The 57,383-nt window shown below is 32.9% G+C and overlaps 3 protein-coding genes across 4 annotated transcripts; 1 reads left to right on the plus strand and 2 right to left on the minus strand.

Moving 5' to 3' along the window:
* Positions 1-1,703: 1,703 nt before the first annotated feature.
* LOC130662769 (cytochrome P450 3A16-like) lies at positions 1,704-9,336 on the minus strand. Of its 2 annotated transcripts, none has more exons than XM_057461696.1 (6): positions 9,068-9,336; positions 6,477-6,721; positions 5,557-5,745; positions 4,965-5,177; positions 3,564-3,861; positions 1,704-3,344 (listed from the first exon to the last, which is right to left on the minus strand). In XM_057461696.1, exons 1-6 carry the CDS (start codon positions 9,288-9,290, stop codon positions 3,127-3,129), a joined length of 1,386 nt encoding a protein of 461 aa, XP_057317679.1. In that variant the 5' UTR covers positions 9,291-9,336; the 3' UTR covers positions 1,704-3,126. The 2 variants fall into 2 exon arrangements, with proteins under 2 accessions (XP_057317679.1, XP_057317678.1); XM_057461695.1 differs by having other exon boundaries at positions 5,452-5,745.
* A 985-nt stretch (positions 9,337-10,321) lies between these two features.
* Positions 10,322-18,558, minus strand: LOC130662770 (cytochrome P450 4d1-like). The gene is made up of 6 exons (XM_057461697.1): positions 18,214-18,558; positions 17,346-17,590; positions 14,760-15,053; positions 13,708-13,920; positions 12,920-13,214; positions 10,322-12,538 (listed from the first exon to the last, which is right to left on the minus strand). The coding sequence occupies exons 1-6, from the start codon at positions 18,431-18,433 to the stop codon at positions 12,324-12,326; spliced, it is 1,482 nt and encodes a 493-aa protein (XP_057317680.1). The 5' UTR covers positions 18,434-18,558; the 3' UTR covers positions 10,322-12,323.
* An 11,550-nt stretch (positions 18,559-30,108) lies between these two features.
* Positions 30,109-57,178, plus strand: LOC130662591 (protein O-mannosyl-transferase 1-like). The gene is made up of 21 exons (XM_057461483.1): positions 30,109-30,232; positions 35,041-35,177; positions 35,995-36,098; positions 39,095-39,145; positions 41,750-41,838; positions 41,949-42,012; positions 48,303-48,411; positions 48,679-48,744; positions 49,249-49,342; positions 49,911-50,066; positions 50,717-50,753; positions 51,216-51,399; positions 52,021-52,113; positions 52,214-52,400; positions 52,557-52,601; positions 52,681-52,756; positions 53,648-53,751; positions 53,910-54,026; positions 54,729-54,855; positions 55,085-55,262; positions 55,983-57,178. The coding sequence occupies exons 1-21, from the start codon at positions 30,116-30,118 to the stop codon at positions 56,161-56,163; spliced, it is 2,316 nt and encodes a 771-aa protein (XP_057317466.1). The 5' UTR covers positions 30,109-30,115; the 3' UTR covers positions 56,164-57,178.
* The last annotated feature ends 205 nt before the right edge of the window (positions 57,179-57,383 follow it).

Raw genomic sequence — 57,383 nt, forward strand, 5'->3', positions numbered from 1 at the left:
AACTACAACGGTCGTTTGTTATCTTTTAAGTGATCTGGAATTTACCGAAGCTAGATTTATATTTCGTAAAACGAGTTTCAACAAGCTAAAATTTTTAAACTTATATCTCTGGTCATGACGGAGGGTAGTAAACGAAATAAGAACGCGTATATTTATATTAACATAAATTTCTGTCTTCTGTAGTGTATTACGAAGTCCGTAGATACTTTACAGTACAGCTAGCACGCCATTATAGCGCATTTTCATATCGACACATAACGGTACGGTTAAGGTACGGTTAACCAATACCAAACATAAACATAACGGTAGACTAATAATCATAAACTCAACACTCCAACTTGACTGTTAGTGTGATTGTTCAGGAACCAAATAAATAATGGCGTGGCTAAAGAACCGGTACGGGTGTCATCGTAAAAACATTTACCCCTAAAAGTATACTCCCCAGTAATAACTTACTAGGAAATAAGTACTCCCTGTACTTATTCCTGGGATATTGTTACTCCCGAGAGTATCTATTAACCAGAAAATTATTACTCCCCGCAGGAAACTCCCCTATCTTAATAAATAAAAAATGACCATTGTTATGCTGTAAAGTAAATAATAGTATTTTGTTGTTTGAGTGTAAAAAATGTATCAAACAAAGTAAAAACAACTAGAGCTTGACACTCTAGAAAAACATAGAAAAAGAAATGTTTAAGATTAGAAAATCGATAAAACAAAGTATAAAAAAATATGAACAAAAATATATAAATTATCAAAAAGCAGTAGGAAAATAATACTGCTTTGTGTAACAGACGAATTTAAAATATTCCAAGTACTAGACACTTTGGGAAACGGAGAAATACTTTAACTTTCTAAACATGTGATCAAATGTTTTCGCATTTCATCGACTTTAAATACTGCCTCTGAAGGAGATTAACCATCAAAGAGCTCTGCAGTATATGCAATAGCAAATGGGTCACAATTGTAGCCATCTTGTTGCTTTTGAACGGGAAGAAATGCAATCAGTTGATTACCATTAGCCTTATAGTTCTTGTACAGCGATTGAAAACCCTAGCACTGGTACTGGCACTGGCCGGTCTTCAACACCGCAAATTATGCGGTGTTTGCTCGATTACCAGCCATATTTTAAGCGAGCGAGACAAACTACTAAACAAGCTCGTCGAGTTTATGAGGTTGATTCCTTCAGCGCAACAAATGGAAAAACTAACATTTCTTCACCAGAATTCAAACTTTTCTTGAAGAAAATAAAATAAGAAATTAATTTATCGCTTAGTGTATAAAAGATTTATTCGTATGGTTTAGTATTAAGATAATATATAGCTATGGTTTGTTATTAAAGTACATCTACCTACTTTGTCACCTGGCCCAAGAATTTGTAAAATATAATTAGCTAGCTGCCAGCTGGGTACATTTTCAAAAGTAAACTACGGTGTCTCATAGATATATTTCCTACAGTTTGCACGTTGTAGAGTCTTATATTTTAAAAAAGCATGTATAGCTATAAGTTGTAATGTGAATTCCGCACATGATGACTTCCAGGAGTGGTTTAGAAGTAGACAAAAAAGTAATGACAGAATGTACCTATTGTCAGTTGCTTAAAAATCATGCAATAACACCACAGGCATTCTTCATCGCATACAAAGAAATAATTATGCGAAAATGAGTTATTCTGTGTCCCAGGACCAGTTGTGAGTATCATAAAAGCTCATTTTTTATATATTTTGTAAAAAAATACTGCTGAGTACATGAAATTCATAAGTGGTATACAGCCAATGATATTTAATGTACGTGTACATATATATAGACATGCAAAAATTTAAACATGTATTTCTAACGTCTTGTTTAATTATTAATGATCGAAATAGGGTCGTAAATTTTGACGTTATCTATATAAGTTTCAGAAAATCCCGCGAAGTTTAATCCCCCTTAAAGTACGCCCCTCGACCAGCGTAATTATTTTATGAGAGAAGCGCAGTTAATTTATAGCTTGGTTAATATAGCTATTAACAGAGCTTTAAAAAAGCATGGGAACCCTGATTTGCCGATTTTGTGAAAACTAATCCGCCCGGGCGTTAGCCGAGAAGGAAGATAATTTAAAAAAGATAAAGATACTTATTGCTTATATGTTTACGGCCAAATCTTAAATTTCATACAACTTTTAGCCATGTATAAATCTTAAACCATTCTCGTGGAACACTTCCACATCTTCTTTTTAAAACAAACTTATGAGCTTCTAATAAATTCCTAATGGTAGACATATTAGAAAATAACTATATTCCAAACCTATTTCTAAACTAAAAGTAGGCTTAACTGTCTGTATACTGTATACAAGAATAAGTAGCTGACAAATATGAAACAAACAAAAATTTAAGCTAAGTGAAAATAGCAAGTGAAACTATCAAACTATTATTAGTGGACCTGAAAAAACAGAGGAGTTAAAGAAGAGATTTGATCACATTTAAACTTTTTTAAGGACAATAGAGGTTTTTAAAAAAGAGGACTTTAGAGGATTTTAGAGAAGGCGTGGACACCCTGTCGTATGATTAGCGAGTTTGAACAGTCCGTGACATTACTAATATTTTACTAATATCTTAATGGTAAAGTTGCTTTTCGAATTTTTTAACGAAAAATGTTTAACGCCGAGTAAAGGAAATAAATTAAGTACATAAAATTATTTTTAATAATAAAATAATGTTAGTTACAATGCTAATGCTAGTTACAAGTAAAATAGATTATTTTATTTAGTAGTGTCAATAAAATCAATGAATAGTTAAAAAATAATTCAAAAAGTGAGAGCAAATGTATGTTTTACTGGAATAATAGAGAAGATGCTTTTTAAAAGCTTTTAGAAAAAAAAAAAAAAATGTTTAACAGCGCAAAGCAAGAGAAATAAATAAAAAAATATTTTATATTAATAATAGAAAAATAAGATGTATAGTAATCGAAATAACGTCAAAACAATGAGTGGCGAACAAGAGATGTTGCATGACTAAGCTTGACGCAATACCTTTAACCAGCACTCGCTGAATTAATGCAAGCAAAATTTAGTAACATTTTCGATTTGCCATATTTAATCCATATAACAAAAAATTAAAATCACAAAGAGATCACAACCATTTTTGTTCATGACAGCGGCATAACACGAATTTTGATGGATGGAAAATATTTCAACGTAAGGAAGACTTTTCGGAATGTTTTCAAATTTTCTTCATCAATGGAAAATTTAAAGTTCTGCATTAACTTGATCAGCACAATCTTAATTTCTTGAATAGCGAAGTTCTTGCCGACACAGTTGTACGGGCCATACCCAAAAGTAAAGGAGGTACCATTCTTTAATTTACCTAAAAACAATATATGGCATGTTACAAAAATGTTACATAAACTCGACAGATATTTCTAAATGCCCTTTTGTGCAGAAGCTCATATTATTTCACTAAGTTAAATAAACAGCTTAGCTACTTGTTTTGTGTTGCTAAAACACAAGTATGACCAAGGAAAAATTCTTTACATGATTCTTTACATAATTGTGAAATATTTCATTTGAAATTGTGTCTACTTACTTCCTTCAAAGTATCGTTCGGGTTTAAACTCGCAACTGTCATCGAATGATTCTTTGTCTTTGTTTAGAGCCCATGTTGGGAACAATATATTACATCCCTTTGGTATTTCATACTTTCCAATCTTATAATCGACTTTGGAAAGCCTAGCATTCATTGGCAGCGCTGTGAACATTCTCAGGGTTTCCATTATAAACGCAGTTGTGAATGGGATAAGATTTAGATCATCAACCGTAAGATTAAGTTTCCCATTCAGATTGTCATGAATTTCTTTTCTTGCTTTTTCTTGATAATCAGGGTACTAAAAAAATAATTATTTTACTGTAGCTAGCTTTTTTCACCAGTAGGCTAATCCAAATCGTTCCTAGCCAAGGATATGACTTCCAAAAGAGGCACTTAGTAGAACAGTATATATGTAACAACTATAAGAGAATATTAATGCATGTAAAGCATCGTATAAATTTTGGCAAATTATTAAAAAAATGTGGTTTATAAAATATACGCACCTAATAAGATATTAAAAAATGAGTATATATTTACTTTCTTCTATTATTATATTCTTTTAATTATTTTGAAAGATTTTATAAGTTTTATACTAGAAAAAGTAAAGGGCGAAGATAAAACATAAACTGGTTTTTCGCTGCGGCTTGTCAGGGAACAAGTTCACTTTCTCTAAAATCAGTGTCTTTTATGGTGGGAACACAGAGATCATGGTCTTTAAAAAAATTAAAAGAGATACTTTACTGGTGCGGTATTGATGCATTCCCGAATGGCAGAACTTAAGAATACAATGAAAAAATATTTGAAGTGAATATTATAAAGTCTGTCTGATATGTTTAAGGTGGGATGCTGCGGTGTTAATGCATATTATAAAGTCTGTCTGATGTGTTTAAGGTGGGTATTATTTACATTCAAACTCTTTGCAGAATCACCTATCAACAAAAAAAGCTAAATTTTGGGAAATTATTCATACCCAGTCTTTTTTGCATGATGGTGTCCAAACCCAGTTTAATGTTTATTAGTTTAAATGGTTAATAAAAATATTTAAATGTTGAAATAAAACCAAAAGTCTTTCTCTTTATTTTTCAGCTAAAAGCTTTCTTACTGGTTTAAACAAAAAGCAGAAACACGTGTTGCTTTTAGTGCCGCACCTTAAAGGCATATCAATAATACTGCTTTTTTTAAGAAGTATATTGTACACAGATAACGCTACTTATTAATGCTGACATCAGCAAAAAAACTTACGAATATGCCAACTATTTGTAAAGTGTCACAAACAAATTTTGGAGTTGTTCATTTGCACTATGCGTTTAAAACGAATGAAAAAATTTCGTGAAATGAGCAAAAAATCGTTTAATAATTATTTAATCATTTTTACAGGATTGCAGGGGTTGCGAATGATACCTTTGCAAAATAAAGCAGAAATCCAGGTAAACTTGTGGCGGTTGTCTCGTGTCCAGCTATTAACAGTGTATATGCGTTATCCCGAAGTATCTTTTCTGAAAAACCAACTCCAGTTTTGTCATCTTTCTCTGTCATCATTCTTGACAAAAGATCATGTTTTTCTTGTTCAGTCAAAGAATTGCAATTAATTTTGTCTCTGCGTCGTTGTATAATCTAAAGAAATTGCAACACAAGAGAAGGATCTTATTTGAGCACAAAAAAGATCAATTATAAGTTATGGATAACAACTTCAAACTTTCACATTATCAGTTACAGACAATCGATACTTCACTTAGAATTAGGTTTAGGAACCTATAAACAATACAACTTTTAACCCCTATTTTAACATGAAAAAAGATACAGGACTTAACAGAAGAAAATAATGTTTATTTTATAGATGATTGTTAAATTTAAACTCATTTACAAACAAGGTTAAGGGCTGTATTACCTTTTCTACAAGATCTCTACCAATTTTTTCACTTTCTTGCATTAATCTACCAGGTCCCCAAGGTAAGTACCTAATAAAAGGGAAATATTTGAGAAAAAATCTTGCTTTTAAGTTTAATACTCCTTCAGCTGCATCTTTAAACGTTTTCACAAGAGCATTAATTTCGGTTGTTTGAGAGTTGAATTCGTAACCAAAACCAATTTCACCAAATATGTCAAACGATAGGTTATTGAAATATTCTTTAACAGCAAGGTTGGTGCCATTTGGCTTATCTTTTACAATGTTCATCCAAAGCTAGAAACGAGAATAAGAAAACATGTTTTAACCAATCAAATTTAAGCAATGAATCAGAATAATTTTTTGTAAATATTAACAAGAAAGTGGGAAATAATTTTAAATCACAAAAATTAAATTTGTATTATGACAAATCCTTGACCAAGAGAAAATGTGAGATTTGATAAACATGGGACCTATGATTTTAAAATGCTCTTTATTATGACTATGATTAACTTAATTTATATTCCTCTTTAAAATCTAAAAACAAAAACAATTCCCACCTTTCGAAATAAAAATTGTTTCGTTTTTTTTTTAGTATGAAAAAGGGTGCTAGTTCTATCTAAAGTCCGGAAAATTATGAAATATTAAATTGCGCAAGAAATGGAATAGAGGTATTACTCCCTATACAAAAAATGAGACTAAATTTGGTCAAAATACAATATTTGGACATAAGGCTATTTAAATTAGCAATGAATTCAAGAACAATGGTAATTTACAAATGAAATTCACACCAAAATTAAGAACGTCACTTATTTATTAAAATGGTAAGTCAAGAAGATTTGGGTTAAGAATAAATAATTAATTACGTCCATTTGCATCAATCATTGTACTGAAAACCAAATCCACATCAAATTCAGGAAAAGTGTTAACCTAAGCAACACCAGAAATCTAGTTTTGGCCAATAGCCTATCTATGCGTAATCTACGCCAATTTGCGCCAAATAAGGTTTTTACTAAAATTCTACCAACCTTCACTAGCACATCAGTATGTTTGTTAAATACAGGTAAGTAGCTTTTCATGCTCGATTGGGAAAGTGCTTTCAATATGACTCGCTTCTGAAATCGATGATGTTCTCCTGTAGCAACTAACAGACCATCTCCGACCAAAGGTAAGAATTGTGGAAAGAAGTCATTTCTTTTAAAGCTGTCTGGTCTTGATAATATGTATTTCATATCGCTGGGGTTTGTTACCACAATAGTGTATTCTTTCATACCTGTAACAGTCATGAATTAAAATGAATTAAAGTTATAATCTATATTAAAATACCCGTATACGTCTGTCCGTTACGCAAAATGGTAGCTTAGGTGCACAAGTAGCAAGACGCACGCAATGCGGTATAAAAAGGACGGGCAAACCCGTGGATTTTTCCACGGGCTAACGACTAGTATTTTAATATATTTAAAGTTAAAAACTGGAACATAGAAACGCGAAAGTCAAAGTTCCTGTGGTTAAAAATAATACGCTACGCGTTTAAGAATAAAAGTTCTTAGTTTGTTTTAAATTGTTCTAAACGTAAGGCTTTATGATATAAAATGTATGAAACAAAATTTGCAACATTTTTTTAATCATTGGGACCTTTTCTTTTTTTAAAAATACGAATGTGACCTTTTGTTTGAAACTCAGTGGGCAAATAGTTTTACTTAAATAGCGTGAAAGTTTTCATGCATTTAAAAACTGCTTTGATTTAAATGATAATTTTTTCCCTAATTCTTTTTAACTGAAGAATCTGTGATATATAATATTTTAAAAATCATAAAACTAGAAATTTTTGCACAATATCTGGTTGGTAATTGAAATGGTTGGCATATTTCTACCACCTGCAGACAAATCGCGAGTTGATGTTTTTTTCTAACTTCGCAAAATGGCCGAAAAATTGATATTAATTCAATATTTTGATGAAAGATTGTAGCAAAACTTGAATAAAACTAATAACAAACAACAACATAAAATTGACCTGAAAATAAACTGGTTTATATTATTAACCTCCAGTAGAAAATTATATGAGATAAGCAAAAGCGGGGGCAGCAAAATATTTAATCTGACTTATTTATTCAAAACACATAATCAAAATGCTAAAAAAATATGCTTATCAGCACACCAGTAACAGCCATCCTTTGGATTGCTATCTGAAAGTACTAGTATTCATACTGCGAAGCAAAGTACGAGTGTTTGGTTTAGGCAGTAGAATTTTGCCATACCATTTCTTACTCTAAGATCAAACCCAAGTTCAAAGATATAATGTTTACGTTATGAATATGTAGAAAGTTATTCAGAAAGTTAAGCTTGTAATTAGTTTCGACTTAATTAGTTTTATGTACTTTCATCAAGCTACTCCGTTTTTTTTCAAGAAGATGTTTGATGTTCATCGACTTGTGTCTACAAAATTTTCGTTCATCGTTTTTGTTTTTGCAAGAGATTCTTCTTATGCATTCTCATAAAACGGCGAGCTATACATTCAATATTCTTAGAATATTATATATACAATATATTTAGAAACTATGACTGTCAAAGCTTTTCAGTTTTTTGCATTAAGACTGGACTGATGTTTGGTGTTTTTTAGGAAGACTTAGCTACATCTACAGTCAAACCATACAACACATTCATTTTATGCATGACTTATTGCTAAATTCTAATACTTTTTTTATTGCTATGGTCATCAGCTGTGAGCTAGCGAGGATAGAATATATAAATTCTGCTAGGTCATGCAGTTGTGTTTTTTTCCAAGAAACTATTTAGATTTACATGTTTATAAATATTCGGCACTCCATAGAATCAAAGTCGACCATAAGTTTTCAGTCAGTATTTTAATCGATACCCTACTTTCTCTTTATATTCAGTAAATCTGTCAAATCTTGACTAAGTTTATAAGCCCTGTTATTGACAAGTTACCAATGATTTGACGCAGCCTGGATTATGTTAGTTCTCTGATCTGCATAGTCAGTTAGTGAAATAAAACAATTTTTTTCTGGCCCATAAACACACAATTTTACGTTTCAAGGACTTTCAGCCATAAACACACAATTTTACGTTTCAAGGACTTTCAAGTTTCCTTAAGCAGTTGATTTTTTCCCATACTCTCTCCCTCCATAAAACAAACTGTAACATTATAAGCCTTAATACCGCACAACAACGGCCAACCTTCAGTTCAGTAACTAGACTTTTCAAATTACACAATAAAGTAATGCCTTTTTCCCCTTTAAAGGGGCTACAGAACGGCTGTTGGTTTTCGACTTTAGTGACTTACACGAAAGTCGAGCTGGAGGCGGCGAAAAACAAAAATGGCTATTTTTCCGGCATGTATGTAATTTACCGACTCGAATATATAGATATATCTAGAATTTTTATCTTCTCCAGCCTTGGTGATGTTTTCATCCAGAATGAGTCTTGCTGAAACATTTCTTTGTAATATACTTTTCGAAAAAAATATTGAGCCGGCGAGCAAAGTGCGCTGGTCTGTTCATTGCGCAAAATCCGTTTGCCGGGTATTTAATGTGCGCGAGATTTCCGGAATGTGAGCATTTTAACCGGCCCCTTTAACAAAGTAAGAACGGCAACTTACCTGCGAATGTTCTAAATTTAAACACCCCTTCGTCTTTGAATCTTTCAATCCAGTTTTCGAGAAGATTTAACGTGTCCACATTAGATCCCAGGAAATATAGATTGTGACCGAGAAATGGTAGTTCTGGTACTTGTGGTATACGATACAGCGGGGAAAAGTAAAATTTAATCCATGTGTAAAGGTAGTATGAAATTAAAAGTGATAATATCAATATAAATATCATTTTTACTGAAATTTTTTTATGCTCTAAATAAAAAACATAAATATTAAAGTTCTGAGATTTTAGATGTATGTATCGACTTTTTTAAGAGTAATTACAGGAAGAACATTCTGATTTTTTGTAAATGGATACTATAGTCTAGTAGCTTTCTTCGCTTTCTTCGAAGATATCAAGATTCAGTTTCTTTCATACAAAGCTTAGGTGTAAATGAATATGGCGGAACAAATCCCTAATTTAAATCCACCAATATACACAAAATAATTCCTTACACTGAATACAATAAAGAAAAAAAGTTTCCTTACACTGATTACGTGTTCATAGATTGATGGCTTTCAGGTTGAAAACTAATTTATTGTTAGTTTTCCACCCTGGAATAGACTTTAAAGCTGTTAACATGATTTTCATCTGGTGACCACTCCTCCTTAAATTCCTTAAATAACCTTAGAAAAAGAAAAATCTCCTTAAAAGTACTTAAATATACTTAGAAAAGTTGAAATTTTAGCTATTCTCCTTAATTCCTCCTTATTCCTTAATTTTTATGGTCGTAACTTTTTTGGAAATGTGTTCATGGATTGTTCACCACCAGTGAAATAGACATATTTCTCTGTTACCTGAAATCCTATATTTTCTATCATTCAGGGCATAGTTTATATGTATATTTGTATAATATGTATAATTTTCCTATCATAGAACGTAGTATGTAACATTAAAGATAGAGAACTAAAATTGTTTTTTTCCTTAATTATCCTTATTTTTTTATTCTCGTTCGCAGCAAAATATCCTTAAAAAATGTCAATTTGTCTCCTTCATTCTCCTTAATATCCTTACTTTTGTTCTCGTTTTATTAGTGGTCACCCTGTATGCTTCATTACACTGTAAGTTTTAGTTATTAAAAGATATTTTTAGCAAAAGTTGTATTTTTATGTTAATTCTCTTTTACAAAGTATTGCAATGCTTTTAAGATTTATTACCAAAGATACATCACATATTCCCACACTCAGCTATCCTCTTGTCTCACAGTCAAAGAGAGCGAATTGTGATACAGTTACCCACAAAAAATACAGATATAATTTTAATATATAAAATTTTCACAAGTTTGTTTTATTTCGTATAGCACATATAATGACGTTAAGAATCCAAAATAATCTAAACAAGATAACACTAACTGAAAGAAAAATTTTGATAAATTCTAATAAATAATAAAATGCAGGACAGATTCTAATAAAATTCTAATAACTACAAAATACAGGGCAGAATATAAAATTTTCACAAGTTTGTTCTATTTCGTATAGAACACATAATGACGTTAAGAATCCAAAATAATCTAAACAAGATAACACTGAAAGAAAAATTCTGGTAAATTCTAATAAATAATAAAATGCAGGGCAGAATACAAATAAATCTCAGCCCTTTAGGAGGCAAATTCGTGTCTTAATGCAAATTATGTATTTTAAAAGTGTACTGTTGTGATTGCAGATAAAAGAAATCAGCAAAATCATTGAGTTAGCCCAACCGACCTTACTTTTTAAGTAACCAGAAAAGAATGGTACAGTTCTTTTTCAAGTTAAAAAATAAAATTAAAAAATCACGCTAAGAAAATGACTTTCCTTTACTTTATATAGATTTTTTTCGTATAGGCTTTCATGTTGATTAAATGACGCTATCCTGCACTTGTGTCACTAACAAGAGCAAAAAAAAATATTTTTCTACATTATTTGCTGACCATATATTATCCTTACAAGTATTTTTACTGACCACCTGCCCTAAAAATAATTTTTTTTGCTGCCATAGAACAATTAATGAAATTGCATCCACCTTACAAACTTTTAAAAGTCCATATTTATTTTTTGGGAGCTATTTACCAAAAATGTTCCTACCCCAAACACACCTTTTCCGAATTTTATAAATTATACTAATTATGACGTCATCCAAAATTTTATAATGGTTTTGTACCCTTCAAAAAAGGATATTCAGATAGAATATTAAATTATCATGACAAAAATAAAGTTTTAATAAATAATTAATTTGAAAATAAGGCTATTCTTAGGAAGCTCGGTTATATGAAGGGTGTGACCATAACTTTCATCCCCATATTGCAGGGTTTGCACCGAAAATATGGTATCAAATTTTCCGACTTTCCCTGACTTTTTGAGGTCAAATTTCCTGACTCTCCCTGAGTTTTTCAAGAAATTCTACAGCCAAACAGAAAAACAAATTAACTAAAACCGTTTAAACCATATTTGTCGCAACATAACTTACAAGAGCTTTAATCGATATACTACATAAAGTGGTCAAGAGTATGTTAGTTCCACTGAATGACTAGCATAATAAAGTTCTATGAGTCTAAGTCAAGTTAAAAGACAAAAAATTCCCTGACTTTTCCCTGACTTTTTCCCTGACTTACCATGACTACAGATAAAATTCCCTGACTTTCCCTTATTTTCCTGGTTTCCCTGACTCGGTGGAAGCCCTTTATTGAGGCACTTAACGAACAGAAATATTTACGAAATTAAGAACTTTGTTCTACCTTTTACTAAGGACCTTGGGGATAAGAATCCATTTTAGCATCGACATCTTTAATAGAGTTCGCAAAATTAGGAAATTCAGGAAATGTCTATTAAATAAGAAAATTTTCAACAAAATATGACCTAGTTTTTACATATACTAATGACCAACTTGCTTTTTGAAAGCTCACAAATACAAATAGAAAAATGAAATGAAATAGAATTAAATAAAAAGGAAATAAATAAATTAAACCATCTGATTTTCGATAATAAAAAAAATCTACCTAATAATTATTCTTTTTAACATTAATAAGTTTTAAAAACGATTTAAATTCTATTTTACCAAGTTACTTCAAGAACTTATAATAAATAAAAACAATAACAGAATATGATTTTAATCTTTGGGGAATAAAAAATTGAACTTGGTTCTATGTTATCTTAAAAACTGTAAAGCATGGTTTTATAATCCCTAAATTAATTGGTGTGCAATATTCAGCTTTTGGACAGAAAAGGGCTGATAAAACGAGAATGTTCACAGTTTAATCACCCTAATCTTAACTGAAGGAAATAAATTGATTGTAAGCATTGTTCTTTTGTAAAAATTCAAATTCTCTGAATCTACTTCAAATCTGAAGTTTTGAAGAAGTCGTACCAATACAACCTTCATCTCCTGCATTGCGAAGTTCTTTCCAATACAATTATAAGGCCCATATCCAAACGACAATATAGTTCCATTCTTTATGCCACCTTAAAAAATATTAATCAATAGCATAATGAATTTAAAGAAGTTGCTAGACTTGTTTAACTTTACAGAAGCTTCATTTTTTCATAGTTTCCTTATTAATCAGTTTCCTTATCAATTAAGAAATTAAGTGTCGAGGGTTATCAAGGAGTTGGGGGTTATGAAAAAGGGAGTGGGACTGACAAACTTTGTCAAATCACTATAAATACTCTTTTTATAGATACAATTATTTTTACGACCTTTCCTTTATAACATTACACTAATAATAATGGATCCGTACATCATGTTATTTTCGATTTAGACAATAAAAAACAATTTTTTTAAAACATTAGAATTACTGACTAGTTGTAATGATTAGAAATGTTAAAAGAAAACTTATTACTTACTGCCTTCAATATATCTCTCTGGCATAAACTCTTCTGGATTGTCAAAGCATTCAGCATACTTATTCATTGTTAAGTTAAGACAGTATATTCCTGTGCCTTTTGGTATTTTATATCCAGCCACAGTGCAATCTTCAACCACATCTCGACCTTCAAAAGGGACAGCAGGAAATAACCTGACGCATTCCTTTAAAAATGCAGAAGTGTATACTAACGAGTTTATACTCTCGCTGGTCAATTCAGAGGATGTTAATTTTTCATTAATTTCTTCCCTGGCTTTCTCTTGACAATGCTGATACTATATACAAAATAAGTAAATAGAAAGTTACAAGAAACAAATCATTGTCTCCTAAAGCTTGCCTCTTACGAATAAAATCAAGTGGAGCTCATATATACATATGAATTGGAACGTTGTATATGAATTTTCTTATCCTTTTGAAAAACAGTAATTTCTTTTACAAGATATAGGACTTGCAAGTTTCCTACTTATCTGAAATTATGATAAGTTTGATGTTGAGAAATAATTTCTGGCCTGAATAAAAAACTGGTGGTAATTTTTGCCAAACTATTGATAAACCAATAAATGCTGCACCTAATCTATATCAAACATTCAATAGCATGTATAAATAGGAAGTTGAACCTGAAGTCTCAAGAGCGATCAAAATTTTTCAAAAAAATAAAAAAAATTCATAGACAACTTTTCAAGCTTCATCATATGAATTCAACTTGTCTTTTGCAAGAGAAAAGCTTTGAGAGGTGTTAGAAGATGAAAATAAAACAAAAATAATTACTTTAGCCAGAAACAGAAGTACACCCGGTAATGTTGTTGCAGTAGTCTCATGACCAGCTAACAAAAAAGTAAAAGCATTAGCTTTGACCAAATCATCTGTGAAGCCTTTACCAGTTTTTTCATCTTTTTCCATCATCATAATAGAAAGTATGTCAGATCTTTCTTCTTGCGTCAAATCATTAGCTGCAATCTTTTCTTTTCTTTTCTCAACAACCTAAGTGTTAAAACACACAAATCCAAAAGTGGCAAATTCAAAGCGGCAGTTTTCTGTATTATTTGTGACACCAAAAAACTTCAACAAATGCAAAATTTTAAAAAAGAATTGGAAAAAATATAAAAATAAAAAAACAGATGCTTTGGATTAAAATACAATGTAAGAGACAACAAAATAACTAAATGTGTAAAGGAATGTAGAGAATTAATAAATCAAGTATATGACAGTATTAAATTAAAACCCCATAATGATCTGAAAAACAAGCCGTTTTGTGCAGAAAAAGCATTTAATAATGAATCATTGATTATTATATTTTTGAGTATTTAGAAGGAAGTGCATGCAGTCAAACCTGCTTACAGCCACATCTCTACCCTGGCCACTATTGATACCTCCTTGTCAATGAAGCCAGAGGGCAATTTTTAAAGCACAGCGTAGATTTTTGTTTATGCAAAGGCATTAAAACACTACGTTTGATTTTTTTCAATATACTTTAAACTCTCGCAGTCCCACTAAAGTTGTATTCCAAATGCATGGTTTTTAATTATTGCACATGACATACTTTAATGTAGTGGAATGCACTGAACAAGGCAGCAGCACAATGCAAGACTTGATCTTTGGTCAGTTTACCAAGATTTTTGACAAGTTGACCACCTCCTTTCTTCCTTAAGGGACTATTTAAATTAATTTGACTGTAACAAAGAGCATTCAGTGAACTGATTCATTCTTCTGCTGCTTGCAGCTACAGAAACATTTGTGCCTTTATTAATAAAACCAAGCATGTGTCCTAATTAGTCATCCACAATATGATATAAAACCTTTAAATAAAATAATGACTATACCTTGTTTAAAATTTTTTCTGAAACCTGCATCGCATCCTTCCATTTTCTTGCAGGGCCAAATGGCATATACCACATAAATGGAAAGAGTCCAAGTATAAGTCTTGATCTGAAACTTAGGATGCCACAACTTATTTGCTTATAAGCTTCAACAAAAGGATGCGTGGAAGTTATTTGAGAATTAAATTGGCAACCAAAGCCCAATTCCCCAATAATATCAAAGGACATAGAATTAAAATACTCTTTCACATCTAAGTTTTTTCCACTGGGTGAATCCTCCACTGTATCCTTCCAAATCTAAAGAAACGAAGACAAATTATATCTTCTACTAATTACATGTTTCAATAATAAACACAAAAGAGTTTCACTTTAAGCTAAATAAAAGTCCTTAGAACTTTCAACTTACACTTTATTTAATCAAAAAAATCTCCACAAATTCAAACTAACCTGGGACTAACTAACTGAACTTCTGTGATTATACCCCTATTTTTCAGATTTTCAAATAATGGGAAAATGGGTTTTAACCCTATTAGCACAGGAGTTTGTTTGATCTAGTGACCACTAAGAAAGAAGGGGAATTAATGTGGCCATGGATCATAAATCTACATTACTTAGTCTTAATAACAAACATACAAAAAATTAGTTGATGACATCATTGGGATCACAAATTATGTAACATGCCTAATATGTTTTTACAACGTTGTGAAAAATACATTATAGTTCCTTCAAATCTGTTTTTATGCCTATAACCCATATAATCTCCATGTAATAAATAATTAAGCCATAAAAAAAGTTATAAAAATCCACAAGATTTTAGCTCTCAAACATGCCAAATAAGGTTATGCTCAGTCAAAGAGTGGGCACTGTACATGCGGTACAAAGTTTGATTTCTTTGGAAGAGTCCCTTGGCTTAAAAATCTCAATAAAAATGCAGTTTATTAAGAGCTAAGATAACAGGTTATTCAACTTGAAATTTCTGGCTGTGCACATTGTGGATACGTGCAGTCAAGAATTTCAATCAATATGACCAAATAACAAGTTTGATAGAGTCTTTCTTTAACTTTTGCATCTACTTGCACAGTAAAAAGTTGAGCAGAACTTAACTATAATTTTGCAACCACATTTCTGGTGCAAGTACAAAAACCATTAAATATAGGCTTTAAATATTATATATAGGGAATAAAGCCTTCTTAAATTGTTTTCTGATTTCACATTTTACTTTTCACCATTTTGATAATTTTTGGGCGCAATTTATTGAATAACATGTACATGTGCATGCGAATGCGAATGCCACCTTTTACAAAAGGGTGTGCAATTCAAACCATTATTTTAAAATTCTCTGAATGAAATTTCTCATCTTCAGTAAGTAACTTATACCTTTATCTCTTTTCTATACACTGAATTTTTACTGTAACTTACATACATACTGTAAAGAGTAAACATTGTATACAAATATAAAAAATACTTTTAAGCAAAATATAACCTCCTATGGGTATTAACAAGAACATGCTTTTTCTCGTTTTGTTACCATCACAAATTTACACCGCAGGCCTTATCTAAGAAATAGCCAAGTTGTGGAAAAAGGTATAGGTTTATTAAAATATGAATGCAATCCAAAATTTGTAACAAATTTTGGTTCAAAATTTAAAAAAAATAAAAAAATAAGTGCAGCAACATTAGGTTACGTAAAAATTTCTTCCCTTTAAAGAAATAGGTAAAATATCACAATGACTAACGCTAAGCAATTTATATGGCCAGGGGCTGATCCAGAAAGTTATTTTGGGCATTGATAGCACCTGCAAAAATTTTTCGAGACTTTGCAGGGGTCTCTAGGTTGGATAAAACAAATTAGAAACTCAAGATGTCTCTACAAAACTATCTTCTCAGTCAAAATACAAAATTTATGAACAATAGTTACCAAATAAGGAATAAAATTTTTATCATGCTTTAAAGTATTTACGAAAATAGGACAACAAAAATACATGGCTTTAGTATACGCATCGTCTTCTTTTTTAGTATAGAATGTAGTTTCTTAACAAAAAAATATTAAAGACTCTAAAAAATCCAGAAAATAAGAAATAAAGCTATTCTCAAGCATTTTAGAATTACAAGTCTCTATTTTGGGTGCCTGATGTCCCCAAAATGGATCCAAATTTATAGCTTTTCAAATGATTTTCACAGCTTCCCTTTTTAGGAAACCATTCTCTTAGTTTATGTTAAATATCAGTCTGCAAGTTTATAAGGTCTAATAAGTTACATCATCATCATCATCATTCTCGGCTTAACGTCTGTTTTCCATGCTAGCATGGGTTGGACGGGGTATATTAATGACCCTCTTCCAATCTGATCTAGACTGTGTTAGATCTAAACTCAACTTCCTCTCTATCAAGTCTGTCCTTATAACCTCCTGCTAAGTCTTTCTCGGTCTGCCTCTGGGCTTTGCCCCAGGAACTATCAAGTCTCTACACTTTCTTACCCAATTATCCACCTCCATTCTTTCCAAGTGCCCCAGCCAAGTGCCCCTACAGATAATATAAGTTATATAATAAGCAAAATTGCATTGTTGAACTATAATAAAATAAATTGTACCTTGATCAAAATATCCACATGCTTCTGAAAAGTTGGAATATAATATTTCATATATTGCAGAGCAAATGCTTTTCCAAGTAGTCTCTTTTGAAAACGATGACTTTCACCTGTTGAATCTAACAGCCCATGACGAAGCAGTGGGAAATACTTGTGCATAAAATCCGAACGAACATATTTTTGTGGATTTGATAAAACTTCCTTTATAATATCTGGTCGCAATACGATAACCAAGCTTCCATAATCACCTACATAAAAAGGTTTATTTCAATCCCTATTATTATATAACCTTTGTTTGTCAGGTAAAGATGGTATAGCTGCAAGCATCAACAGCAAAATTCCTGGATTGTTGTAACAAGTGAAAATTTTTTAGAATCTGTCCAAGAAATTTATGTTATAATACTATATTTATATACTTTTTTTAAACAGGATAGTGTCTGAATTCGTAATAGAACTCTTATCAATGTCCATTAGTGCATTAAAAGGTCCCATTTAAGCTGCGAAAGTTGTACTAGTAAGAGATGTTTAAAACTATGTAAAGAACTTTCATGCAAATGTTATGTACTATTGTCTGATAGAAGAAAAGTGTAGTGAAATAAACAGAGGTGAAAAATTCCCTTTAACCTTACGGCTGGAATAAACATATATACACCTTTTTATATGTTGAAATTAAACACAAAGAAACTTTTTAGTATATAGTGATGGATTTAATATTAGGGCAAACCACCAAAACTAATAAATATGGGGCCTTGTAAACGCACCTTAAAAATAAATAGTTGAAATAATTAGCCACCAAACAGTATCAAGATATAGATTGACAAAAAATTTTGACTGCATACAAATCACTATAACAATATTTATATATACCTACTTAGCAAAGTTTTAATTCTGAATATCCCTTTTGAATTGAATTGTCTACCCCATCTTTCCAGCAAGTCGATATGATCTTTCTCCAAGAGAAAATGGTGTGTGTGATGAATAATTGGTAGTGTGGAAGGTTGAGGAATAAGATTCAGCAATGATGTTTTAGACTCAAACCATAAATAAACCATATAAACAAAACTTACTACACCAATAATTAAAACTAACATTGTGAATCTATAATTATATAATCTACTACTATTTAGAATTACAGAAAAAATAAAGAAGCTATATATATATAATTATTTATGATATTTAAATGTATTATTTAAATCTAAACAACAAGTATAGTAACAACAGAAACAAACAAAAAAATACTGTTTAATTGGGTTTCTACTAACTCTGATCTCTGAGATATACATAAACATGTATAAACAGACTGTCTATCTAAACACATTATAGTGAGCATGACAGTGCCCTGCCTGTTATATTGAGTTTAATATCATACGATGCTTTTGAGAGTAATTTTGTAAAACTATAGGCATGACGAATGAAAAGTCTTGACATAATTTATCTCTGCAAGAAATAAAACATTAAAAAAAACTAGGCATAGCGAAAAAAAGTCTCTGGAAAAAAAGTCTCTCAATGTAAATTGTGAATCCCAAAATTTAGTTTTCATGAAATTTCATTTCATTTTTGAGAACAAAAACAACTTTGCTACCAGGGCTATTGGCTTATCACAAAAGCCGGTCGGCCCCGATTATGTTCGTTCTATAAGTCTCAAATAATATTAGACTGTCATACATAAGCCAGCCTGCCCCAATTATGTTCGTTTTTTGAGTAACAAATGATATTCAGGGTTCAAATTAGCAGTTAAGCAGATATACTGTGTTTAACTTGCATTGTAATGTTCACAAAAACTGGTTAAGAACCTTTAAAACAAAATAACATTTTGAATATTTTCTTATAGCATGCTATAAAAAAATCTTATTGCATTTTTACAAAATTATTTCAGCTATCGGAGACAAGAAATGTAAAACTGAGAGAGTCGCTAGCTCAGACGCTCAGTTCTTGTGTATGGGATTCACAAGTTTAAACGCCCCCCACTTGTGTCCAACATAAAAAATAATAAAGCAGGAAAAAGTCACAGGTCACAAAAAATATACAAATTTTTGTCGAAAAACTAGTAGCTACTAACGAACATTGATCTATGGGGTTCCCAGAACACATCTAGGTGGTTTACTTTGTTACAGAGCGCCAAAATTTTTGCAAACCGACTTTACTTTGCTAATTCAAATACTGATATTAGACTGCCATACATAAACCGGCCTGTCCTGATTATATTGCCCTGATAATATATTTTCTGCCCTGTTTTTAAATGGGGCCGAATAGCACTGCTAGCAAGGATGTGAAAATTCAAAAAATGCCAAATTTGATCTTCCAGCTATAACTTAAAAATTATTTCCTTGATTTCCATGTATAAAATAATGATAATCATGCAACAAATCTGATGCACTATTTTCTTCTTCCAATATCTAAGCTATGCCAGGAAATTGACAAAAAAGTAACTTTGTTACTTAAATATCTTTTGTTGTTTTAAGATGATTTGTAGCACTATAACATCCAAAACTGGGTGCTTTGATCCTATTCGAAGCTAAAAATAGCATCAGAGAAGAAAAGTAATACTATTCCCGGAAAGATATGTGATAACAAAGTAACAAGGGCAATATTATGAGTGTGTTACTTTTTGGTCTCAAAATTTGTAAGTTATAATCTAATAATTAGTCATAATTTGACAGGCAGGTTGTCTTCTAGGTTCAGCAACTTAGTAAGAAAGAAGATTTTTCCTAAATTATCTTCCGTATATCAATATACAAATAAATAAGTAACTAAGAATGCAATCAAGGTTAATTACACATTAATATTATAGGTCTATCACCAATTATTTTTAGAAACCTTTTTTATAGGTTACCCAGTTAATTTCTTAAAAGGATTATTTTCTATATCTATATATTTTTTCATTAAATTATTGATCAATAAAAGTAACATATATTTAACGTAGGGTATAGAACAAACTTTATGTTACAGAAAACTTAGAAAACTTGACAAATGACTCTAAAAAAGGTTATGCTGTTTCCTATTTAGCTACGCAAAGAACTTAAACACTCAATACATACAACTAGCTGTAGCTAACAAGAAGGTCCTAGGTAACTAGCTATAGCTACCTAAAAATATGCAAATAGCTATAACCTTTGCAGAGTTTTTTACCTAAAAAGCACACACAAAACAGCAATAATGAGTACCATTGCATTAGTTATTATTTTATTCTACCCAGCTTAGTGTCCTTTTACCTTTCTGTTCTAGACTGGCTATAAAACCCTCTCCTTTCCTGTGCTTCTCCACTTGAGCTCAAAGAGCGTGCTGTGAAAAAGCATTACAAGAGGAGCGTTTCCTGGTTAGTTTTTGCCTTTCGGTTTTGCATGAAATTTTTGTGCATTCTTTATAGCAAAAAATTGAACCTTGACCTAAAACAAAATTGCAGGAGCAGACAACACTGTTTTAAATTGCCAGCTCGCAGTCCCTGGACTTTAACCGTATTCGATCCGGGATTTTTCGGGGGAGGGGGGGGGGTGCGGTGAATCATAGACAAGAAGCCCTGCGGCTTAAAGATTTCCACCATTATCAATAATCTGAAAAAGAGTACTGAACTTTGAAGAGGAATGAGTAATATGGGGTAACAAAATCATTGAATATTCTAAAATTTTAACTTATTCATCTCATATTCATTTATATACAGTATAGTATAGTTTTGTATAAAGAGTGTCTATGTATATGTCAGTACAACACATATATAATGTTTAATATATTTAAAAGTATTTTAGCATTTTATATAAAAAGAAACTTCTTTACTACACTAACCAACCAGTCATTTCTAAAGTGATTTACTCCCCATTAGATCGTCAGTCTCCCCTCCCCTACTTTTCTCAGCTGTACAATGACATTTCTTTACTTTCTTGTTGTTAGGAACAATATTTTTTTTGAATATATATTTCCAGATTAAAACAAAAGACAAAATACAAGATCTATGGTTGAAAATATTAACGAGGACTGACGATCAAAAGCAAGTCACTTTATAAACTTCAAGAGTTTAAAAGGACTTATGTTTACATGTATGTTTTGCTAAATTTTAACTACAAGAAGCTGGTCTATCTCATGGGAGTCACAAATCAGGAAATTTTATATATATATAAACTTCGTTTTAATACTTACAAGAAGATTTTGTTAATAACTGCATTCTGCGTTGAACATTGTTTGCCGCCGATATTAGATCTGCATCAGGGGCTCAAAGATCTCGGTGTTGCTATTGTCTCTCTCGAGGAAATTGTGCTCTGGGTAGATACATCCAGGCAAATAAATAATATTGATATACGAAAAGATTTAAATCAGAACAACGGTGAAAATAAGCAGTTAAACCAGCAGAAAGTTTTGCGGCCGTTTATACACGTGAAACCTCATCCCGGGATGAGTTTTGTCCCGGGATGAGTGTTGTCCCGGGATGAGTTTCGTCCTGGGATGAGTTCATTCCTGTGTCCACTGAAAGTCCTCACACCGTTTACACGTTTAAGGCGGGATGAAATTTCATCCGGGGATGAGATTAAGAAAAAACTCCGTGTAAACACAATAATTCTTTTCATCCCGGGATGAGAATGCTTAATGTACACTTTTTGAACATGATTTTAGAACAAGAGCTATAAAATCAATTCGTTCTTTCTTTTTGTGACGACCGACGCAAAGAAGTAAAGAAAGCATTTGGAAAAAATATATAAACAGGTTGGTTGTAACTTTTTCGTTGGAATTGGAGGGTACTCTTGTTGCATAGAGGGCTGTTGATTGATGGCCACGGAAGGTTGCGTAAAGAGACGAAGGAATTTCCTGTTTCGTTTTGTTAGGCGTCCTGTGCACCTGATCGATTCAGACGTTGTGGGTAGTTGCCAGTCTGACTCTGGACAAAGCATTTGTCACCAACATTGAGTGGAGGTAGTTGGCGAGAGTGTTCATTAAGTTTCTCAACTGATCAATGAAAACGTTGTCGCATAGCAAGTTCTTTCTGCTCCCATGCGTTTCTCCAAAGTGGTCGGAAATGTTTGGTGCTGAATTTTTCCAAACGGTTTACAAATTAGAAGGTATCTCGAAATTGTCTACCAAATACTATTTCTGCCGGTAAAATGTTGCAATCCGGATCTGGAGTGTTTCTACGTTGCATCATTGCTTGTAAGAAATTGTCGCAATGAAGGCTACCTGATGGGCCAATGTTGGATTGAAGAAGACGTTTCGTCGTACTCACTGCAGCTTTGGCACGACCATTAGGTTGAGGATTATATGCTGAGGATAAGCAATGATGCTGCTCTTCCCCATGCTTTCAGGAAGGAGTCGACTTTGATGACGAGATGAATTCTGGGCCTCTATCACTTGATATCTCAATGGGGACACCAAAACGAGCAAAATAATTACGAAGGTATGCAATAAGGCCATCTGCGCCTGATTGTGATGAACTGTAGGGTGACTGAAACACATATGCCCATCCCGATAAGCGATCACCAACGCCAAGGTAATGGTTTCATCGTAGTCAGAATAATCAGCGAATACTTCTTCAAAGGGACTTGATGGTGGGACAGTAAAAGTGGCTGGAAGTGATGATTGAGACGGAGCGGTGGTATTGCAGTCGTTCCATGCGGATCTGGTCTGGTCTGGTCCGTCATTCCTGGCCAAAAGACAACTGAGCGAGCTCTGTTCGACATTGTTGAAACACCTTGATGAGCCGAATCAAGAATCCTAAAAACACGTGATCTGAGCTAGGGAGCAACAACTACTCCAATTCGCAGAGACCATGGCGGTACTGCCAGTACGGTGCGATTTGCGGATCTTGTGATCTGAGGGTTAAAAATCCTTCAAACCCACTAACAGGATATCTCAATAAAAACAGCCTAAGAAACAAAATAATTGATGCTAGAGAAATAATGAAGAGTTTTTTTGCCAGATTATTTTGTTATTTCCGAAACAAAACTTGATTATAATTTACCAACTAGTGAATTTGTAATAGATAATTACGAGATCGGGAAAAGAAAAGATAGGAAGGCAAACGGAGGGGGTGGTCTAATAGAATATGTAATTTGCAGTCAATTAAATATAGGATCAAAAATTTGTTCGGGCTGACCATAAAAAACAATAAATGGGCAGTAATTATTGTATGGAACTTACAGACTTTTCCAAATAATCTTGTGTGGTGTCCCACAAGGATCTATATTAGGACCTTATTTTTAAAATTCTCATAAATGACTTATTTTATTTTATCTCTAAGTGTAACTTACATAACTACATAGATGACAACACCCTATCTGCATTCTCAAATTCGCTTAATCACTTGATTACACTGCTAGAAAATGAGTCTAATATAGCTATTTCATGGCTAGAAATGAATAAAATGATAGTTAACCCAGGAAAATTTCAAGCAATTATGTTATCCAAAAACAAAAAGGATAATTCTAATCTTGAAGTAAGTATTGGTGAGAAAAAGATTAAAACAAAACCAATTGTAAAATTATTGGGTGTGACCATTGATGATAAATTAAGCTTTAACGAACATTTGAGAAAAGTTTGTAAAACGGCATCAGCACAATTGAATTCTTTGTTTAGATTTAAAAATATTCTACCACTAAAAGCAAAACAAATCTTAGCCCAAAGTTTCGTGTTTTCAAATTTCCACTATTGCTCTTTGATATAACATTTCTCATCAACAAAGTCACTTTTAAAGGTGGAGAGAATATACGACAGAGCTATTTATTCCTTGCACGAAACAAATGAGAAAGTAAATGAAATTTTCATGAATTTCAGGCATGACAATTTCATGTGTGTCTCAAGATTAAGAAATTTATGTGTGGGAATTTTCAAAATACTGACAGGCAATAAACCGTCTTATATGAAGGACATTTTTATTTTATAAAATACAGTCAGACCCATCACAAACAAAATGTTAAAAATTTAGAAGTTGTAAGATTTAAAACAACTACGTTTGGAACAAATAGCCTGCGCTCTTTGGGGCCAAGAATTTGGAACGATTTACCGTTTCATATCAAAACCACTAAAAATTTAATTGATTTTAAGAAAAATTTTAAACTCTGGAATGGCAAGGTTTGTCTTTGCAACTTGGGTAATAAATAGTTCCGTGTAAATAAATTTATTTACTATATACGCATTCTCTTTTGTAGTTTTGATTAGTTTTTGTTGCATTTATTAAAAACTACAGTAAATTATATATCTGACTTTAAATAATTAAACAAACAAACAAACAAATGAGCCTCATTTAGAATGCCGTTACGTACCATGGTGAGAAGACTCTTCGTGTCCGTGTTATTCACTGTCTCTTTAGCTAGCTGTTCCCAAGAAACTGACAATGTAGATTGCGCGTCGCGTTGAATGGCAGCAGCAATGATGGGTTCAGTTAAATCGAGAGTGGTGAGTCCTAAGACCTTCCCTTCAGACGTAGGATTACGGGAGGCAGGATCGGCTGCATGGTTAGTCTTGCCTGGGATGTGGATAATATCAAAAGCCCAGGGCAAAGTTCGTTGTTTTAGACGAAATAAGCGTGTATTTGAGATCTCATCAAGATTTCCATCACCAAATATCTTGACTAGCGCTTTGTGATTTGTTGCGATAAGAAGGTTGTTGGAGCCTTGGGTGAAAATTTTTGTCCGTTCTAAACTCCAAGCTACGGCAATTCCTGACTTACCGGTCAATGAAAGGTAATCGATTATCCTCCACCAATGATCCTTCAATTCGAAATCGTAGAAAGAGAAGTCGTCCATGATGCGTTCCTTTCTTTCGAAGTCAGGAAGTATCATGTCGTAACGACGATTGTACCCATCACCATATGTGAATCTCAACTGATGGTTCATCCATCTGGGGAAGACGTTGATAGGGAACATATATCGAATGTGGGGCTTGCATAACATTTCAGCAACCACATTTTCATCTGTTCAATGTTCTCCGGTATCGCTTAAAATGGAAGGGTGTCAGGATTCGGGGGTACGTTTGTTCGCTTTGGTTAATTGCAAATAGATCCATCGTCATTGGTAGCACCACGTTTGAGTCCACAAGGCTGTCCTGTTTCATCTGAGTTGTTGTCGTTCCTGCTAGCAGAACTGTCTGTGGCATTATAAGTCGTATTGTTAAACTCGTTTACACAAGGAAAGCTTCCCGGAAGAATGCATACATAGGACAAGTAGAATGACTTTACATCCCTGCCGACATAGACCATGGAGCGACAGACAATGGATTTGCCTTTTGAAGTTCGTCCCCTTATTCCTAAGAAGGTCCCATCGATCCTTATAGGGCTAAGGTTAGCTGCGTTAAAGGACATTGTAACCGGTTGTAAATCGTCCATCGAATATCCTGCGCTAAGAAATTTATCAAGAGACCATGGATCAGACTGAGCACCACTATCTGCAATTCCATTAAAGCTAGTGAACTGTCCTGGATAACCATCAACAGAGATCTGTATTGAAATCTTTGGATGATCTGACATTAAAGCACGGAGTCATTCACCCTTGGTGAATATCTGATGATCGACAGTGGCTTTGGCTTTGGAGAGCTTAACTGATGAATACGAGGGTAGCAGCAAAGAAGTTGAACTAGCATCAATGGTGGAGATATGGCCAAAGCTTGCTATGTCTGATGTAAATGCGATAGACAAATTTTCTGCCTCTTGGTTACAGCAGAGTCCCAGCGTTTTTTTCAGCAAGAAGCACATCACTGGTGCGGTTTTCGATTTCAACCACAAAGGTTCCTGGTGAAAATATTAAAAGTAGCCTGACAATATGGACATATAGAAGTTTTTTACGATCGACGCTGTCCTTGGTCAATGAGCTCCCACGAAAGTTTGAAGTGCTACGGTACGAAGAAATTGCTAGTAAAGTTCGCAATTTATCCGCATTTCGTGCAATTTCCCTATTTTCAATAAAAGCAATCACTTCGAGGACTGTCTCTTTCGGCATTCCATCAGTGGTTAGTGCTTCGCAACGGATTTCGTGATCAGCCAATCCATTCAGCAGCACATCCCGTATGACTTCGTCCGTTTAGTAGACCTCGCCCTCAACGTCCCGATGACTATCATTACATTCTGTCCGAAACAAATTAAAAGACTCACAAGTCTCTGCTTTGCCTTGTACCCGAGCTGCGAAAGTTCGAAAGGGTTCATCTTTGTCCTGCCGAAACGCAGCAAGTTCTGACCTGAGTACACCAATTGCAACATGGACAACAGCAATCAATTTAAGTATTTTCAGTGCTTCCTCTAGTGGATGTGTTGTAAAACGGGGCCTCAGAATAATGTTTCCTAGCCGTTCTGACGCATATTCAAGCAACTGACCTGATGCTGCCGCATTTGGGATATTAGAACTGATTCAAAACGTTTCCCATCGTCTGTTGAAGGCATTCAATTCCCCCGTTGTGGCATTTAACTGGAATTTTGGTCCTTCAAGTCTTGGAGAGCTAGAAGTTGGTGCAGCAGCTACTGGCGGCGTTGAGTGAACGTGGGAATGTACATTCAGGATACCAGCAGCTCTCTGCACTTCCACATCGTCGGTTTTGAATCCACAAGACGGGATTGGACATGCAAGTACAGCCATTTTCACTGATGAGTTAGTCCAAACATGGATAAAGATCCTCCAATTTAATAATTAGTTTTAAATATACTTTAGAATTTTGGATCTAAAATAAACAAAGAGTAAATGTTAGCATATAAAATATAAGTAATAAGTAATAATTAAGTAATAATAAGTAATAATTCTACAGTTAAGATGCAGAGCAGTTACGTTACGATGCAGAGCAAGTGTTTCAATGCATTGGCTCTGTTGAGCGTGCACAAGGAGATGACAGAAAAACTGGATCTTCTTGAAGTTGGAAATGAATTTATTGATGAAAAGGATGATCACTGCCATCATTATTTTGGAAAATTTTATTTCATCTGACTTTATTGTATGAACTATAATTTTAGCGAAATAAGATGAGTGTAATTTTATTGTAGAAATAGCGATGTTTAGTAGGAGCAAGGAAACTCCGGCAAAGCCATTTTCGGGCGATATGGAATCCCTGAATCTCATTTTTTTCCCTTGCTGGAAATCAAAAACACTCATTAAGAAATTTTATAAATTAGGGCTCCCCCACTGTCAAAATGACATTTTGCCGCTGGATACTTTTCATCGTAGCGCACAGTTTTCGTCGTGACGTGGCATTTGTCTACGTTGGATAATTTCACCAGACTGGACAAAGCATTTAGCACATAGAATAGCACAATTTTTTTTATTGTTTATTTTTTGTTAAGTAAAAATTTTGAAGCCATTTAATAATATCGTTTCTACTCAACCTCGATCCCAAGGCCTGTAGCGTTTTTTGATATGAGGAAAACCTTTCATTCTGGCATTGCGTTTATCTGAACCTACCTTCATTCTTCTATTTTGCAGTTTTTACCATTTTAGCTAGCTAGCTAACTCAAAACGCTCGACTCATAATTTGTGACTCTACCGTGCTGATTTTTTGAAATTAGTTTACGAAGTTAGTTATTGCATGTAAAAGAGCATAAACATTTTTTCCATGAAGTGGAGTACGTTGCAACGAACACAAATAGGGAGAGCTATACGTCATAAAGACGTAATCCCACGCAATAAAAAATGATACGCTACGACGAACAACACTACGAGGCAACAAAAGCCACGCCGTAAAGAATAATACGCCATGACGCAAAAGCAATACGACACGATGTAAGCCATGCGACAAAGGATAATACGGTGCGACGAATGGGTTACAACGTGACGATGAGCATGCACAAATATTGACCCACAAATAACTCCATAGTCCCCAGGGTTTGTATTCTCAACCCTAAGTCTCAAAAAAAATTTATACTTTTTCCATCTGGTTGCCATCGTTGTAACTACTGTGATATCAAATATCGGAAATACTGGTAAATTTAAAGTTATTACAGCCATTCTGTATTTTTGTAAAATGTAAAGAACGTAACTTTGTATAAAATAAATAATCTTCTTGTGAAATAAGTTGTATTTTTAACCCTTTTATATATACAACACTCCAAAATAGATGTTTCTCTCCATCCTTGTTGTCGCGTTACAACACTACTTGTAGGAATGAACTTCCATAACTTTTGAACCGAAGGATTTACGATATTCATTTATCATAGTCTTCTCATGAGTATGCATCTATGGATGTCCGATGTTACGCACAAGCGCCTTATGGATAAGATAATGTTACTTTAAAATTACACAGCTGTTATCGATCTAGGAATTTACCCTGCAGAGCTTATCAAAGATAAAGTCACAAAAAAGGATTTAAAAAAAAAACGCGCATAACAACTGATTTTACCGGTTCTTTCCAACTACTTCATCGTCCTTTAAGTCGCTTCAATTTATGACTCGCCTTTCCGGTGTCATCGAACTGGGATATCTTAACCGTTAGATTTCGCAGCCGAATAAAAAATCAGGAATTTTCTTTTTCTGGCCATTTGCTACCGCACGATGGTACCCCTGAACATTACCACTCTCGTCCCCAGAGCTCTTGAGATGAGCATCAAAACTCTTTTCCAGGTTCTTATCCAAAAGCTTGATATCTCAATAAGAGGGATAGCGAGTTGTGGTCAATAACAGGTATGTCAGATTTTTCCCCTCGCTGCAACGCCTACTGAGTCTAGGGGCTAAATTAAATTAAAGTAGCTACAGAGAGGACCCTATGGACGAATAATTTATTATTGCTAAATTCTCTTTTTGCAAAATCCTCCTCAGGAGAGGCTCTCCAAAAAAAAAATCGAAACACTTAAGATATATTTGCGCAGTGCCTTTGTATGCTATGATAATGATAGAAAAACATATTATGAAGAAATAGTCATTCTTTACCCCTTTAAACGATATTTTTCTCGAACTTTATTTAGTCTATTTGGGAAATATAATGCGTTTCATGAGATGTTGCGACGGTGAACTTCTTCAAAATATTTCGACCTTTTTTCCCTTATTCTCTAAAAGCACTAACTACGACACGAATAAGTGTAAACTGGATATATGTTCTAAATCACTGCTGCTACCTAGGCTGTTTACCTTTTCACTATGAATATCGGCACCTCCAGAGCAATCCCACTAGTAATGCTAAAAGTTAATGGTGTTAAAGTACCGTCGCCTACCATTAAAATCCTTTCATACAATTTTTGATCTTCTCCTATTTTCCAATATAGTAAACTTCGACAAAAGGGTACTTAAATACGTCTGAGTGGTTGTTTGTTGTTTAATGCCAAGGAACGCTGTTTCGTACCTCTGATGTCTGCTCTCTAATCTTCACCTTTTAATGGCAGACCTCTTAATTTTTATTGAATCATGGATATAAAGCATGTTAAAGCTAATATACATTTACATGCACAAAACTGAACAACATGTTGCAGTCGTGCCGCAATCGTAGCAAATCCACGACGAATTCTTGTATAGGATTTTTCTTCAGGATGAATGGTTAAAAATCAAGGTTAAACTACCTCTGCGAGAGACGTTTGATTTTATTTACTTTCGTTACAACGACGGTTATTACACCAGAGTGTGGGTAAAAAAAAATACTTATGTTTTGGTCTGGTTACGGAAAGATTAGAAAATTCCTCGCTTAAATCAACCTTGTCCCAAAGCCTCTCCTACATTCATGATATTCATGATATTCTGACGGAGCCGTCCCGTTAAAGAATTATATTAGCGTAAAAGAACCCTGGGGGCTACGTTGCGCTCGAACTTAAAAGATACGAGCTTGTCCGGCTAATAAACAGATATCACCTATTTGTTTACATATTCTCGATAAGTCAGACTTTGTAAATCGTTTCCATGAACATGGCTGCCACGAACGCGAGTATGGAGAATGAAAATAGAAAGTGTTCTTCCACGCACGATATGGGTAAAGACGCAACAAAGTCATCTGGAGATACAAGAAGTGACTCAAAGGTGTGTTTAAGAATTGAAAATGCAGGAAAAGGAAATATGATGTGTTCTCTACCTGCGCAACTGGATGCGACATAGCTATAGCTAGCTTTACATTCCTTAGGGTGAGGGACAAATAACAAATGCAGATCTAAAGGCAAATAATCACTCAGCTAAACAGACTAAAATAATGTGGTTTTTAGGGACGTTTAACAAAATGCCCAAGTGCCCAATGAAAGGGACAGAAATCATCATTAATTGTTTGAGAAATTTTCTGTATAGCTTACTAGGAGTAAGGACAACTGACACCCCTTTACGATAATTCGGGAAAACTAACACTCCATCGCAGCCCATTTTGCAATCGGAGGAGGTAAACATCATCTTTTTATAAGACTTTGAGGGTGCCTATAAGTCGCATACAATGTAAAAAGTGTGGACGTTTTCGGGCGAGATCGACTTTTTGAGTATTTGCCCAAAAAACCCCGCATAGACCCGAACAATGCCCGATTTTTTTTTTGTATCTTATTATTATTACCGTTTTCTAAAAATTTGAAAGAAATTAATACGTAGGAAGTTAAAAAACTGAAGAAAACACTCTTTCGTCTCTGACAAACTCTTGTAAAAACATGTTTTTTACCTCCTTTCTTCCGATATTGAAATTGATGGAGAACGGTAGGAACGCATGTAAAATTAAATTATCGTAAAGGCGTATTAGACTATTTCTCCCAAATAAGCTATAGTCTTTAAATTAGGAGATTTTTAATAGCGTAACTTGGAGATAATTAGTCTAGTAAGGACATAAAAAAATTCAGTTGATGATATCTGTGCAATCTTTGTTGGTCGCGCTACTTGCTGACTTAGTCATCTTTGCTTAGGGTAGCGTACGCATATGTTCAACTTGCAAAAATAATTTTCTTTTATTCAAAAAAACAATAGGATAGCGAGTTCCTTTCAAATTGCGCGAAAAAATTGTTTCGTGTTAAAAACAAAAGAATAGCAAGAAACATTGTGTATAAACAATACTCTGCGCGAGAAAGAATTAAACACGAAGGCCATTGAATTTTTATTTTTTTAATCTCCATATATTTAAAAAACACAAGCCCTTTTAAAAAACAACAAATCCAATGATCTAATGTTTAAAAAAAACTAATCCTACTTTTAAAACTTTTAGCAATATTTGAAACTTTTAAAAGTTCTTTTTATAAAAAGCAACGTTTAACAACGCAAACTACGTTTGGGACTTTTCCCTTCATGATAAGATTTCGAAAAACAAATTAAATTTGAATACCAAAGAAAGAAAAAACCAAAAAATATAACTTTTGGCGTTCTGGAAAGATAAAACACTCATTTTGAGTACATTTTATTTTAAATTTTAATACCGAAGAAAGAGTCTAAAAATATAACTTCCAACGCGCATAAAAGGTGAAAACGCTTGTTGTGGGAACATTTTGTTCAGGTAAGAATAAAAATATACACAGTTAAAAACATGTTTTTGTGGGAACATTTTGTTCTGGTAAGAATAAAAAGATACACAGTTAAAAACACATGATTTTTTCTGAAAAATAAATCTTGGAAAAAGAGTTACTACAAACTTAAAAAAGTATTGATAAAAAAAGAGCTATAAAATTACAAAGTCACTGTTATTTAGTTTCGGGCATCGCAAATACGTATTTATAGCATTAACTGCGTTGACCCAAGTCAATTTTTGGTTAGTTTTTGAAATATCAAAATACTGAAAAACAATCTGCTTAATATACTCGATTTTTTTCCCTGTCTAAAGGTTCTTTTTGAACTTGTTTACCGTTCACTATTTTGTTCATACCAAAAACTTTTTTTTCTACGGTGAAAATAGTCTTGTCACAAAATTTCCTATTTTGCCACCACATTGATTGCACGCATACAAGATGACGTCGTCGGCCAAATATGAGTTGGAAGGAATATAATTGAAACTGTGCTGTGGATGAATAGAAAATGGTTGGTGTGGTGCAGAGAATGGCTGGTGCTGTAGAGAAAATGGTTGGTGTGGAGGAGAAAACCGCCATGCTGTGGATAAGGTGAAATGTAAGGCAGCATATTCAAATGATGGTTTGAGATAAACAGAGATGGTGGTTGATGAATTGAAAAGGTTGATTCAAGTTGCTGTATAGGTGTTGATGTAGATGGCAAAACTGGTTTAGGTGGCGAATCTGGAATTACAATGTAAAAGTCATCTATGAAATAGTTGTTTGTTCTTAAATTTTTAAAATGCCATCCAAAAAACATTTCTATCACCGTTTTTCGTTCTTAATATATTTAAAACGCGACCTAGAAAAACATTTCTATGGCCGTTTTTTTGTTCTTTAAACTTCCAAAACGCGATGTAAAAAAACATTTCTATCGTCCCTTTTGGTTCTTAAACTTTTAAAACGCGATCTAAAAAAGCTTTTCTATCACAATTAAAGTTTCAATCTTTGTTAAAATATAGTTATTTGTATTGCTTAAAAGCTTTATTTAACCCATGCAACCAACAATACCTTCTTGCTAGTTTATTTAGTTTCCACGCAAATTTTTTATATATTAAAACTATTAAGCAATGGCTCTTCGTGTCACATTGATAGAGTTGATAAAATTTGCAATTATGCTATTAGGAATAGTTATGTTAACACTATACAATAGTTATGCGCAGCTATAATAAGCTATGTTTTCTATAAAAATCTTTTGTTTATTACTCGCAAGTTAATGACTTACAAGACTTACAAGATAATTAATAAGAACAAAAGACACAAAACTACAGCCTCCGAGAAAAAGTTGTGATACTTAAGCGTACATGTACGCTAACATCTGGACTGGACTGTATGAGATAAAGTTTGCCTAATTTGTCTATCATAGCCTATGTAGCAGATAGTCTAATTTGCAGTTGTCCCTAACTATTAAGCTACATTTCAAACATTATTTTGATGGCCCATAGCTTAGTTGTATGCATGCATAACTTTCGCATTTTGTATGGGAAGACTGGCTTCTATTTCCCTCGGTGGTGATTCAATATAGCTAGCTGAATATTACCATAGCCCCGGGTTAACCCCCAAGCCATGTGAGGTAAATTAAGGAGATGACACATTGTGTGGGCCGTTAGATTTTGGAGGGAGATGTTTGATAGAGGAGGACCCTAATTGGGTCTGCAAATAGCTCAAAATGAGCAATCTCTTGGACTCACCATTTGAGGTATGACCCCTCCTTGAAGTAATAGACAGGGTATATCCTTTTCAATATTTGTGAGGATAGCCATGTAAAATTCAGCTAGCTAAAAAAAAAAATACTAAATATGAACTCCGTTGTTTGCATTTTTAGCCGTAAGGTCTTCGACTTTGGAAATTACATAACATGAAAACTTGCTGAAGCGAATTAACAAAAAGGATCTATCGAGGAAGCCTTCATGGCGACAAACTATTCTTCAGTCTGTCTAGTTGCATATTAATATAATTAGGTTTGTTTTGTATTTAATGACTAATTCCACAGATAACAAAAAAGATTTTTACTGATTCTGCTAATAAAAGGCATGTGCTGGAGGCTGCACTCATTTTTTTTATTCCAAAATCTATTACACTGGAGGAACCAGTTTATCCATTATTGCAAAAGAATATCAACTTTTCTATGTACATATGCATTGTCCAATGAAAAGGAGTAATTGAGAGACAATAAAAGCAAATTGTATATCCATAACATCTATGTTTAAAAATGGAAACAAAAACATATTTATAACATATATATATATATATGCACATTTGATGCTTATAATTTCTGCAATATATGTTTGGTTCAGGGTTTGTTTTATCCAATGGTATATTTAAAGGAGGATCTTAAAGCATAAATGTTGTATATATCGCTATATATGGCTTATATAGTCCACCATATTCCACAATATTCCTGTTGTGCTTTTTATTTATAGAGGTATATTACCTGATATAATATGTATCTAGTGAATATAGAGTGTAGAGAAGAAAACAAGATACAACAACGGCCATAACAAGTGATTTTACCAGTGGCTTTCCAACTATTTCAGTTACCTTTAACTCGTTTTAATTTATACCTCCCATTTCCATAGTCATGGCATAAGGTTCTCTGCACTGGAATTTTTAACCCTTAACCCTCTGCAGCTGAGTGAAAAATTTGAAGTAGCTACAAAAGAGACCCTATGGCCGACAATGAAAAGTAAAGCCATCTAATATTGTACACCCCAAACCTTGACCTGTGTTGTGATATCATGAATTTTGATGAACTCAGAATTGGCACAATCCAAAATTTTGTAAATGTATAGGATGGGGTAACGTCTGAGGTCTAAGCTTTAGGAATTATTGCATACTGATACATTTAAGGGTGTAAATGTATGATGCTAGGAGATTGCTAAGGGCCTTTAATTTCTCAGGTTATTTTAAAAATTTTATTAGGTGTAGCCACCGTGATTTAGGGCAACTTTTTTTGTGTGTTTAGTGTTGTGTGTGGCAGTGTTGCATTCTGAACACTTATTTATTCATAAGCTTTAAAATTATCAATAACATCATAGACTTAGAATTTAAACAACAAAAATGACATCATACGAAAAATTTCTAACAGGCTGTTCTTTATAATATAATGCAATTGTACTTAAACAAGTTATTGTTGTCACTATTATTGTTAAAAACAATGTTTTTACTGCCAGAGTTGCCATCTTGCTTTGTTTCCTTTTCCTCTTTATTGTATTTGTGAGTGGCTTTTAGTCACGTCAAGAATACGCAAGCAAGGATGAAGTTAAAATATATATACTTCAGGACACATCAAGCTTATTCTATGATGGTTTTTGTTTAATATTTTTGTAGGATGATCCAGTATTCAAACTTTCAAACAAAATCGAGGTTCCTGTTTACACACCAGAGATAGACATAACATGGTTGTTTCTAATTGGCTTGGCTTCTGCACTGAGATTATACAATTTATCAAAACCTAGCCATGTAGTGTAAGTATTTATACCACTTCTTCTGTAACTGTTGAACACATTTTCTCTCTTTTAATTCCAATTCTTCTCAATGCCACCTCACCAGAAAAAACAAAAACAAATTTAAAAAATATGCTTTAAGCATTGAAATTAAGGGGGCTAAAAATAGATTTCGATTTTAGCTTTAACAAATACACCAAAGTGAAACTAATGGCTGTAAAAAAGTTTATGTGCGCTGAGGGTGGAAGCAACATCTTAAATCAACTTGACACCTCAAATGACAAAAAACTTAAAATGAAAAAAAGTGAAATACAATATTTGGCATCCTTATAATCAATATAAACACCTACTGGCTTTTAATTAATTTGTCAGAAAGAGTTTTAAACTTTGAGCTAGTTCTATTCTGAACTTTCTTTTCTCTTGATATTCAATATTTTTCAAACCATATTTTACTGTTCAAAAATAAAGAATACACCAATTTAAAAATAGTAAGTTTATGCAATAATCAGGGTTTTTTTCAGAAGATTTTAACACATGGATTTAAGGAGAGTATCAATAACTGAGAGTTACTTGAACGGTTTTGTAACCCCTTCAACAAACAAATTTTAAAACATATATTTTCAAATATTGTTTAGTTAAATATAACTATTTTTTAAACCCACTACCAAGTGCCATTAAGCAGCCCGTGTTTGTCTAATAATGATATTTTGCATGACCTCTTTTTCAGCTATTTTCGCCTTTATTGTGATCACATGTTTTGTATTTCATATTAAAATTTATTATTTTTACCAGTTGTCAAAAAAGTCTTATTTACAGTATTGTATTTTTATCTGCATAGTTTCGATGAGGTGCATTTTGGAAGATTTACTTCATATTTTATGCAAAACAGATTTTTTTTTGATGTCCACCCTCCTTTGGGGAAGTTACTCTTGGCTTTAGCAGGTAAGAAATTTAACTATTTAACAGTTCCAAAGAGTTACATAGGGAAACAACAGTCTCAGCAATTTTTTTTTTTTTTGCATTTTTCTGCCTAAAGTATGTCAGGCTTATCGACTAGCAAAGATATATAAGAAGCTGTCTCAAAAGACAGCTCTAGCACAAGAAATAAGAGATTGTCATAATTTTTGTTACTTTTTGTGTTTCTATGCCTGCTGATAACAATCACTATTTAAAAAAAATTATACATTATTTAATTTACACTATGTATTTTCTATTTAAAAAAAAGTTATACATGAAATTTTTACTATTATATACATAACTAGATAGTAGTTTATTTCTTTTTAACCGTCAAGCTGAAGCCATATGTTCTTTTTATGCTGTGAAGTAACTTTATTTGTTTTTTTTTAATCTAATCTTTTGTTAATCTTTAACATATTGGCTCTTATAAATCATCATGTTCTTGCTCTGTTCTGTTATAACTATAAATTATTGTCCAATTAATAATGCCTTTATCGCATAAGAAATATCCATTAGGTTTTGTAACTGAATGATTAATAGATAACCTTTATTATACTCTGTTTACCACCTTGAGTTGTTTTGACTATGTTATTGTGGCATGATCCAGGTTTTCTTCCTACCAAGTTTATAGAAAGTGCTGTATTTTTCCTCATTTGTTCCAGTCTTGTGCAGTGTCTAACAATGATGATGGGCAATGACACGAATAACCTTCAGAGTAATGTTCTAATTAGACATATTACCGTGACACATAACAATAAAACAACAAGTACAACAACACTACCAAGGGAAGTGTTCATGGTGGAAGGAGTTGCTGCTGTTATTGGGAATATTTTCCTTGTTGTGCTCATATTGCTAACACAAAAGTTAAGAAGATGTCAAAGCAATTTGTTTTTGTTAAGTTTCTTTTTGGCTAGCTCTATAATGGGCTGCATATGTATTCGATTTTCTTTTCCACCCGAAGAATTAACGCTGGAAGAATTTGAACAGCAAACAGTTGATTACATAACATCAGCTGTTTTAGCTTTATTCTGCAACTTAATGCTCGTAACAACAGATCGCTTCTCTGCTATACATTATCCATTTCTCTACATGAAAATATCTAAAAAAGTCACTTGCTTAGCTCTCTTTGTGACATGGATACCTCCAATTTCATTTGTGTTCATTTCCACTGCAGTTGGAAGCGTAGCCAGCCTTGTGTTTGTTCTCGTAACTTGTTTTTCAATTATTTTTCTTCTACTGGAAAATTCGTACCTCTTTTGTGTGGTGCGTAAACAAGTACAGAGTATTGCCAAAACAGCAATTCCATTAACGGATGAAAAAAGAAAGAAAAAAATCGAGAAACAGCAGCAAAAACATAAATCATTTTATCTTTGTTTCACAATTGTTGGTGTTCATACTGCATGTTGGTTGCCTGTATTGGTTTTGGATATGCTAGACCAACTTAATGTTATCTATAATCAACTAGTTCAGGATTTGATATTCTTTTGGTTTTTTTTCAACTTAATTTTGGATCCCTTTGTATATGTCTTGAGAAATAGAGAAGTTAGACGTGCTGTGAAACGAGTTCTGTGTTACAAACAAGTGCCAAGTGGAAGTTTAAATATATAACATTTATAATTGTTTGTTTTCAAATAAATTGGAGATATTGAAGAAGAAGATAAAGTCAACAAGAAAGAGAGACAAACTTTTTTGCAAATGCAATTATACTTTAGGCTTGCTTATAAATGGCTACAGATGAATTAGGGAAAGGCGTTTTGTCAAATGCCTTGTAGCAAATGTGCAAGATGATTATATATGTATATATCGACTTTCAAACTTATTAATTACTTCATCCTTCCATGCCAATGACAACAATTTAGGAATATATTTATTTTTTAATTACAATCACAAAATTAAAATGAATATAAATATATAAATAAATTTTACCTAAACTACACCTAAATTTTACCAATAAACGTTTAAAACAAAAGATATTTACCACTGTAAGTAAGTACTATGTTGTTATTCCAGCAAAACATTAAACATGGAAAACAACATGGTGTTTTAAACACTAAAAACATAATTGATTTGAATACTTTAATTTAACTTGCAGTTTTTAAGTTATGATACCGCCTTTTAATTTTTTATTGTGGTAGGGCAAATTAGACTTTGAACCCCTGTTCTCTGTATCAAACCCTAAAAAAGATGCTAGAATAGACTTGAGCTTTGCAGCTTTTATTGGGGTGTTTGCTTATACTTATATATAACATATTTTGTAACAAAATTCTACGAAGTTCCAAAATATGACAAATCCAAGGTGATTAAACCATTCCCCAATTGTAACATAATATGAGGTCCACAATTTCGGATATGTCATACCAGTGCTTGCATGTAAACAAAAATGTACTAAGATATAGGGATTAAATTTCTGAAAATAGCATCTTCTTTTTAGCACTTTTTGTATGCTTTGCTACTAAGCGACAATAAAAAATTAGGGATGGTATCCTAATCTAGACATTCTTATGCAATAATAAAAAATGATGTATGCTGGTTGCTATATACTAGTTGCTATTAAAGGAATAAATATATAGAAAAAAGTAGTTAAATATTGCGAACACAATACTCCCTCAAACACATAAATCAAATTTTAAAACCTGTAATTTCAAAAATATTATTTTTTAACATCTTAGTTTTTTTTTAACTTTTTTCTTGAATGGAGTCTCAATGGAGTAGCAAATTTTCTGAAATTAGTCAAAGAAAAAATGTTTGTCTTTGCTTTTTTTTCTTAAATTTTTTGTCATTGATGACAATATCGAAAATATTCGTAAATAGCCATAATCCCTGACTTAGTAGCTTTCCAAAAAGACAACAAATCAAATTATTATTTTCCAAAGTAGCCTCACACTCACTTAGCATTTCTCAAATAAATAATTTAGGTTTTGTAGACTACTTTCCATATCCACATTATTACTTAAAATGAAAGAAAAATTACTTCTTTTTAGCATACTTGACTGGTTATGATGGCACATTTGAATTCAATGAAATTGGACAAGGTAATTATGTAACACTATAGAGATCTGCTTTACTTGACTGCTGCAGGCTTCAAATTAAAATATTAAAACTGACCTGTGATAACCTTTTCACCCATGAAGTTTTTGTTAAACAAAATACGCCGTTGTTTAATTTTCATACAATCGCGTTTTGATGGTTTTAGAACAAAATATGGCGTTGTTTCAGTTATATATGATGGTGTGTTAATGTAACGAAACGAACTTTACTATTATTTTTAATGAAAATGTGATATATTTTTAAGGTAATTAACTTTCGATTTGCGAATTTTATGTTTAGTCTAGGTAAATTTGATATGCAAAAAAAAGAATTGCGAATTGTGATACGCAATCTGTTTCGAATAAATGTTTTAGGAAGCTGAAGGAAGCTAAAGGAAGAGATTGTAGCAAGAAAATTTAGTGCAAAAGTTTAGCAGTTAGCCCACAATGGTCAGTGTGATAGTGACAATGTTGAAAGTACTTGAACTACTTTGAAGAATTGTCTTATAGAAAATTCTGATGATACCTTTGGGTGGACGAAAGGACCAGCTAGACATAGACAGACCTGGTGGTGGAATAATGAGGGTGACCAGTGTATAAAGGGAAAGAGGAAACTTTGAAAAGAGTGGAAGTCAGGTGGTAGTAAAAATATTTACTTAGAAGCTAAGCGTTGTGCTTGTACAGCAGTGTATAAGGCAAAATCAGAAGCAGAGAGAAACAGATTTGCAGTTGTGGTAAAAGGGAAGACCAGCGCAATAAGGTATTCAAGATGCAAAGCAAATGAAGAAGACTAATTAAGATGTTGTAGGTGCGAAGTGTATACTTAATGATGAAGGTGTTTTGGCTAGCACAGTTTGATTGGGATGAGGATAATTTGTCTGATGATGATGTTGTAGAAGGGCCAGCTATGCAGATCAAGACAGAATGGGTAGTGGAGGTTATTAGGAAATTGAAGATTGGCAAGGCTGCAGAAGTATCAGGTATTGTTGCAGAAATGGTAAAAGCATCTGGATATATTGGAGTTGAGCTTATTACAAGTCTTGCTAATCAGATTATAAAGGATGGTTCTATTCCGAGTGAGTGGCAGTCAAGTGTAATAGTCAATTGTTTCAAGGGCGAGGGTGATGCATTAGAAAGAGGTAACTATAGAGGTTTGAAGTTGGTTGATCAAGTAATGAAAGTTATTGAAAGGGTGATTAATAAGTTACTTAGAGAAATAATTGATATAGATAAGATGCGAATTTGGTTTTGTTCCAGGGTGTGGCACTACAGATGCAATATTTTTACTCAGACAGCTTCAGGAAAAGTATTTAGGAAATCTCTAATTTGCCTTTGTAGATTTAGAGAAAGCTTTTGATGGAGTGCCATGTTAAGTTATTTGGTGGGCTATGAGAAAGTTAGGTGTGGATGAGTGTCTAGTTACGATGGTACAGTCTATGTACAGCAATGCTAGAAGTCGTGTCAGGATTAACGATTCACTTAGTGATAAATTTAGTGTAATTGTTGGTGTACATCAGGGTTCTGTACTAAGTCCTTTGTTGTTTGTGCTAGTCTTAGAAGCGCTGTCGATGGAGTTCAGAACAGGTTGTCCATGTCAGTTATTGTATGCAGATGACTTGGTTCTCATAGCAGAGTTGATGGAAGAATTAGTTGAAAAGTTTGAGAAGTGGAAGAAAGGACTAGGAGAGAAAGGGCTAAGGGTGAACACAGCAAAGTCTAAAGTCATGATTAGTAGCATTGCAGCCAAGTGTGACCTTGTAGTTGGAAAGTGGCCTTGTGGAGTTTGCAGGAAAGGGGTTGGTAGTAACTCAATTTTTTGTCAGACTTGCAAGCATTGGGTACATAAGAAGTGCAGTAGTATTGGTTGAAGGTTGAGAGCTGACATTCAGTTTGTATGCAAGCGTTGCAAAGGTGAGATTAAAGAGAATGAAGTATTTCCAGCTTCAATGATGTACAACAGTGGCTCGTTAGAGTTAGTTGAGAACTTCTGTTACTTAGCTGATATGTTGGGCAGTAAAGGGGGTGTTGGAAGAAGTGTTACTTGCAGGATAGGTTCTGGTTGGAAAAAGTTCAGAGAGTTAATTTCTTTGTTGACTAGCAGAGTCAATTGAGTTAAAAGGTAGGTTGTATGAAGCCTGTGTAAGAAGTGTTATGTTGTACGGTAGTGTGACATGGGCAGTGAAGCAAGAAGATCTTGACCGTTTAGAAAGGAATAATATGAGAATGGTTAGGTGGATGTGTAACGCCAGTCTGATAGACAGAAAGAGTTCAGATGAGCTAAGAAGCAGGCTAAGTATCCGTAGAATTAAAGATGTTATCCAGATAAGAAGATTGAATTGGCTGGGGCACTTGGAAAGAATGGAGGGGGATAATTGGGTAAGAAAGTGTAGAGACTTGATAGTTCCTGGGGCAAAGCCCAGAGGAAGACCGAGAAAGACTTGGCAGGTTATAAGGACAGACTTGATACAGAGGAAGTTGAGTTTAGATCTAACACAGTCTACATCAGATTCAAAGAGGGTCATTAATATACCCCTTCCAACCCATGCTAGCATGGAAAACGGACGTTAAGCCGAGAATGATGATGATCATATAATTCATTATAATTTTTAGTTATTCCTGCTGATCAAATGCAACATGTTTACTATTTACGACTAGTACCTGCTATATTTGGTATCCTACTAGTACCAACAGTTTATGAGGTTTGCAGATATTTTTTTCGTATTATTCCTACTATTCAACTTTCTTGTTAACACCAACCAATATTTTTTGGTTTGTTTCTCGAGTTTTTAAAGGATGTTTATTTTATTAGATAATTCTTGAGCTTGGATGTTCGTACTGGTTTGCTGTGTTTGGTGGTTTGTTGATTTGTTTTGGTAAGTGGTTCAGATTTTTTTTATTTTCAACTTGTTGAAACATTTTATTTTAAATTTATAGCAATCATCAAATGACACAAAGTTACTTCATTGCTTAATTTGAAAAAAGTATTTTCGAATTGTTTACATGTATTACAAACATTCCATTTTGAGATAGGGGCCATCTTAAGAACATCAAAGTAGCCGTCTGAAATCTGCCCCTTTCCCTTCCCCTTTTCTTTCGCACATTTTCAATCACACAAATAGCATAGCTTAGAAAAACCACCTTGCTAAAAAAATTTAGCGATACATTTAAAAGTAGGTTAAGCGAGTAGTATAAAAAATCATTAGAAAAGCTCTTAAATTAAAAAAAAAAGAAAAAATGTATTTAATAAGGTATACAGCAGGGAAACATATAATACTAATAAAGAACAGTTTCTCCATTATTTCTTGAACGGAATATTGTCATAAGTAGTCAATAAGTGTCAACAATGTTTTTGTACTGGTGTGTTAAAGGAATTTGTCAATAACAAAAAGTGTGTAAGTTAGAGATTATGACAAAGATAATTGAAATGATTGATGAATCAGTGTTATTAATGTAAGTCAAATGTTTTTAACATCCAACTTCAGATGATATCTATCTGGGATTTCAACTGATTCAGTGTGTTGAAAATACAAACTGGTAAACCCAAAGCGTCCTTACTTCCTTTATTAAATCAGACTGAGTGTAAAAATATATCAGTGGATTGATAACAATACCAAGTATCATTACCAAGTAAGTAACTGTGTCAAAATGCATAAGCTCTCTTTCATATTTAATTCCAAATTCCTCATTAAATGACTGATATGTCAATACCAAACCTCTAGCAAACAAGCAAATGTTCGTAAACATGAAAGAGATTAGGATACGATCGATAGTCTTTTTTACCTTCTTGTCATAATTGATAGAATGTATCTGACTGTCTGTAAAATGCAGTCGTTTCTTTGATTTTTTCACCTCGTGTCTTACAAATTTATATGATGCACATAATATAATAAATGCTAAAGCTGTGGCACCTGCTGTCAGTAAACCAAGTGGTTTTGAACCAAGATATAAAGCAGTGCAAGCTAAAACACATGGAAAGGATAGGGAAAGTGCGGCCACTATTGTCATGCCGTATGCAATATATCTCTTTTTAACAGGCCTTTGTATGCGCAATCGAATTGCTGTTATTAGAGATATCATGACAACACTTCCAGTATTTGCAGCAGCATAAAGTATCAATAAATATGATCTAGCTGCATGGTATGATTCAGTTCTTTGTAACTGTGTACTAAGCAACTCAGCTATAATCATAGGAATTGCTACAAAACCAAGAATAGCACCGCTAACGAATAACATACTCGTCACAAAATTTGCTCTGGTTTGAAGTTTTTTTCGTGTTAGTATCAAATAAAAAACAGTTGTATATAATATGTGTGATGTGATACACACAATTAAGCTCACAATAATAACTATATATTTAGCACTATCAGAGTAGACATCGTAAAATGGAGTGATCATGATTAAAGTCTTTGCGAAAGTCAAATTTTCTGTGTTACTCGATGTTGTGAAATTCTTACTTTCCATGTTGTAATTGATCATCCTGAGTTAAAAATTCTTTGTGTGTAATATTTTTATTTATAACTATTTATACCAGTAAAATTTTAGGTAACAGTCAAACGCTTTTACAGACACCATTTCTTCATCCTATATTGATTGACTTCGATGTGGGTGTTTGACTTTTGTACAGCTTTTTATATATAATAACCATTTGTGTAAATAGAAAAGGCCTGTGTTTCACGCTGTTTAATTGTAATGGAAATTTTAGATTAGTCAAGATCTTGTATTACAATATTCTTTAACGTATTGCAATAAACCTTTTTCAATTGATAAAAATGATCCAGTCCCTGACATTAACCACTATTTAGAAAATTACAATAAATAAAAGTTTTGTTTTTGTTTAGAAATAATTTATTCATTTTAATGTCACGAAGTAGGAATTAGTTTTTTTTTTTGATTCGACACGCCGTAGAATAGTTTGGAATATTAACTTAGCTTAAAAATCTGCTTATTATCAATCTTATTTTTTCTAGTCAACAAGGAAATTCCCATACACAGACAGTTTTGCACAAAAACGATGGTTTATCTTTTGTTAGTTATTTTCCATGTGTTAATAAAAAACATGTTTAATTTCCAAATAAAATACTTCCTATTTTTTTAATCTTTTTTATATTCGTTATTGTACTTTACTTTATAATTACAACCCTAAAAAAGTGGGGAATATAGATTTTACGACACATACTTAGTGAGAAAAGAACAGTCCTTTTTTTCTTTTCTCCTTTTTTATACTAAAGAATCATCTTAAATTCGTTTATAAGGCTGGTGCAGTTTGAAATCATGAAAATCTGCAAACCTGAGTATTGGAACAGAAATGGAATATTGAATAAAGTTTTTGACCACCCCTGTTCATTCAGACAGTGGTGGTCATTATAGTGAAAGCTGTAATTCATATACACAACTCATATGCGATGGAGGCAGTTAAATGCTTTGACGTTAAAAACTATTTCAAATCATAGAACATCAATTTTTTTGTAATTGTTGTCAATGTTGTTTGGAAAAAGCTATTTGCATAGAATCAGTTAATTTTTACATGTCAGCATGATTTAACATGATTACTTATGTTTTACAGTTTGAGAGATCAAAAAAAGTTTCTCTATTATCTTTAAATATTTTAGTATTATGCTGTTTCATTAAAGGTAACTTTACAGTGCTATGCTGGTACTATATGCACAAAATTGTCAAATGTTAACCAAAGAAATTTGTTTCGCGTTGTACTATATTCTACTGCTGGTGTTGTCAGTTGACTCTTTAAAAAATGTACGCTTGTATATCCAAAGTTTTCTTACTTCCTTTCTTAAATCAGACTGAGTGTAAAAATATATCAGTGGATTGATCACAATACTAAGTGTCATTATCAAGTATGCGGCTATATTAAAATATGAGAGTTCCATTTTATATTTAATTCCAACTTCCTTGTTAAATGATTTATAAATCAATACCACACCTCGGACAAAGAAAGAAATGTTTGTTACAATGAAAGCAAATAGAATGCGATCAATAGTTTTTTTTACCTTTTTCTTATACGTACTATTGTGCGTTTGGTTATCAGTAAAACTTAATCTTTTCCTCAATTTCTTTACTTCATGTCTTACAAATCCATATGAAGCATACAAAGTGGCAAATGATAAAGCTATTCCACATGCTAAAGTCAAACCAAGCGCTTTAAGGCCATAGTGTAAGCCAATATATGCTAGAACACCGGGAAATAACAAAGCACTTGCACAAGAATATAACATACTGTATATTATATACTTTTTTTTTACATGTCTTTGAGTCCTTATGTGCGTTGCTGTAACTAGAGATATTATACTTATACTTTTAATGTTGGCTATAACGTAAGTGATTAATAAATATGACTCAGCTGCTCGATAGGATTCAGATTTTCGTATCTTGGTACACAGCAACCCAGCAATAATCATAGGTATTATTATGACTCCAAGAATAGCACCGCTAACAAATAGCATACTTGTCACAAAATTTGCTCTGGTTTGAAGTTTTTTTCGTGTTAGTATCAAATAACAGACAATTGCATATAACAAGTATGATATGATACACACAATGAAGCTTGTGATAATAATTAGGTATTTGGTAGTTTCAGAGATGATGTCATAATTTGCAGTCATCAGGCTCAAGATCTTTGTAAATGTTGGCTTTTCCACGATGCTCTGATTTAGCAATGTGTTGTTCTCCATTCTTTTTTCCAGTAATTATTTATAACTAACTGTTAACTACTTCTGTTGTGTTTTTTTAATAACAATATATAATACTTACGTAAATTAAGCCTACCAAAACTTGAACATTTGCAACTTCTCACTGGTTAGGAACTCCTGGACAACTGTGTTACCTAGTAATGGTTTAGTATTAGGCCATCATGCTTAAAAGTTCATCGTTAGGTAGCACATTTTTGGATTTCATAGGTGATATCACCATGTTTTGTTCTAATAAATTCTTATTATAAAAAAAAAAATATGTGCTAAATGTGAATTGTTTTTCAAACTATCTTCACACTTGCATATATTTTTTATCAATATGGGAATGCAAAGTTGTTATTCAAACAGATATAATTGGATCATTCTACTTGTCGATTGTAACTACTTTGCAATTGTGAAAATACTCTTTTCAAGCTTAGCCAATCACAATTCTGGGTAATGAAAACAAAGCTTTACCAATGCAGAAACAGGGCACAAAGGATTGGTTAGCTTTTTCTCAAATAATTTAATGAAACACAGACACTGGAATGATATGACACATATCCTACGTAACTAAATACAATTTTAGTCCTTAAACCACCAAAAAAAAATTTCTTAAATTTTGCTGTTGTTGAGACAAAACAAACTGCAGCAAAAGAAACCGTTTAAATTTCGATAAAGAACAATTAAAAATATAAAGTGAAAATTAACCAGAGCATTTCCATGACGAAATGTTGAAATCAAAAATACGCTTGAGCATGAAAAATAGTTGGAATAAAAATCATCCTAAATACCAATAAAAATATGGAAAAGAGAATGATGGAAACATATGTTAAACCTCCAAATATCACATAACACATTTTTCTTGAAAATCATTCATAACAGTATACATCGTGTAACATGGCATTAGACATGTTATTTTGCTAGAGTTTAAAAGGTTTCGTTTTATGCTAATAAATAATTTACTTTTCTAATTTTCATAAAAAAACGTTTTGTAATATAAACAGACAACAAATTATGGTAAAAGCATTCTTTTGATGTAATATATTTGCAAAAAAAATATTATAGGAAGTGAAGTTTAAATACTTGAAGTTTTGTTTACGTTCTTGATTAAACAGTAATCTCCCATATCCTGTTGCCTACGCATTTCACTATAAACAACTTAAAAAATAAATTATTTGGTGAAGTACCCAAATTATTTTTGGTTGTTCTTGTCGTTTCGCTTTAGTTTTCATAATTTTTAATGCAAAGCAACCGTTTTACATTTGTATAAATTTTAAAAATAACTGATTTGTTGCAAGCATTTATTGTTAATATTATAATGTATATAAACGCATTCAAGTCCATAAATACACGAGGATGTAAATAAACTAAAAAGATGTCAAACCAATATGTCGTAATAAAAACCATCACAAAATAACCAACCGCTGCAAACTTCGATTTCTTTTTCAGAAGTTGTAAAATATTTGAACATTTTCATTGTTATTTAAATTTGTGTAAGTAGAAAATGTTAACTTTATATCCATTTAAGGGCGCATGGCCTTGTGGTTATGGAGTTTGCTTAGTAATCACAAGGTATGTGGTTTGGTCCACAGCGCAGGCATGTTTAGCAAGTGCCTTCACCACACGGGTCAAACCATGCAATGTAAGGGAAATTGGGTAGGTATTTCCGGTGTATACCCATGCATGCATTCAGAACACAGGACTCACGTTGATAACGTTGATTGTCGTCACGTTGATTCCCAATATTGAAGTAGCTATACCCTGTGTAAATATCTCGAATTATAGTAATAATAATAACAAAATTTATAAAGAAAGATATATATTTTAATAAATATAAACCTGCCATGAAGCATTTTATTTTATTTTTACACAAAAAAGGCAGAATCAATTGAATGTTTGCACAGGATGCCTACCTGACCTTGAAAACCTATAAAATCAGATCAACCCTTGAAAACCTTGATTATTCACCATTTTCTGGAGAAAAACCCTAAAAACAGAATAAAAGTATGAATGTTCCCTAGTTTTACTCTTAGTAAAATGTTGTGTTCACACGTTTTTATACGGCGGACAAGCTGTTTTTTGCTATGGTTGTGTTACTTTTTGAGACTGGAAAGCCTAAACAAGCCTAGGATTTCTCCTTGGTTAATATCTATTATAGGCATGTCCACAGTAGTCTATCGATGAGTAGACATGCCCATAGTGCTCCATTTCCAACAAAAATTCTCATAGAGAATAAAAAAATCATGCCGAACATGTTTGTGACATCATAATCTTGGCCTTAATAATTTTTATGAACGCACTTTTTTGTCATAAACGTTAGTACAGTGTACATACTCTAGTACATGCTTGCTGGTACAAAGATTTTGATATTTTTGTTCATAAATTAAAGTTTTTTTATTCTGACTTATGAGAATGCAAAATCCTTGGGCCTTCAAGAGTTTCTTAATGTTTTTAAAACTTTCTTCTTCTGTATTTAGAAAATATGATTTTGGTGCAATCCCGATTTATCTTACTTGATAGTCCAATGTTGTTCTTCATTGCATTTTCAATCTGCTCCTACATCAAGTTTGTGAAACAATATTACAGGTTTGTTTTTAGTTATCCTAATGGACAATCTCCTCCTCCTTATCTTATTTACATAAATGTCTGGTTGCATTGTTGCTCCTTTAAAGGTTAGCTGTGGTGAAAAATGATGTTGAACTTTTATAGCCTTTTCTATAGGGCTGATAGTCTTGTTTATTAAAATTTTTAAACACTCTCATAAAATGATAAAGATGATAAAACGATTCTTTAAAAGTCGTTTAGAAATCACCAAGGTGTATTTCTGTTGTATGACATTTCATTGTTGTTTAGGCCATTTACTTTATATTGGTGGATATATTTGATCTGTTTGGGAGTATCAATCACTGCAACAGTCAGGTAAGTTTGTTCAGACAACACATCGTCTTAAGTTAATGTTTTACGAGATCCAAGAAAATACGTTTCGCGAAGATTATTTTTACGAATTAGTCATGTCAAGATATTTGGCGAATATTTTTCTTCGCGAATTAACCATTTTAAGGTTTTTTGTGAAAATCTATTTTCACAAGCCTAATATTTTTTCGCAACTTTATTTTATTTTAGACCTATTTATTAAAACAAAGTAACCTTTAATTAAACTTGCTCATGTTACAGCCTGGCAATTTTTTTTTCTTAACCACAAAAGAGAAAAAGTAGAGAATAAACCTGAAAAGTTCTCTGTTTTTCAAAAAAAAATTAATTTTCAGTTAGTTTTAGAGAAAAAGTCATTTCCTAGCAAGTTTGCAAAGATCAATTTTCGTGAATTGAATTTTCTATCACTAATTTGCATTATTTGAGACTTATTTGTAAATGTCTTAAATCTCTTTTATATTACTCACACAGATTCTCACTTTTCTTTTGTAGTATCAAATACAATGGATTTCTGACTGTCATTCTTATTGGTGGTATAGCAGCTTTTGAATTGTGGATGTTGATCGGTGATATCACAGTACCAGCGGTAAGATCGTTCCCTAGTTTTTTTCTCTTTTAATTTTTGCACTACTCACTTTAAACCTATAATAAAGATGAAAAAGAATAACGGGCAGGTGGCATTTCACGCCCTTGTTTTTAGGGCGACAAAATGGTATTTTCTGTTATTTTTTCCCACTATAATGGGCCATAACGAGTTGCATCCTCATTACGCCCAGTTATTTTTATATTTTTGTCCATTTTTCGGTTTTGTGATGTTCTGACAGCTTTAAGTTCGATATTTTCAAGTTTATGCTTCATGTATTATTGTCTTTCCTTTCAATTTTAAAGCAAAATCTTTTCGGCGCCCTGATAAGGCGGAAAGACTGAAACAATAAAAAGGCTGTGATTGCTCACTCAAAAGAATAATAGTAAGACTTTTTGCTGACGTCAACAATTAATCATGTGACTAAACGTGAATATGAGGCTGCAATTTTCTTTTTTTTTTATTGGGTATTATTTGTACCAATCAAAATCACATCAAGCTACACATCAAAATGAAAGTTTGTAGTTCAACTTGTATTTGGTGCCTTAGGTAACAACGAAGTTTTCTTTAGAGATCTGTCTACAAGCATATCATTGCAAGAGGGATGTGTTTGATCGTGTTACCAATGTTATTGTACCTACTACAGTTTTATGTAATGTTTGCTGTGCTATACAAATCTGGTCCTCATGATAACATGATGTCAAGTGCATTTCAAAGGACTCTGCATGTAAGATAATCGAATTTATGAATATCGGTGAAATATGAAATCTCTCCTGTTCTTCGATTTCTATTATTTAAATTGTAAATATTCGATTTGAAGTTTCCTGTTCAAAAAGAGTCTTCTGGACAAAAAGATTTCTCTGAATCTCATAAACCACTCACAAACCAAAATGACCTTCGTCAGCGTAGCCCGACCGCTGCATGTTTTCTATGTTGGCGTGTCGAAGCCGCGAAGATCTTGGATTGGTCATTAGCAAAACTTGGGCCTTGTGATTGGTCTTATTGATGGTCAAGACCAAACTGGTGACCCCCCCTTACAAATATGTTTTCCCTTCCAATAAGCTTTCAGGATAGATAGAATTTCTAATTGACAAAAGTATTAACTTAAGCTTTTAAGGAGTCCCCCATAGTATCTAATCCTTTTTTTGTGATTTTTTTTAATATGGTTAACATTTTCCCAAGTTATTGGTCTGTAATGTTGCATTAATAAATTTTAAAATGAGAGTCATAAAAGTTGCTGTTTTGTTAACCCCCTCTCCCATTCTAGTATGTCCCCCCACCCATTTGATTGAGCCCCCCTGTCCTTATTAATTGAGTATTTACGGTGCCAATGTAAACTGATTTAAGAGAGTTTTGATACCTATTTTAATTTTGTAGGGTGGACTTGAAGCTATAACAAAACACCAAGCAGAAGGTTTGTTTGAAACAGATTTAAAGGTTATGGTACTATCAATTAAACGCCCCGGTTGCTTTTGTTCCAATCTTCAGTTAAATGGCCACTTTGGATCGAACCTGACTGGAAAGTCAAACTTTTTTAAAGTACTATTAAAAATGTCTGCCTTTGAAAGGAAAGAGTAAACCAACATGGCACACTGAGATGTATATGTGTGATTTAAACATTTGTTCCAGCAGTTGCAATTCGTTTTTGTTTTTTTACTTGAACTCTCTCTTTTCATATTTCAAACTTCACTGGTCAATTAATACTGGCCCCTTTTTTTGAATAAACAAAAGGCGTTTTGTAAAGGGAACCGAAAGAATAGGCAACATTCTTTTCTGTAAAACACATTCTAATAAGTTTGCTACCTGGACTGCAGATTTGTACGACCAGAATCTATTCGACCAGAATCTATTCAACCAGAATTATTTTTTTTTTTAGTTGTTTCGTACGGTTCACAAATAACCCTACGGAACACGCATTCAAAACAATGCTGGCTCCATTCACATGAAGATCTATATCCTGTCAAATATCCTGATGGGCGTGGTAGCAGTGCGCAGCAACAAGTAACATGTTATTCATTCAAAGATATCAATAACTGGTGGATTGTAAAGAGTGCAGAAAGGTTAACAACTTTTTTTCGTAATTATTGTATTCTTTTAAATGTGTATTTATTGTTTTGTTTAAAGAGATTTATTTAAGTGAATTTTTATACCAAATTATGTTTCTGACAGATGAAATTTTTAATTACCTGTTATTTTTTTTAATTCGGGAAGTTGACAAACGTGGTCCTTAGGACAAGGAAGTCATATATATTTTACTAACGGACGCTTTCGCACTATGTATTTTCGTTAAGCGAACACGCAAATCTAAAACTTCATGCAGAACGCGTTCTGCGAGAGTTATTCTTCCAGTCCTTGTTTGCGTTTCTTTAAACTTTAAGATTTTTTTCCGTATTTGATCATAAGAAAGTTTCTAAAACTTCTTTCAATACATCGAGTCAAAATCAATGAATGTTGTTATTGACTTTCAAAACTACCTATCGATGTTTCCCGCCCTTAACCCATTTCGCAAAATTTTATTTCGCTACCCGTATTGAGGTAGTTCTGCATGAGCTAAGCAAATAAGACGAACAAAATGGTTTCAAAGTAGGTCTTTATTCTGTAATTATTAGGACTGTTTCATAGTTATAAGAATAGAACGTGTGCGTGTTAAATTTACGTGTTCCTGTCTTTTTCTTCTTTAGCGATGATCTTAAAGTTAATTTCCCGCCAGTATTTGTTAAAAATGGCGACATCATACATCTAGTGCATGGAACAACTGGTCGTGGATTGAACAGGTAAATAAAACAACCAGATTTTGATTTGATAATCGTTGCGAGATAATAAGCCTTCTTTCAGGTCTCCTTGTGTTTACCTTTTTAATGTTTTGTTTCTCAGCCACGATGTAGCAGCTCCCTTGAATCCCCAGCTTATGGAAGTATCTGGATATGTAGATCATAATGTATCCATGGATGGGCAGTTTGGGTGGCGTTTAGAGATTGTCAACCCAGATCCGAGCGGTTTGTGGAAAGCAATCGAATCACAGATTCGATTGGTGCATGTAAACACGTCTGCCTCTTTAAGGGTATGTCAATCTCTGTTTAGTGTGCAAATAGTACATTACTTTGACTTGTTTGTTCTGTAAAGTATCGCCAAGTTTTTGTTGACCTTGCGGTTTATATTTCTAATCATTTGAATCTTTTCAAACTAAAGAGACGATACAACATTTTTTGTTTTACAGGTGTCAGGAGAGGTTCTACCGGAATGGGGTTTTCACCAGTTTGAGGTATGATAAAAAGAGAGTTTCTTAGAGTAGTCCAAACGTTTAGATTCGGCCGGTTACTTCTCCAGCAATTTTATTTCAGGTGGGCACAGATAGAATGATTAATACGCAAGAATCCATTTTCAACGTGGAGGAACACAACCAAAATCTAACAATACGTGAGAGTTTATTTATTTTGTAATAATATATATTGGTCTCTGGGGCTGATCCAAATAATTATTTTAGGCCTCGGTAGCTGTGGTGGGGAACCCTGCTGACGTTTGTTTGAACAAAGCGTTGTTCTTAAAAAGTGTGCAGAAATACATGAATTAAAATATGTATTATTGTTATCCTTCTGTGTATACATAAGTTTGTCTTAATAAAATATATGCTTTTTATAACTAAAACCTTAAAAATATCTTAACAGAAAGAAATGAAGCATTTTTCAGTTTTTTTAAAACTGCGTCTATATTTCGGGTGCCCGGATTAGATGTCCTTAAAATCGGTATACCGGGTATAATAATTGAATTGGGTCAGTCCTCTTGTAGTTTACATTTCTTTAATGGAGTTCTTTGTATGTGAGATTTTTATGTCAATTTAAAAGAAACTACAAAGCTGAATTTATAGTTTAACCTAGGAGGTTGAGAAGAGAAGCATGTGCATCTTTTTTTATGCAACATAAATCTTTTTATTTTTGTATTGTTTTCCATTTTAAAAGAATTAGAAGCTCTTTCAGTCGCTAAATTTACTTTTTCCCAACATGCAGCGCGGGTTGTCTATGTGGGACACTCTTAATATAACTGGTCAACGCACCATGATTAGTATCTTTTATTGGTCGAAGCACAACGGCCTCCCTCTGCCAACTTTGCAAAGCCTTGCTATACTACCTACATAGCAGTACAAAGATAAATCATCTCCACTTAAAACATCATTTCGAAGACGAGTTAAATTAAAAAAAAAATCCAAAATCTGTCTCCTTCTTTTTCTCCATCCTTCTAGTTTATAAGAAATAACAACACACAACATTTAGTTTCGCTAGGCTAAAGTGTTTTGTATTTGACTTTTTGTAGCCGAAAATATCACAGAGGAAGAAGCGAAAGAGATATTGTCGAACGGCAGTGATATTACTGCAATCAACGATTTGTCATTTTGGGGAAAGTTCTGGGAACTACAGGTTAGCACATTTCAATGTTTTATTGCCAAAAAATCAATATTAAAGAGAAAATAATGGAGTAAATGCGTTTAAACTTTGTGTTTAGTATGTTAAACATGAACTTTTTCGCAATTCTTGTTTCATCAAAGTGACAATTATTTTGTGCTTTTGGTGGGTAGGTTCGAATGTTAAAAGCTAACAGTGAGTTGGTACAAGAACATAATTTTGCATCTCGTCCAACTGAATGGCCTATAATGAGACGTGGTGTTGCTTACTGGATTGATCAAAACGATAATGTAAGTACTTCTCCTGTTGTTAGTTAGTTTCAGCACTGAATTTTTCTCATGCAGTGATCTATTTACTTTTACTGATGGGCGTCCCCCGTAATCTTTGTAATTTTTGAACATTGAGCAAAAAAATTGTGATAAAACCGGTTGTTTGTATTTCACTACTGTGGGATCTTCGCTTTTTGAGAAGATCCTGAGCCTTTAACCCATTTTGGGACCGGAAGAAGACCAATAAGCTACATCAGTTTCGGACAGTCACACATGTTACCTCTGATAATATTTTTCTTATGATTTAACGATTTTATCCATCGATGTTTTGAAGCTAACTGAAAAGTTGATTTTCTATGAAATAGCTTGAAAAGTTGTCTACGAAAAGTCACAATTGGTTTGAGAAAAAAGTCTAGCTAATTTTGCGGAGTTAGGTATTATCAATTAGATGCTCAGAAACTTTATATTCATGTAAATATGTTTAAAATATCAAACTGGATAGGTGATAACATATTTACATCACCACATTTTTCTCTAATCCAGGATGTCATGTATTAATTAGCATAATTATCATAACTCATAAAAAAAGCTAAAAATTTTAAGAACTGATTGAGATTTTTCAAAAAACTAAAAAAGATTTATAGACAATTTTTTATTTTTTTTTGCGGGATGTAATCTTTAAGATCAACCACAGCAATTGAATTGGTTATTTTTTCTCTTTAGAAGCAAATATTTTGCATTGGTAACCCTCTAATATGGTGGGTGGGCTCCATGGCAGTGTTCTTTTACATGTTACTATTTTTAATGTACCTTCTGCGAAGAAGAAGAAAAATTCACGATATTACTTACGGTATGGAATTTTTTGTTTATTTTTCGCTCACACCTGCATGTAAAAATACAGGCCATACGTTTCTTTTGTTTGCTTTTAATAAAATGTGGTAAAAACTGGGTAAAGTAATCTTGCGCAAAATTTGGCGCACGCGAAATTTTGTGTTCCGCATAAAATACTAAGCGCGAATATAAGTATGAATAGGGGATTGCATAATACGGAACTCTTTATTGCCTAATTCTTTCAATAGAGGAATGGAATTTATATGTTATAATCGGTTATCTGTTGGTTGGTGGTTATGTTATCAATTACATTCCATTTTTCCCGGTTGAACGAACACTTTTTGTGCATCATTATTTATCATCGCTGTTATTCAAGATCATACTTATCCCCGTGTTAGCTGATCATTTCCATAAAATTTTATTCGGGTAAGTGTGGCATCTGATTAACAATTAGGCGTCGTAATTCGCCTAATGGTTTACTAGGCAGTTAAGCGTTTAACTACTGAGTGGTCACACCCGAAATATTGGTTCTTTTAAAATCTTTTTTCTGTGATATACGTTGCTTTTCTTTTAACGTACTTATTTTTTGTGATCACGTTTTGAAAAAATTTCACCATTATGTCAGAAAAGGCTTTCCTAAAGTTTTCTCAAAATCTTCGAAATTGTGAAACAGTCTTTATACGATTTTTAATATTTTCTCTGAGAATTTTAAAGGCTTCTTAAATTGCAGAAATTTTAAAACTATGCACCTTAATTAAGAGCATCAATTAAGATTGTTTATTTTGTCTTAGGATTTATATTTTGCAGTTTCAACGGTCTGTTATCTTACTTCATCATTCCAGTACTAAGAAAGTAAACGATAAATTTATTCGAGATAAAGAAAGCTAAAAAAGGCTAAAAAATTTTGTAGCCTTCTCTTTGTTAATATGAAATTCAGAGGATAAATTTTGTCAATTTGATTAAAAGTGGAGATTTTTATCATGCTAAAAATTTTCTGCTTATTCGACGCAAGCAAAAATCGAGATTCATATATACATACGATTTACATTTACATCAATTACAACCATTAAGCTATTTTTTAAAGTAAATTCAATTTCTTTTCACTTTTTTACTTCATTCTAGGATATATTACATATTTACTTTTAGAGATTTTCCATATTTACAAATTGCTATGAAATGTTGCTGCGTGTTATACTGCGCTGCTGTTATATGGACATTTAAATATTTCTCTCCCCTGTCTTATGGAACAACTGCTTTGACTGGTCAAGAACTGCAGCAAAGAAAATGGTTTTCCACGTGGGATTTCTTGATCCATCCTGGTAGTTAGATATGAAAGTTAACGTCAAAATATAAATTTATAATTTTACTACATTTTAGGTAGATATAACTTATTTAGAGAAGTGACTATCGCGATGCGTATTATCACGTTCTAAACCATTGCAGTGTGTTTGTTTGTTTGTTTGTTTGTTTGTTTGTTTGTTTTTATTAATTGTGTGTGTGTTTATTTGTTTGTTTTGTTTTTCTATTGTCATCACGATTTCGTTCATGAATTCATTATCATTTTATCACTTTCTTATTTATTGCCCTCGCCGTGTTTCTGTTTTTTCTTCTTTTTTTTGGTTTTCGTTTCTGTGTTTGTTTGTTTGTTTGTTTGTTTTTGCCGCGATTTCGTCTGTGAATCATTAGTGATGTTTTCTCACAATATTGGTACCTTATGTAATTATTTTTCGAGGGAACTAGTTTTCGCGAAACTGCCAAGTCCTGACATGCAACGAAAATTAAACTTTTTGAAAATGAATACTATACTGAGCTTTTATCGGGAAGGCGTCAACTAATGATAGCTGAGGTTGAAGTTCACAATTATTATCTACTGAGCCCGTTGTAAATTCCACAGCGCTGTCATACAGTTTTTCCGAAGAGTAATTTCAAATATCCTTGCCAGCCTGTTAGCATAAAGTAATTAAATTATCTTGGACGGGGGTTATTACTATGATTGCATGGCGTTTTTTAATTTGATTTTTCAATTGGGACAGACAGTTATTGTTAAAAAAACGAGAAAGAAGAATTTGTGTGCATTGTTTTTTAAGAAAGAAAAAAATCTAAATTTCGCGAGAATTAATTCCTCGAATTTCGCGCATAGCGAGTTTCCGAAAATTAATTCCCATAAGGTGTACGTTACGTGTTTGTAAATAATTGTGGTGGAATATTTATTTTTGGTCAAGTTGTCATTTTTAAAAAATATGAGATAAAGAACTGACTTTCGTTGTCAGTCAGAGAATATCAAAAAGAAATATTCTACAGAAATAGATAAATATTAATTCAATATAACTTTTCGCTTTAAACTGTGACTAAGCATTCATTGCTTGAATTTTCTCCTAACTAATTATATTGTACGGATTAAACAAGGTTGTTTCCATACTCTGACAGCTACACTATTTTAATTTTTTGCCATTTTGAGGGAATATAATGTCACGGGAATGTCGGGGAAAGCTAGCAACTGAGATACAGGCCTGCTCTGGTTTTCAGCTGTGCCAACTGACTTTATTC

Source organism: Hydractinia symbiolongicarpus, chromosome 10 (genome assembly GCF_029227915.1).
Source record: "Hydractinia symbiolongicarpus strain clone_291-10 chromosome 10, HSymV2.1, whole genome shotgun sequence".
NCBI lineage: Eukaryota > Metazoa > Cnidaria > Hydrozoa > Anthoathecata > Hydractiniidae > Hydractinia > Hydractinia symbiolongicarpus.

What these genes read in the sequence shown, in the direction of transcription:
- LOC130662770 (XM_057461697.1), bottom strand. Translation starts at nt 18,433, where the DNA reads ATGTTAGTTTTAATTATTGGTGTAGTAAGTTTTGTTTATATGGTTTAT. An exon ending in CAGAATTAAAACTTTGCTAA is followed by an intron (nt 17,591 to 18,213) that starts GTAGGTATATAT and finishes CTTTTTATGTAG; the next exon opens with GTGATTATGGAAGCTTGGTT. An exon ending in CAGAAAAAATTTTAAACAAG is followed by an intron (nt 13,921 to 14,759) that starts GTATAGTCATTA and finishes TTTAACACTTAG; the next exon opens with GTTGTTGAGAAAAGAAAAGA.
- LOC130662591 (XM_057461483.1), top strand. Translation starts at nt 30,116, where the DNA reads ATGAACATGGCTGCCACGAACGCGAGTATGGAGAATGAAAATAGAAAG. An exon ending in GTTACTCTTGGCTTTAGCAG is followed by an intron (nt 36,099 to 39,094) that starts GTAAGAAATTTA and finishes ACTTCTTTTTAG; the next exon opens with CATACTTGACTGGTTATGAT. An exon ending in TGGTTTGTTGATTTGTTTTG is followed by an intron (nt 42,013 to 48,302) that starts GTAAGTGGTTCA and finishes TTCTGTATTTAG; the next exon opens with AAAATATGATTTTGGTGCAA.
- LOC130662769 (XM_057461695.1), bottom strand. Translation starts at nt 9,290, where the DNA reads ATGATATTTATATTGATATTATCACTTTTAATTTCATACTACCTTTAC. An exon ending in ATACTGATGTGCTAGTGAAG is followed by an intron (nt 5,746 to 6,476) that starts GTTGGTAGAATT and finishes TCTCGTTTCTAG; the next exon opens with CTTTGGATGAACATTGTAAA. An exon ending in CGAACGATACTTTGAAGGAA is followed by an intron (nt 3,345 to 3,563) that starts GTAAGTAGACAC and finishes TATTGTTTTTAG; the next exon opens with GTAAATTAAAGAATGGTACC.